The sequence below is a fragment of the Stylophora pistillata genome, chromosome 7, assembly GCF_964205215.1.
Source record: "Stylophora pistillata chromosome 7, jaStyPist1.2, whole genome shotgun sequence".
NCBI lineage: Eukaryota > Metazoa > Cnidaria > Anthozoa > Scleractinia > Pocilloporidae > Stylophora > Stylophora pistillata.
This window is the reverse complement of record NC_142525.1, coordinates 32,170,104-32,241,347: the sequence shown is the minus strand read 5'-3', so window position 1 is coordinate 32,241,347 and position 71,244 is coordinate 32,170,104. Positions and strand designations below refer to the sequence as shown.

General features: G+C 38.6%; 7 protein-coding genes and 2 pseudogenes across 11 annotated transcripts in view; 2 read left to right on the top strand and 7 right to left on the bottom strand.

The window, feature by feature from the left end:
• The window catches only part of LOC111330759 (profilin), a 10,493-nt gene extending 4,729 nt beyond the window's left edge, over positions 1–5,764 (bottom strand). The window contains exons 1-2 of the mRNA XM_022935697.2: positions 5,630–5,764; positions 1,321–1,473 (exon numbers count right to left, since the gene is read on the bottom strand). Coding sequence (XP_022791432.1) covers positions 1,321–1,461 — 141 coding nt within the window. The 5' untranslated portion in view covers positions 1,462–1,473; positions 5,630–5,764. The remainder of the gene's footprint in view (positions 1–1,320; positions 1,474–5,629) is intronic.
• A 9,198-nt stretch (positions 5,765–14,962) lies between these two features.
• Positions 14,963–19,026, bottom strand: LOC111332266 (uncharacterized). Its single transcript, XM_022937565.2, has 3 exons — positions 18,678–19,026; positions 16,445–16,591; positions 14,963–15,427 (listed from the first exon to the last, which is right to left on the bottom strand). Exons 1-3 carry the CDS (start codon positions 18,945–18,947, stop codon positions 15,245–15,247), a joined length of 600 nt encoding a protein of 199 aa, XP_022793300.2. The 5' UTR covers positions 18,948–19,026; the 3' UTR covers positions 14,963–15,244.
• LOC111326498 (uncharacterized) lies at positions 19,001–22,857 on the top strand. Its single transcript, XM_088726487.1, has 2 exons — positions 19,001–19,028; positions 21,566–22,857. The coding sequence occupies exons 1-2, from the start codon at positions 19,001–19,003 to the stop codon at positions 22,855–22,857; spliced, it is 1,320 nt and encodes a 439-aa protein (XP_088582613.1).
• On the bottom strand, positions 22,034–24,928 carry LOC148727467 (uncharacterized; annotated as a pseudogene).
• A 10,900-nt stretch (positions 24,929–35,828) lies between these two features.
• Positions 35,829–41,420, top strand: LOC111330332 (alpha-1A adrenergic receptor-like; annotated as a pseudogene). Its single transcript, XR_015989810.1, has 2 exons — positions 35,829–36,059; positions 37,006–41,420. The product of XR_015989810.1 is annotated as an alpha-1A adrenergic receptor-like (transcript).
• On the bottom strand, positions 41,246–47,273 carry LOC148727466 (uncharacterized). The gene is made up of 2 exons (XM_088726486.1): positions 41,591–47,273; positions 41,246–41,355 (listed from the first exon to the last, which is right to left on the bottom strand). Exons 1-2 carry the CDS (start codon positions 47,271–47,273, stop codon positions 41,246–41,248), a joined length of 5,793 nt encoding a protein of 1,930 aa, XP_088582612.1.
• A 1,222-nt stretch (positions 47,274–48,495) lies between these two features.
• Positions 48,496–49,936, bottom strand: LOC111330324 (melanocortin receptor 5-like). Its single transcript, XM_022935164.2, has one exon. It carries the CDS (start codon positions 49,803–49,805, stop codon positions 48,837–48,839), a length of 969 nt encoding a protein of 322 aa, XP_022790899.2. The 5' UTR covers positions 49,806–49,936; the 3' UTR covers positions 48,496–48,836.
• Positions 49,937–51,628: 1,692 nt separating this feature from the next.
• On the bottom strand, positions 51,629–57,226 carry LOC148727465 (uncharacterized). 3 transcript variants are annotated; one of them, XM_088728849.1, is made up of 3 exons: positions 56,942–57,226; positions 53,616–53,987; positions 51,629–53,194 (listed from the first exon to the last, which is right to left on the bottom strand). In XM_088728849.1, exons 2-3 carry the CDS (start codon positions 53,958–53,960, stop codon positions 52,385–52,387), a joined length of 1,155 nt encoding a protein of 384 aa, XP_088584975.1. In that variant the 5' UTR covers positions 53,961–53,987; positions 56,942–57,226; the 3' UTR covers positions 51,629–52,384. The 3 variants fall into 3 exon arrangements, with proteins under 3 accessions (XP_088584975.1, XP_088584973.1, XP_088584974.1); XM_088728847.1 differs by lacking the exon at positions 56,942–57,226 and adding an exon at positions 54,818–56,930; XM_088728848.1 differs by lacking the exon at positions 56,942–57,226 and adding an exon at positions 55,009–56,930.
• Positions 57,227–65,703: 8,477 nt separating this feature from the next.
• Positions 65,704–69,166, bottom strand: LOC148727464 (uncharacterized). 2 transcript variants are annotated; one of them, XM_088729150.1, is made up of 2 exons: positions 67,686–69,166; positions 65,704–67,273 (listed from the first exon to the last, which is right to left on the bottom strand). In XM_088729150.1, exon 2 carries the CDS (start codon positions 67,088–67,090, stop codon positions 66,464–66,466), a length of 627 nt encoding a protein of 208 aa, XP_088585276.1. In that variant the 5' UTR covers positions 67,091–67,273; positions 67,686–69,166; the 3' UTR covers positions 65,704–66,463. The 2 variants fall into 2 exon arrangements, with proteins under 2 accessions (XP_088585276.1, XP_088585277.1); XM_088729151.1 differs by having other exon boundaries at positions 67,091–67,273; positions 67,686–69,165.
• Between the last annotated feature and the right edge of the window lie 2,078 nt (positions 69,167–71,244).

Here is a 71,244-nt window from a genome sequence, read left to right as displayed (position 1 = left end):
GTCGCATCTGTAATCCGTCTGAACCACATCCTGAAACGTGGGGGCTGCTTTTATCAGCTAAAGCTTCATTTTCTCTGCAGTAGAAGCAGTACATTTTCCCTCCTGATTCATCTGCTGCAATGCCAAGCCATGGAAATTCTGACTTCCATTGCTCTTGAAAGTTGCATTTTCTCCTCTTTTCATAATCCTGCTTTGCAAGGATCTTGCCTTTCTTCTTGCAATAATTACTCAAAGACTCAGTTGATTCTTTGCTTGATTATTTGGTTGACTGGTTTGATAGGAAAGCAAACAGTGTGGACTGACGCTTTTGAGATTCCGCCACTATTCACTAGAATTTAGAGCCTGGGGATTGGTCTTAACAGGCCTGGTTACTAAGGCCAGATGAGGTCACCGAAACAAATGAATGGCTGTAGAATAGCAAAATTTACAGGAATCTTTACACTTATTTTGTCAAGTTAAAGGTTTGCTGTCATTACCGTTAGATATATTTCAATTCTACTGCAACTTGACCTCAATTTTCCTCTGTTTCTGTAGTTGTTTAGACCTCAGAAATGTGCTTGTCCCACAGACAAGTCATGTTTAAGACTTACAGGTCCGAACTAAATTTCTACTTGTTCCGGACAATATCGGACATGAGTTTTGGCGCACCCTGTACTGTCTTACTTATTTTAGTGATAGCACAGTAAAAGTGGTTTTTCCAAGAAAGATTTTCATCAATTAAAAAACCTAAATACTTGATGTAACTCTTATGTTCTAAACTGACTCTTCTACTTTTCCCCCTATCAAGTACTATATGTATTTGTCAAAGAAACCAGATTTTCTTTTGAAGAGGGCCAAAAATTACAAGATTTGATTTTTTTTGTTATCAAAGTCGTAGCTTAAAGTACTACAAAAACAGTATATGCAATTTGAACTTACATGTGTAAATGGGGGTTTTAACTATCATTTCACTGCATTATTTGGAAGGGCATTTACCTAGAAATTCCAGCTGTTCATCACTAGAGTTGCTGGAGGCAAACATGGACTGATTCCAGTTAACAGTTAAAGGTTAGACTTGTCCACATTTGAGTTACCAGGGGCAAAATGAAGGTTAATGGCAGAGAATTTTGATTCTGGCTCCAGTTAACAAGAGCAAACTGCTTTTAATGGAGTCAATGTACTACTAGTTGTTGAATTGTGGTCAATTTCTACTCTTGGACTGTCTACCTCTTCTAAGAAGTGAAATCCTCATTTAAGCTGAAATCTTGCAGTTGGATCATTTAGATACTTTTTGTGATACACATGTATGCGTACAAAGAAGCTAACATAAGCTAGTGTTACCTTGAAGGCATTAGCATGACCATCTGAGGTCCATTTAGCTCCCCCATCAACGCCAATGATGCAGGCTTTATCTGCATGAGCAGTACCACTGGCGTCTTTAGTCTGTGCTATTAGGTTGTCAAGATAACTATCCCAAGACATTCTGAGGAAACCCTGAAAAACACAAAATAATATCACAGTAAGAATATCACAGAGAACCTTTTCCAAACTCTCAGCCTTCATTTCCAAGTATTCCACTGCACTAAAATATCACAGAAAGTTTGGAGTGTCTTAGGGATGGGAATAAACCATAGGCCACGCTCGGTTTTGCAAGCATTCCATAGCGAGAAAAACATTTATTGCTTGATTTTTCTGATTGATCAAGATTCAATGTAGGGTCCAGATAGACACCTGGGTACTTGTAATTTGTATAGTTGTGTTGATGTGAGATCCATTTACAGAGAGGTTTAGTTCTTTGCCATCAAAACCACTTAATCTTTTTGCTGTTCCGAATAGCATTACTTCAGTTTTTCCTTTTTAAGATTAATGATAAGTTTGTTATCTCTAAACCAGGAGGCGAGGTTATTGATGTCTTCGCTGAGGTTGCGTTGGATAATATCCAAGTCTTTCGAGGATGTGAAAATTACTGAGTCATCTGTGTAGGTGATAATATTAGAATAACAGAGCAGCTTGTGGACATATCATCAAAATGAATTAAAAACAATCATGGCCCGAGAATGCTTCCTTGGGTAACATCTGTGAAAACAGGGTTAGGTTCTGACAACACTCCCTCAAATTGAGGAATAGAGAAAGACTACTGACAAATCTGCCTTGATTACCACCAAACCACCAATATGAAATCAAAAAAGCTGGTGTCTGGGTAGTTTCAACTGAGTCAGCTAGAAACATATAGGAGCAATGTTTAACAATGTTACGAATCATGAGCATCAAAGTTCAAAATATCTGTAAAGTAGCTTTTTCTTTCACATACGCAATTTATCTAAAATCAGGAAAATTAATGTCTTACTCAGAAAGATACAGAAACCTTAGTTCATGCATTTATAACATCTAAGTTGGACAATAGCAATTCACTGTTGGCTGAATTGCCACAAAATTTATGAGATAAGGTTCATTGAGTACAAAATGCTGCTGTGCATCTCATCTCCTGCACTCGAAAATATGACCGAATTACCCGAGTCCTTAAAGAGCTTCACTGACTACCTGTAAAGCAACATATAATCTTTAAAATATTACTATTTACTTATAAGGCCCTGAAAGCTTTAGCACCTCAATACATTTCTTATTTTTTAATACAACATAAACCACCTAGAGCTTTGCGTTCATCCGATAAGAAACTGCTACAAGTTCCTCGTTTCAAGCTTAAGACTTACAGAGGCAGATCATTTAGTTATATAGCTCCATATCTGTGGAATCAGCTTCTGGACGGCATATGGCAGGCACCATTGCTTGTGACATATAAATCCAACCTGAAGACTCATTTATTTGATCAAGTCTTTAAATATTCATTCGGTTTTTGCTTAATGTACTTTTAGTAAGTTGTTTTACTCATCTTTATCTTATTTTTTAACCATATAGCTGTACAGCGCTCTGAACTCTAGCATGGGTCCTAAGTCTTGTATTAGTATTATTATTGCTTACTGCTAAACTATCTTCTGCCTACTTATGTCCTAAGATACCCCTACTTCTGAAGTTAATGAAATCCCTGCTGTAGCAGTGTGTTATAGCTAAGAAAATGGCCTGCTGGTTGAGGAAGCCATTTAGCCGGCTGTGTCCAGTCGTTTGCAACATGTTGTCCGCAAGGCTACCAAGCTTTGAGTTTGCAAAATGGCAATACGAAACAAAGAGAGACACTACAGATCAGTTAAGACCAGTGGACTCAAAGCAACACTTCATTTCACCTTTAATAATTCTGCATCTTAGATGTAGTTCTGTATCTATTTTCACCTTTTTGTTTTCAAACGGCAAGGTATTTTTTTTCCACTTAAACTGTAAAAAAATCAAGACCCGCCTGTCAAGCAAATGCCAGCAAAAATTCAGCCTGCAACTGCCTCTTTCTCAGCCAGCAAATTTCACTGGCTGCCAGCCCTCAACAACAACCCTGTGTAGTAGTTAACACGTGTTAAGGGGAGGCTATTTATCCTTGTAAAGGATTTTCTAAAATCTCTGCTTTGTGCTTAAGAGTGAATTACATGTAAAAATAAACAATATCCATATACAACTAATGAACATGATCAAACCCTAGTCAACATATATCTAACCAAGACTTGTACTACTACTATTTGTCAGCTAGCCAATACCCCAAATTGTTTCATTTGCAATTTCAAAGATCACTTACCCTTTTTAATTCCATTTTTTTAAAATAATAAATGTATATCCACTCCAAACTTGCACTATTGTGAAAAGTGCATCTCTTAGCAAGCATTCCTCCAATTTCACTTTCAAGTTGTTGCATAACAATTAGGTTTTGACACCTTTCTCACAAACACAAGAATGTACACATTTATAATTCATTCAACCAGTGTCACACTTGACTTTCACCTCACTCTTGTACAAGTGTTGTCATAAAATGGCTGACATAATCTGCCTAGACATATAGAACATGCCTTGCAATTACTTCCGTGGAGATTCACAAAAAAGATACTGTAAAATATTTTAAAAACCTCCTAAGTATCTTCAAAGAATTCAAGTCTATTTAAACTAAAACTATACCCCGTAAATCAGTTTACATACATCAAAAATAAAAATCAAAATAATCATAAATATCAATTGTCACAAATTACTGGTATGTTATTTGGTTGATCAAATTTGTTGGCATAGAAAGCGACTTGGGATGATCACAACGATTTGCTCTCCATTCAGTTTCGACTAGCCCTTTGAATTCTTCAGAAGACAAAGACAACTCTTTGGCAATACAAAGGTGTTTTGAGAAACTCTCTATATGTTGAATCCAGGATCAAAGCATGTTCATGTAATTTCCTCTCTTTGTCTGAGGGTCTCACAATGAGCCTAAGAAATGCTTTGTTTCCCCTGGGCAGAGCTGAAATACATGCTATACAATTAAAGTGAGAGCAGAGATTCAGGGAAATGTTCAATTAACTTTAAGATTTGGCATTCAAATATTTATCATCGAATCGACTTTCTTTATAAAGAATCAAAACGATTTTGTCAAAAGTCAAGGTATTTGTGATTTTACAGAAAATGGGGGCATACTTGTACTCAAGTGTAGCCACAAACTACATAAGGAAATCAATAAAATGATTTATCTTTAGTACAATTGGTTTTTCAAGGCAACTGGGGTTGAAAAAAATCAACGATTCTAGACTTTCCGAATCATAAGTGTACAGAGGTCCTTCGGTGCGTGATCAATTGTGAAACATCTGAAAATTATAGCCGTCTTCTCATACTTGACTACAAATACTCTTTTATGAAATACAGTGTGCAAGGACATAAAATGCTACTAAACAAATACTTCAAGATGTTTACCATGTACTCCGTCCGTACTGCTCGTAGAAAAATGAAAAACGTATGACAACACGCACGGCTCTTCTCGGATTAACTCGACAATCGCTTACTCGACATTTCTGTATTCGAAGGAGAGTTACTTGAGAACGGCATTTGAATTACCAATTATGCGAGGGGTTCTTTCCCCAGAAGGTTTCCATTGTCACCGAAATAACACAGGAATCACTTTGTATTCAAACTTGAAGTCAAATTACGTTTATTTTATGAAACACTTTGCCAATATAAAACTGTAGTTGCGAGTAGCACCGAGTAATCGGTCACCAGGAAATTCGACGGGCTATCATCGTTATTCGTTTGAAATGAAACGATTCGTAATATCTCTTGAACCGAAAGACAAGACTTTCAATGGAAGAAAATATCAATTACTGTTTTAGACGAAAACAGTGTCATGATCTAGAGGTATTCGGGGTGGTACAGGAAAAGACCGATCAAAGAATGCGACCTATCGAGGGTCGAAGCACATGCGGAAATTAACAGACGAACTTTACGGGTGAAGCGAAACTTTAAAGGCCAGAAAGTCGAACAAAATAGGCCCACTAACACTCCAATTTCTTACAAAGGCAAGGGGAACAGATCTAGGGAATAAATATTCAATACCGACTCCGAAATGAAGAGAATTTATGTCGAGAAAAAACTTCAATTGTAAATGCATATTACGAAATCGTAACACTTGGCGCGCGGAAGGCTGGTTTTTTAATTCATGGCAACAATTCATGCGCTCAAACGAACAAAAATACAAAATGAATACTACAATGTGCAAAATTAACATAAAATAGCGACAACTTACCGGTTATTTCGGAGATAAAGTCAAAATTCCTTCGCAGTCAAAATGCTACGCCACCACACCAGCTAGCAATGTAAAAGACGATCGAGGTGCGGCCCCTTGAGCCCGCAATAACAAGTTTCCTTTTTAGGCCCCAAGCTCAAGGTTGAGTTTCCGGGGGGAAATTGCGTACAAAGGAATTTCCGCATCATTTGAAAAACCTCCTTCCTTCGAAAATTTTTTCTAATATTTGTGGCGAAAATATTCTCCTCTCATTTTAAAGATATTTGAAATTTTTTTCTTCGTGGTATTTCTCACGATTAGAACAAAATCAAAGCAAAAGTTTATTTGACAGGAGAGGGGTTAGTAAGAATTGCACACCGGACCCAGGCTCTCACTCGTCCAAGCTGTCCTGTTGGTAATCATTAATCAAGCAGTGCGGGCAAAAAAAAATTGACCAAACATACATTAATGGTAATATAATTAAAATGATAGTTATGATGATCAATGGAATTTTTTCCTCAGGCATGTTAAGTCTATGATCCTCTCTCAAGATGGGAAAAGTACTGCAGTTTCAGGAGAAACATAAACCAAAATCGAAAAATCAAATTTCATTTATAGGAGTGTGAGAAGTGTGTACGAAACTGAAAGAAAGAGGAAATTTACTAATTTCATATTTAAATCAGTAAACAAATTCGATCCACTAACAATTTGGACATTTCGTCAAAAGGTAACATATTTATTAGTTCTCAGTATGGAGTTACCGATTTAGCACAATCTCAAAGCCTCATTGTATGACCTTATCACATTTTGATATTACAATTCATAAATTAAATGGATAAATTCTTAAATGTGATTCTACCCGTATATGCCTCTGACTTTTAAAAGGGAGTATTTGTTCTTACAAGAAGGAGATGTGTTGAAATGCTTAAAAAATATGCCAGTTTTTATCGCTTTCCGTGTGCTCCTTTATCCTAGTAGAGAAGTGGCGACTAGTTTCGCCAAGGTAACGGGAATTACATCCCGCACAAGAAAATTGATAAACTACCATGGATTTTAGAGCATCAGGAGTACGATCTTTAACACTGAACATGTTTTTAATTTTAAAAGAGGTGAAAACTAGTTTGATATTTAGGTCCGATTTACAAAAGCGCTTAGTGAGTTGTCGGAGTTTAAGGTTCGTTATTTTAGAATAATAACCGACAAAAGGGAGTTTAAAGTAACGTATATCATTATCATCAATTTGCCGGCTATTTTGAGAGGAGGACCCGTCAAGATACCGCTTGAAAGTTCTTTCAATAATATGCGAAGGAAAAGAATTACGTTTTAGAGTGTCGGAAAGTTTCTCAAGATCGTTTTGAAGGCCGGAAGGTGTTGATGAACTTGTAGATACGGTCAATAAGAGTTCGGATAAGGCCAATTTTGTAGCATGATGGAATAAAACTAAAGAAATTTGTTAGAAGACCAGTGTAAGATTATTTCATGAAAAACTGAAAAAATACAATCATTCGAAGAGTTGTCGATAAATATATCAAGAAAGGAGAGTTTGCCATCATTCTCGTTTTCGAAAGTGAATTTTACAACGATGTTGGGGTGCTGTACTCCTGATGCTCTAAAATCCATGGTAGTTTGTCAATTTTCTTGTCCGGGATATAATTCCCGTTACATTGGCAAAACTAGTCGCCACTTCTCTACCAGGATAAAGGAGCACAAGAAAAGCGATAAAAACTCGCAACACATCTCCTTCTTGTGAGAACAATACTCCCTTTCTTGCTTTAGTATTTTGGATTCTGCTAACAACTCAATTGATTTAAAACTCAAAGAAGCTTTTTATATAAATAAGATCAAACCTGAACTTAACAAACAATTACAGCATTACGTATGATGCACGATCCTTCACAGTAGATAGCGCTATTTATGCAATAGCGAAAATCAGACCTGAAAAAATCAGGCCTGTACGGGATTCGAACCACTGACCTCTGCGATACTAGTGCAGCGCTCTACCAATTGAACTAACAAGCCAACTGGGAGCAGGCCGTTAAGTTGATTCGTAATAAAGCCGTGATGATAAATCAGATACAATGAATATATAAAGTTCATATATTTTGAACTGCGATATTAAATACGTATGATGCACGATCCTCCGCAGTAGATAGCGCTATTTATGCAATAGCGAAAATCAGACCTGAAAAAAAAAAAAAAAAAAAAAAACATCATACGTATTTAATACCGCAGGATCGTGCATCATACGTAATTACAGCATCATAACACTTTTCTTGCGTTTTAGTAGCCCTTATCGCATTTACGCCCACTGTACGAGAGCTCAGCGGACTTTAAAGTTTCGAAACGAGGCTATCGGGTCATACAGGTAGAACTTTCAAGTAAAATCGAAGCAAACGGCTACGTTTGGAGGCATTTTTATTCATTTTCTTAAGGATACAGCGTGTTCTTGTCGTGATTAGACATTGTATCGCGTAAGGGTGCAACAGTCTATTCAGTGACTAGGCAACTGACGAGATCCACAAGATTAGGATTGAAACCGCGGTCTTGCCTGACCACATACAGAAAATGTCGGAAGACATTCTAACGGTAGATGGGCTACTAAACACCCCGGGCCAAAGCAATGCCATTAAGAACGAAGAAAACACGGAAGCCGCATATGACACCGCCAGCGAAAATGATCTACTCGGTAAGTCCGAGGATGACGAATAAATCCCTCCGTAGCAAATGTCTAGCGGGAAAGAACTAAACAACAACGTCAAAGCCGCAACAGCACCAGCCGACCAAGGACGGAGCAGTACAAGAAACATCACCGCTACAGCCTATCCACGGAAAGAAGAAAAACCAGCCAAAACCTATCTGCGGAGGACAAGATCAGCCAGGCCCAAAACGCGATCAAGGCGCTACAAAGGCACAAAGAAAAAGGAACTTGCTCAGAATCCCTAAAATATAGGGCGAGGGCCAAAATAGACCGGTTCACGCTCTTGAGTGCATGCTGGGTAATTAGGGCAAGCAAATCCAAAATGGCGGATACGAACAACACTCTTTTGCTCGATCTGAATACTTATAGTTCAATATAGAAGTCACAGCTACATTTTGAGCTCTTTATGTTATTGCCATCTCGCTCAAAAGTCGTTGACAGTTCAATATCCCAACAACACGATCATGGCCACGCACCTCGAAGATTTTTTGGAACTTTCATGTGGGGAATTGCAGTTTTATCTTAAACAGCGAGGTTTGCCCTCTGGAGGGACACACTCGGATCTTGCTGCTCGTGCTTTGGTAGCTTTTGAACATAAAACGCCTATTCGAGATTCGGCCGAAAGCCAAGCCAAGTCACTACAAAATGAACATGTAGAACTACTACGCACATGCGGTATAAAGGATCCGTTATCCATGGTCGATTGGGAGGACTGTGTAACAAAGTGGCCGCATACAAACATTGGTCAAATATTCTCGTTTATACTTGGAAAAAAAGCTTTCGACACTGACTATATTGGTCAATATAAAATCAGAAAAGCGTATTCATACTTTAAAAGTGGTTTTGTGCACACTGTATACTCAAAAACAATTCATGGACAAGACAAAGTTCTGTTGTTTGCATCTGTCACTCCATCTCAAAGAATTCGCGAAGAACCTCATAAAGTGTGGATAATTTGTAAATCTCCCGGTGAAATTCTTGGGGCATATTGTAGCTGTACAGCTGGATACAGTCAGTGCTGTAATCATGTCATAGCCCTTTTATATAAAGTTGAGTTTGCCAACCAGAAAGGTTTCACAGATCCTTCCTGCACAGATAAGGCATGTGTGTGGAATAATACTAGCAAGAAAGACATCCAACCCATGAAATTAAAGGACATGGTGTTCCAAAGCCACAAGGTAGTCAAAGAAAACCCAAGTTATGCTATTAATAGCAAGGAAAAACAGAACTTTGATCCTCGGCCAGAATCCTTGAGGGTTGTTACCGAAGAAAGCAAGCAAAAGTTTCTAGCTTCTCTTCGAAACATAAATCCTGATGCTGTCATCCATATTTCATATGCACCACCAACTTCTGATGATGTTCCCCCATCACTACAAATTATAGCTGATGATATATCCTCTAAAAACAATGGTGTAGATGCTGATGAATTAGTGAGACAATTTCTGGAACAATTATCTTTCAATGACAGTAGCATTAAAGAATTAGAAAAGGCCACAAGGGATCAGGCTAACTCCAGTATATGGAAAGAGCAAAGAAAAGGTAGAATAACTGTATCTCATTTTCATGAAGTATACACAAAGACAAAAACAATTCTTAGAAAAAGAAAGCCAAATTGCAAAGTAACACCTCTTCTTGAGCGAATTTTAGATTGTACCGATCTGTCAATGATACCTGCCATTAAATGGGGAAGAGAACATGAGAGAGATGCTGCTGCATCATTCTTTGCACAAGAATCCAAAAAACACAAAAATGCAAAGCTTCAGACTTGTGGCTTGTTTATATCTAAAACTTACCCTTTTGTGGGAGCTACCCCAGATGGTATTTTTCACTGCGATTGCTGTGGTCATTCTTGTATTGAGTATAAATGTCCATACTCACTTGCAGACATGAAATTTGATGAGCATTGGAACAATACAACTTATCTAGAATTAGTGAATGGGAATATCATGCTCAAGAGAACCCACAGTTATTATTACCAGATACAAGGACAAATGGCCCTAACAGGATGTCCTAAAACCTTTTTTGTTGTTTGGACTCCACTTAGTGGTGCTCATATTGAAATTATTGAGTTTGATTTAAAACTGTGGCAAGATATCATACCAAATCTAACAATTTTTTTCAAGACTTATGTTGCTAGGGTGTTGCTAGGTACTAGGCCTATTTATTATTGTGCTGTCTGTGAAAAACCCTGTCTTGAGCCAGATGAAATTGAATGTGATGATGAAAACAGTGTTCAGTGTGAATGTTGTATGCTATGGTTTCACTGGGCCTGCTCAAATTTTGAACAAGAATCAACATTCATTTGCAGATTTTGCAATGAACAAGCAATAGATAATGATTAAAATTATAGAGTGGAAGCAATATGACCTCAACAAACTACTAAATAGTACAAAATAGTGCGGATGAAACCAAAACATTATAGTATTTAGTATTACTAAAGTTTCAAAGTTATTGTTTGAACATTGTTGTAGCTATATACAAACATGTTTGTGTAATTCCATAAAGGAATTGTATTCTAGAAGATGTGTAAATAAACTTGACTACCATAGCTTATAACCTGTGAGAAAATTGAATGGGAACATTTTGGACTGGTACAAAATGCAAACATAATTGATGAAATGAAATCTATGTACTCAAAGGCTTTTTCATATTACATATTGCTGCACAAATGATGATTATGTCATCCAAATGGGAAAGAATGCTAATGGGAATTTCTTGCTTTAACATAGCAAAGTCTTTAATTCGCTTGATAGCCTGCTCGACATAAATCCGTACATTAGCAATAAGTGATGTGTTCCTAACATCAGCACCTGACATCTGGAGATTGGAATGCTTGGAGGGTGGAATTGTTAGAGAACATTGGTAGTATGCTAACAGGTCATGAATCTTGAATCCCCTGTCTGCCATAACTTGGTCATGTGGCTGAAGATAGTTTAAGAAACCACTGTTTTCTACAATAAAAACATCAGATGACCTCCCACTGAAGGTCTCAGAGACAAATGATATGTGGCCATTTGGTGTTATCCCTATCAAAAACTTTAACGTGTAGTGTTGTTTGTAATTTGACCAACACATTGCCGCATTCTCTAAGCTTGATGGGGTTTCAGAGAATAGTTCTGTGCAGTCAATGATGACTCTACACTTTCTGTAATATCGTCGAAACATATCAGGCATATTTCTTTGAATTAAATACCTATCTGGCCAGGAAATCATCCACTTTAATTCTTTAGACATCAGCTTAACCCAAGTGGTAAAGACAGAGCTGACAGTCGCCTCGGAAACTTTGAACCTTAAAGCCAGATCAAATACAAAGAGTCCTAGCTTGATTCGCATCATGGTTAGCAAAAACTCTTGCTCCAAGGTTAGAGCTCTCTGTACATTATTTGACCTGGGCTTGGTGGTGTCCTTCAAAGCACTTTCTTTGTCTCCTTTCCAGTAGTGCATACACATGGCTTTTTCAAAGAGTGTATTAAACATCAATTGAAATGTTTCTACGTTAGGGAATCCAGTGAAACGCTGGACATCTTGCTCTGTTGTTAAATCAGCAAACTTCATACTTCCGTATGTTAGCGGATTTATTATCAAGCATTGAGTTCCTTCTTCTTTGAAGCTTGAGTTATTGGATGCCTCAGCAGTAGAGACAACTTCGTGTCTTGCCACAAGCTTTCTTTTCTTGGGTGAAGGTTTGTTAGAGTCACTTGGCACCATATACAAAGTTGGAGTTGGTGAGGAGTACGTTGGCTTTCCATATTGAAAGTGATTCGAACAAACAGTCTTGTAGTTGCCGGGTTCGAATCCAACAAGTCCTTTGGATATGCTGGCAATCCATTGGGCTCTTTTCTTTGGATCCTTCGGAATAAAATGCCAGCGAAGATTTTCGACATGTGACCGTTTCACTATCTTTTTTGGATATCTTGAGTCGTTGTTACAACCTCCAACACAACATCGGTAGTTAACCATTATATATCTTATTTTTTGACGCATTAAAATCGAAAATACAGAGCTCAAAATGTAGCTGTGACTTTTATCTTGAACTGTGAATACTAAAAATTGCGACCAGTTCTGAAACAAAGCCGATATTCATTAAGTATTCAGATCAAGCAAAAGAGTGTAGCCGAGCGTGTCCGCCATTTTGGATTTGCTTGCCCTAATTACCCAGCATGCACTCAAGAGCGTGAACCGGTCTATAAGAGCGGACGAGGATTTCAGAAAAGAGATAAAGCAAATCCGTAACAATGCGAAGCAAGGAACAGTAAAGGCGATCATGTGCTTCCATGAACGTGAAATACAGAGAAGAAAACGAGCCAAAACGGCTGGAACACTGAACACTAAGAACTGTAGTACGATCGAATCAGCGCGCGTGGCACACTGAGCTGAAAGCAGTCAAGACAATGTAACGATCGAGACAGTAAAAAAAAATGCTGTTAATCTCCAGGAAAAAATCGCTCAGTTCGGCAGTATGATGAAAAGACTATGAATAATGGAGAATAAAGAATTTGAAAAGTACACACGTGTATTCTCTGACTCCCAATACAAACATGGGACCAAAAAACGAATTTCAAAAGCCAAGCGGCTAGCAACTAACACAGAAAAGTCAGACGCCAAACGCGTTCAACTATCAAACTAGAGGCGAACAAAACGCACATTAAAAACCTCTCAAATAAAGAACTTACAAACGGCCAGGTTAATTTGCTGGAAAAAGGGCTTAAATTCATTCCAACACCCGCTACAAAACAAAAACAGATCAGACAATATCTATTGTGTGACTTTGATCAGTTCGCAAGGAGAATGCGTCTTATTTACATTTTCCGAGGGGAGGACAAAAAAAAACCCATCCCTGCCACGTCAAATCTACATGGATACCACCAATGCAAAAATCAGTAGCCCTTGAAAGCTATTTAGAATAGGAATTACAAACCCAAAAGATAACTTGCTTCCGGCCGAACGCAAGGCGCTGAGGACCCTTTGCAATGCAGAGACAAATGCGATAAGGGCTTTTAGTTCACACCTTTGATATTTGGTGTCACGTTGTAATTAGTATCCGCTTTTGTATTACATCATACTATAAATATTTTATTCATCTACTTGTCTGTTATATAATTACTCACGTTCTGTTACTCATTGATTGAAGATGGCATAAGCATGCCCAAACATGTCTCTCAAAAAAGTTGTCTATTTCTTACAATAATTAGCATTAAAATGGATGGATCTCTGCAAGCTTTGTGTGAACTTGAGGAGTCAACAAAACTGAGAAAAGAGTGACATTTTTACGCTCGGTTTGATCGATCTTAAACACCCCTTTTAAACGCTGATCGATCTTAAAACGATCTTAAACGTTGATCGATCTTAAACACCCCTCCGGGCAACCCACGGGCATTTGACGGGCGTCAGGGCCGGGGATGAGAAATTGCGACCTTTCTTTGGAGGAGTGGAAAATTTGAACCTCGGCTAAGTGAAGTCGGGAATTTGAACCTTACCTGTCAAGTGTTTCCAGCGGAATAAACCCGTTTTATCTTTCAATATGGAGGTGTTTCAAGTTGATAAGTTCACTCAGTGAGACGGCTCAGAAAATGGTCTACACATACTTTACCCCAGTTTTGAGCAAAAGGCGCCCTTTGAAGCCTCTTCTCTTAGAATCAAAGGAAGAGGCCAGACATGTTTTATCTTGGACAGGAACCGCACTCACGATAGCCTCTATTTCGCGGATGAGTCTATCATGGCACAAATCAGAAGAAACATAATTTTATATCCTCTGTGTTTTGTTATCACTCGTTTGGGAAGCGAAGTGAACAGGCCATAAATCCAAGTGGAAAAACACCGAGGCTCCGCAACTCACAGTACGGACCGAGAAAACGAGGTAAGCAAGACATCTATTATATCTCTGGGTTCAAACAGAGCCGAGCCCCGGCCGGACCAACACTCAAGGTCTTAAAATAATTGAGAAGAATTTGCTACCTTTCTATAACATCAAGAAATGGTTAGATATTCTAGTCTTCTCGGATAGGGACGAATAAATGGAGGTCCCGTCTCCTGCAGGGTTGGGGCAGGAGACGTTAATTTCCCACACACGTGATTACTGTGTGATGGATGTCCTCCCCTGGGGTGGGATGGGTGGGATGGGTGGGTTAGGGCAGCAGGTCCACATCAGCTATTACAGCTGCCAAATTAATCAACCTGCTAAAACTAATAAATGAACTTCAAACACGTACTAACTGAAAGATATAAAAAAGTTTCCTATCAGTACTATTCTTCCGATATTGTTTCTATTAACTCGCACGACGGACTTGGCTTGGAATGGAAGGCTGCCCGTTTTCCAAAACAATTTTTAACATGGAGCATTGAAAGGAATTCTAAATTTTTTTCGGTTTTGTCGTTACTTTGTTTTATGTTTCGTCCACAAAATTCGCGCCATCCTTTTGATCAACTGGGGCCCAGTTGTCCAAAACTTGGATAACGCTTTCCAACGGATAAATCGCTATCTAGAGGATAATGACGATCACTGTTCATGAAACGCACTACGCTTCCTACCGGATGGAGATTTGTCCACTGGATGGCGTTATCGAAGAACCGGGGCCAGCTCAGATTCAAACAAAAACAAACTGCGTCAAACAAAGCGCTTGTATTCACCTCTTAACTCTTAATTCAAGTTCACAGTCCAAGGTAAACAAGATTTATTAAGTAAGTCAATGGGAATTTTCTCTGACGATTACAAACTGTAACAAACTGCGAATAGTTGTCAAATAACGTGCATATTGTTTGGGGTATATAAACTAAAAAGTGTTGAGCTTTATAAGAGCAAAGCTGCAATCCAAGATATAACAGTTACCGATGTGCCTTTGCCATTTTGCAAACCAACAGTTAGAGGGACATGTGGGAGAGAGAGGGGAAAAAACTTGTCCTACAAACAAATTTGTCTGGCAGCGTGGCTGGATTCCATTTTATTTGAAAAACAAGGCCACTATGACAGACAGAGCGGCAACCGTGATTTTCCAATAGAAACTCTTGAGCTTAGCTGCTTTACCGGAGCTTATCATAGTCAGGGTCTCAAAACCCTTTTTATCGTGTCTTGAGAGGGAAATTCCAGTGTTTCTGTATGCCCACACGACAATTATTTCACCTTTCTGAAAAATAAGAGAGAAAAAGAGATTTAAAACATTAATACAACAATCACTAAACTGGACTGAATAGATAAAATACGAAAACTATGGTTTGCTCCTCTTGATTTTCCCAACTGGGGGGAAATTGTTACCACTCCAGCTGGACTGAAACTGACTTAACAAAGGAGGTCCGTCAGACAAAAACATTCGAAATCAGGTAATGCATGCGTACTCGTGAAGATCATTAGGGATTCCTTAGTATAATTCTCCTAGGAGTTATGGTATAATTCGAATAAATCTGCCGGCAAAGAAACCTTGCATAAAAATGTACTCTTTCACTGTCACCCTACCACGACTGCAGCTACCGTAGCAGAGTCGACCACGCCAAATAGTTAATTTAGCCATGAACCACTCTGCCCCGTGGTCCCTGCATTGCAGTGTATCACATCTACTAGGGGCAAGAGGTCGTCGTTGACCGAGCGCGACATGATGTGTCAAATCATCCCGCGTTTTGTAGTCAAGAGACTAGGAGTACTTCAAGTCCCACTAGATGGGATCGGCTAGTACACGACAGGCATTTTGTTACGTTTCTCTGATTGTTCATCAATTTCCCTTTCAGTACTCCTGAATGTATAGAGAGGCACTGGTTACCAGGGAGAATGGAGTCTCTCGCCCAAGAACAAACCCCAATAGTCTAGCACAGGCTTGGGCCTAGATCTCTGGCAGTTTCGAAGTCGAAAGCAAAAACCAGCTGGCCACCATGTCTAGCAAACTACCCTGGTTGTACTTCCATTTTAACAAAAGTGATGCTTGAACAAAATGCGATCTGGTTGGCTCCTGAATCAGCATAAATCATCACGACTGGAAGCCATACACCCGCTAAATTTCAGTAGTAACTGATATCATAATGTGTAAGAATATCACATTTCTGCTGATAATGAGCCGCTGTTGGGCTGCCACTCGCGATAACATAATTTAATGGTAGCCATGATGGCCGCCGACAAATTCCTCTAATTAAAACTACAATGGAAAATAGTTAACCTCAATAACGATATCTTGTGAATCGCCAGTATCAACCTTCCTGTGATACTTAATTGTAGTAGTACCACCATTTAGCATAGCCTCGTCAAGCATACAGTCATTCTGGCTGTCTTCAGGAGGCGAGTTGCGGCTTTTCGTCAAATAGTCCTGAAAGTAAAAAAAGAAAAAAAAAGGTTCAGTGCCTCATGGTCAGTTCTATACTGAAATTTATATCTGCTTCTTCCTTGAAAAATTCTACGTAAGTATCCTCACCTGGGCAACAGTTAAAAGCCGCTACAGCAAGAAACAATACATATATCAACCACTGGGGAATTATATTGGTCGCTTAGTTTAGCGCTAACGATTGAGAAAGTCTTAGTTCAAACTGATCGATTTTGGCTTCCTTGACTTTGCCGAATGTCGGAATGTTTCACAAGTATTAAAGATATTACGCACCTGCTTTTTTAAGTTACGTTTTTCCCTTGTTTAATCGCTACAAAGTAGTACCGAGACTGAAAAGTACCCTTCGTGATGGCAAAATTTGTCTTAGTTCAAAAAAAATTCCCGGCACATTACCTCGCGTATAGCTTAAGGGCACACATTTCGCGGCACTTAAATTTTTCAATTTTGGAAAATTACGTGTGCTGAATTAATTATACGTTTTAGACATAGCCAAAATTTTCTCTCCTATTAAGATAATTTTCCGTACTGTATGGATTCAAAAAAAACGATCAAAGGAACAAAAACATCAAGATAAATAAAAACGCCGCGATGGGAAAATGGATGTATGAAAAGTAACTTACGAGTCTTACAAGCTCGCTGCTTTGTACTTTGGATAACGACCATCTGGAGCTTGCATCGCTCAGATTTCAGATAAGAAGAAAAAACACCATTAACGTTACTTCTTAAACAGAGTCTTTGAAGCTTCAAAACGTTAAGTCATTCGACTTATTCAACAGTTACGGTCTATTGCTGAAGCCTGGAACAATTATCTCTTGGAAGGTTTGAGAAAACGTCAAAATGGAGAGTCGAGGCCAGAACTTAAGAAAGAGCGAAAATTCTGGGAAAACCAACTGCAGAAGGCCAATATTTACACTTTATTATAACAGCACGAAAACAGCACGAGAGTGCACACTTCTCTTTTTTCTTTATCTATTTACGTGACGTTGCCATGACAATAACATGTAATTTGTTGTAGTTTGTCCAAAAGAAAAACAAATATACATGTTTCAGTTTCTTTGAACAATCACGAGAAAAATATGCATACTTAGAACGAAGCTTAAGGATTTTCTGTGTAATTAACTTTTAATTTTACTTATGATACTTCTTCTATGTGTATACTTTCTTAGTTTTTATCTTCAATACCGGCCGGACCAACACTCAGGGTCTTAAAATTAACTGAGAAGAATATGCTTCCTTTCTTTAACATCAAGAAATGGTTAGATATTCTAGTCTTCTCGGATAGGGACGAATAAATGGAGGTCCCGTCTCCTGCAGGGTTAGGGGCAGGAGACGTTAATTTCCCACGCACGAGATTACTGTGTGATGGATGTCCTCCCCTGGGGTGGGTTGGGTGGGTATACAGCGCTTTGGACAATTAGTGGATTTTAGCGCTATATAAATACAATTATTATTATTATTATTATTATTATTATTATTATTATGTATATTGTAAAAGTTTTTAGGGCTTTTATTATGATTTTGCTATTTTTTTGTTTTTTGTTTTGTTTTGTTTTTCTTTCCCAGGGCACCTATTGATAACAGCTTCTGCTGACAGGTTTACCCTGGTTAAATATGTTATTATTATTATTATAATTATTATTATTATCATTATTCATGTCGGTTTCAGTCATGCTCTTGAAAGATATTAATCACTGTTGATTCCCATTGGCCAGATTTTGTTTACGAACGGTTGATTATTGACAATAGCTAACAAGTTCAAAGCTGAATACATTATAAATTTTTCACTAGCTACCGGTATCATGCAATCAACAAGGCTGATACAAAAAACACCAGAATAAGCGGTCGAACACCTTGTAAAACAACATCAGCACCTTCAACAAAACCACAAACGCGAACAAATTAAAACAAATACGGAAACATTTCATTGCCCGCAAATCAGCGAATGTTTGCCGATTTGATATTTCAGTTAGTAAAGGTAAACTGATTCGCATCTTCACTTCTTCGATGCGATATCACGTCAACGAGTTTTTTTGAAATTTAAAGCGAACAAATCAAGATCAAGTGCACTCACATTCAAAACTTTAGTTCCACCAGATACGTATCCAAGACAAGCATCGTAGTCTTTCATGCTACTGCTTTTCTCCTTAGCAAAAGCCAGTGTCACCCAACCCGTCGCTTTCACCTCGAGCGCAATGTACATCATGTTCGATGTAGAATTGTGAGTCCAGTAGACCTTGAAATTATTTCCATCCAAGGATGCTGTGTTGCTATACTCTGCAGAGAGATTTGCCAGCGAACCCGTGCATAGCAACAGAAGAGAAAAAACTTGGAGCTTTATCATCACGGAGAACTGAGAAACTCTGTTCTTCGAGTGCTAATGTGAGTGACTTCAAAATGTTGATGGGTCTTTACATAAATACAGGTAATTTGAATATTGCTTCGTCATGCCACAATAGAGTACCGAAGCCATGACGTCACGTTACCATGGAAGCAACTTTTGCTGGTTCTAAACAAACTTTTAAGGAGGCTCGAAAGGGTTTTTTTGACCGCGGGGAGAATGGATTCCAAGATACACGCAAGCTTATTACTCGCGAGAGAAATAAGCGATGGCGCGCGCGATCAGATCCGCGGGCGAGTTGTAAACAAACATGGCCGCCATGAGCGTCTCAAAAACTGCCGGGTACCTCAAGCTCTATTGTTTCCAGCGGAAGTGGTTATTTGAGAAACAAAAATGGAAAGTTTACTTCTTGAAAGCAGGTAGGAAAATGTTCGGATGGCAGGGTTCTTGCCGAAAGTGGTCAAAAAAATTTTAATTAACAAGCTAAAGGAGGATGGTGAAGTCGACACCCCATCAATAAAGTCGTGTCGAGTGCATTCGGTAGGTCTTACTTTGTTCCGCGAGAAATTTAAGTGGATACCTCTGAGTGCTAGGATTTGTTTCGCATTGTATTTGACTCCTAATAAAATGAAATGACCAAGAACTTTCCTGAACAACTCACTGGAAGATGAAAAGGAAAATGAAATCATTGTTGGATCCAGGATTGTAAACATTGGACAGTTTTATGAACAGAAATGGAGAAGTGTAAATGTTGCTATAAAAATAAACATAATTTTCAGTAAACAAGGGATCGTAAAAATGTAGATGAGACTTTAAATTAATTCTAATTCAACAACAGACGGTAAAATTAAAATAAAATATTCATCTTAAACTTGTGAGAAAGATTGTTGATATTTCCCTCGATACACTGTCAATTACAACTACGAAAAGGCAAACTCGCATTTGTTAAGAAAGGATTGCAAAATTTTTTTTTGTTTTCCATTTAAAATGGAATAATGAAAGTTCACGGTTATGGCAGTGGAAAAGAGAAAAAAAAAGAAAAATTAAGCCAAGTCTTGTTCATACCTCTAGTACCTCGAAAATTAAAGAAATTCGCGAAATCTGCGACGACCAACAAATTACTGACGTATACGAAACCCTAATTTCCACTGAGTTTGACGCTCGTGACAATCTGGAAGACGTTAATGCAAATTCTTTTCACTAGAAATTCTTTTCACTCCTCCACTTCAAATTGCACATAAGCAATAATTATATCGGTCAATCATGGTAAATGCATGTGCATCGCTGAATGAGGCCTTCGATCAAGCCATCTTCTCGGAACAACGACAAGATACCATCCAGACGTTCGATGGAAAGCTTCATCTTTCGACAAACATGGTCCAGAAGCTGGCAGATGCTGGTTTGTCTCATGTTACACGACAATCTGTGTACGAGAAACTCAACATTACCGGCCTCAATGGAGTACTGGCATTGGCGCCATCTGCAAAATCAACTTGTCATCATATATCGAATTCCGCTAGAGAATTCTCTCCGGAGTTCATTTCCAAATGTCGTAACTGTAAGCAGTCTGAGTCTCAAATGATGACTTATTTTTCAGGAAGGTGTAAAACTACAAAACAATGTGAATCCATCTTCAGGATGAACGATTTTTCCGCTCTGAGGGCATCCATCGATTAATCGCGCGGACACGAACTCGTCCTCGCGAAAATGAGCCTGTGAGTCAGCGGTAGAGTTAAAAACGCGTGACCGGATATAAAAGTGTAAGCTAGAGTTGCAAAAACCGGAAATAAACCTTGTTAAGTTCATGAACTAATATCTCGAAAATTAGTTCGGTGACCTACCCTGATTTTTTGTATACAAATTATTTACATCATTACGCATTCCTGAAGAAAATAAAAAAAAAATTTATCTAGTGGAAATTTTTTTACATATTAAAACAGCATTTTCCTAAATAATTCAAGTTCTACTAGGTAGTTTTTTTTTATATCACGTATACAGGTAGAGAATGTGATGAAGTTTAAGAAATTTGAAAAAAAAAACTAGATCACCGACTTGGTTTTTGAGATATCTTTCAAAAACTGAGTTTTAGAGGGTCTTTTAGCACTACTGTACTGTTGCCATGGCAACAGATAATGCCTGACGAACCTCCTTAAAAGATTGCTCTAACATAGTGTTATGCATATGTCGATTATCCTGATGATAAGTTTGATAGTCCTGATATCTTTTACTGATTGGCGCTTGCTGTTCATTGTTGAAAACCCTTTCGAGCCTCCTTAAGATGGCGCCTGTGCTTCTGTTGTGATGTAACTTTGAGTAAAATGGTTCAGTGTTTCGCGCCCGATTGCAATCATCAGTCCGAAAGAGAGACATGCAAGTTTTTAGGTTTCCCAGCAAAGGTAGTAGTGAATTTAACTGGTGGAAAAAACTGCTAAGGTAAGTATAACTTTCGTGTTCGGTTGAGCGGGTAGGTAGCGTGACCAAGGTCAACAATAGTGATAACCTTTGACTTATTAAACATGTATTTTACTTTATTCCCCATCAATTATTCATCTAATCCACAAAACAATGGTTAGTTATATGTTTTCTTTTCTGATCAAGTTATTTTTAATGCTTTATTACAGGAGACAAGATCGAAATCCGAGTGGAAACTCACGGTCGAGTATGTAGCTGTCACTTTCGCGCAGGTTTGAAAGCAAATGGCCCTGAAATATTCAAGACAAATTCAGATAAATTATTTCTAAATACTGAAACTAGAACTCCCAAGATTTCTAACAAGAAAAAGAAATCAAAGTTAGACGATCAGGACGATTTGGTAGTGGTGTCCGAGTTCTTGGAAAAGTTCAATGAAAGTGTTGACGACTCTTCGTTGCAAAACAGGGCGGCACATGAACCGAGTGCACAAGAAGTGCTAGCAACAAATGCCGAGAATTTTATATTAAAGTCTGAAATGGAGAAGCTGAGAGAAGAACTTAGTACACTAAGGCGTAGAGAACATTATCAACGAGAAAAATACTCTGTGCTTACTCTAAAGGACGATGTAATATGCATGGAAACAGGACTGCCCAACAAGCAAATATTCTCTGTAGTGGTGAGCTATGTCAAGCGTTTTATTAATGACGTCAATTACTTTTACGGTTGGAAGGTGGACATGGTATTGCTGGAAGACCAGATATTCATAACGTTAATGATAGCAAGACAGAACTATACAAACTTGCACCTTGCACAATTGTTCAATTGCAGCACTGCTACTATCAGCAAAATTATTTTAACATTTACAAATGTACTCCATAAACTACTGCGGGAAGATTGCCTAATCACTGTACCATCTCGAGAGAAAAACAGAACATCAATGCCAGAATCTTTCTCAGTATTTAGCAATTGTAAGATGGTCATTGATTGTACTGATTTGGAAATAGCTGCCCCTGGCTTAATGAGTGAGCAAAGAATGACTTATTCAACTTATAGAGGGATGAACTATTTTAAGACCCTCATTGGTGTTGCCCCCAATGCAGTAATTACACATGTCAGCAAATTATTCCCTGGTTCTACATCAGATAAAGCCATTGTTGAAAATTCAGGGGTATTGAACCATTTTAAACCTGGTGATTTAATACTTGCAGACAAAGGGTTTCTGATCAGTGATGTTGTACCTGTTGGGGTGTCTGTCAATATTCCCCCATTCCTTTACAATGGGAAGTATAACGAATCTGAAATCAAACTGACGAAAACAATTGCAAGATGTAGGATTCATGTTGAAAGAGCGAATGCCCGTTTAAAGGACTTTAAGATTCTCAACTTCATCCCACCTTATCTTCGATGCTATTCGGACAAAATTCTTCAACTGTGTGCTGGATTGGTGAATCTTCAACCCTCATTGATCAAAGAGATAAGAGACACTGTGGATATGGAATGATAGTTTTTTGTAAGAAAATATGTAATTTCATAAAACATTTTAGTGAACATAAATGTTCTATATGCAAAGGAGACTTATTTAAGTTTTTTGTGGCTTCTATTACACTCTGAAAACATTACTATTTACTAATTTTAAATCCTGTTGTATTTTTTATGTTTGTATCATGGAAAGTTTTAATAGAGTATAAATGTACAATATGAAATATAAAAGTATAATGCTATATTGTATTTAATGCTATCTATATATATGTTTATCTCTTGCTTAAACTACCACCTGTGAGGTTTTAAATAAAGGTTACTATTAATTATAGAAGGTCATTCACAATTGAAGGGATTAGGTGCTTCCCATAAAATTCCTTTAACTTCAAAAGTTTGCCAGCCCATTCTGGATCTTTCTTGATATGCAGAACCAGAGTGTCCTTTGTAGTCCAGACAAAAAAAAGCACAGATTTCTTTCAGTCAGGTGTGATTGACCTTGAACTTGGTGCCAATATGAATGCTCTTTGTTTAGTTCATATTCTCCTTTCTCATTCTTTGTGATATAGAAGTTGTCAGAGGCAACAGCTTCTGCTATTGTATTATCCTTATGGGTAAACAGGCATTTCATTTCAAGAAGGCCATTCTTTCCAATAAGACCATCAGGGGAGGCTCCCAACATTCCTTCTATTTGTAGCCATAGACCAGTATCTTCCACTGGGAGTTCTGTAAGTTCCTGGAATGCTCTCTTGGCCTCATTTTCATTCACAACACCCCAGTTAATTGATTGAACCCTTGAAAGGTCATACTGCCCAAGGACTCTCTTTATCAGGGAAGGGGTAACCCGTTTGCAATTCAGAACTGGGCCAAAATTACTTGCTATAAGTCTTCCCTTTCGAAGCATATGCCACGTGGGATTGTCACGTTGACCAATTGTTCTCTCGTGACAGTTTTGAGTTGATATTCATCGATCTTTAATCTTTCAACCAAAAAGGCTTTCTTATTTCCTTCATAGTTTATAAACTCCTCTGAAGTAACAATACTTTCCACAGTGGGTATTGGCAATTGATTGTTGACTTCTGGTTCGGGTGAAAGAATCCATAAAGTACCAGTAAAATTACCGTATCTCTTAAGCTCTCCATATAGCCAAGCACGATCTTCATCTGTTACTTCTCTTTTTAAGCAAATATACTCTTTCGGGGATGGATATATTTCTTCTACTGGCTTAGTTTTGTCTGGACCTTTTTGCTTTTTCCACTCACATTGGACGTCCGTTCTGCTTATATTATGGATGCAATAAATTGCAAGAGCCGCAGCATGGCTACATTTATACTCTCCACGAGGACAATTACACTGTGTTGATGATATTTCACTGCCATGAAGGTTGATTTATTAAAAAAAAAAATCAAATAAATAACAAATCTAAAAATCTGAAGAATTAATTTGAATTAAGCGTCGTGTTCGCTAAAGTTTTACTCACTGTGACGTTATAGGACTTGTTCTTCATGCTAGCTTGGACAGACCCTCGAATAATTCCGTCCGAATAATAACAAGACTCAATATGACCCGATTTGTAATGATTTTCGCCACGCTGAATCCTTCAGGATTCATCAGAGAAGAAAGAAGTGAGTGAACTTATCGAAATAGCCGCCATCTTGAATCCACGCTGGTTTGTTTAGAACCAGCAAAAAGTGCTTCCATGGTAACGTGACGTCACACTTCGGTACTCTATTGAGAAGGACTGAGCCCGACCAACTCTTCCTCAGGTATCAAGAATCTTTAAAAGTTGATGAAAACCTGTGGGCGCACGATCTTGCTATGTAATGATTTCACAAAACTTATGTGTAGTATAGCAGTGCTTATTTTCACAACAAATTGGTTTAAACTATGACCGTTTTTGGGAAAGAGATTTATTTACGAGCAAGGCCTGCTTTTCTCTTAAATCGGCTGAAATGTTACAACTTCAATACAATGTCGTCTTGTCGTCTTGTCGTTCGTTTAATTGAAAAAGTAGCCGACATTACATGAACTCTACAAAAACCAGTCTTCAATCGGCTCAAGGCATTTCTGTAGATGATCTCCACCCGGCTTTCCATTACTTTTGACGCCAATACAATAGTAGAGAAATATTTACCTGCATCGATCAACACCAGGCGACTCTCGCTCAGGCTCACTTTCATGGACAAATGAATTATTTCCTAACCTCCCGGTTAGCTCAATTGGTAGAAACCCGGACTGTTGTGCGGGAGATCGTGAGCTCAAATCCGGCCGGACCAACACTCAGGGTCTTTAATTAACTGAGAAGAAAGTGCTGCCTTTGTAATAATATCTGCAAATGGTTTGACTTTCTAGTCTTCTCGAATAGAGACGATAAATGGAGGTCCTGTCTCCTGCAGGGATGGGCTAGGAGACGTTAATTTCCCACAAACGAGATTACTGTGTGATGGATGTCCTCCCCGGGTTGGGATGGGTGGGTAAAAAAAAGGGGTTAGGTGTTAATTGGAACGAAAGTTCTGTTCCTTTCTCCTGCCATTCCTGTGGCGAATCAATTAAACTTAAACTTAAACTAAACTATTTCTTTCTTTCTACAAACGGTCCGATTAACGCTTTCCTCTCCCCCAATGCAGCCTGCTTGTCATACCAATGATTTTTCGATCTGCACCAACATTTCCGCCGAGCTTTGGCAAAGCTCCTCGCCTCCAACGCTACTAATGATGCTAAAGCGACTACTGTACGATACTAACAGCGCGCAATGGATCGTTTCATGATACTTTAAATAACTTTTTTGAAGGTATTTGTTGAAAGACTCCGTAATCTCTGTCAACGGAACAGGGATATTTTTCACCATTTTATTTACCCATTTTCTAGCTCCAGCACTAGCTTTCACGACAAGCTGAATACAGTCCACATTTTTTGTTCAAGTACAATTTCGAAACTGACCCTTAGGAAGATTCCTGTACATGTCGATTGTTTGATAACTTGAATGTCCCTAGGTGGTAATATTATGTAACCCGAGTTATTTTGTATTATTTCGCAGTCAACAGGTCGCGACGTACTGTTACCCTGAATGTCAGTCCACGTGATATTTCTTACGAAGTTCATTGGACCAAATGCACAGAAACCACGTGCAGCATACGAGGCAAACGACTGTGATGATCACAACGCCACTCCCAAGCATCTCCGTGTTCTGTTTTGGATAATGAAGTGAAAAATGAAATAATAAGTTTTGTTATACCTCCCAATCTAAATACGTTTTCCGATTGTAGTTGAAAATGTCACGTGCCATGAGTTAAAACTCGCTAATTCCCTGGGTAGAACAAATCTTACTACAGTAATGTAAATCAGTAGCGTTGTGTACTACTATAAGGTAACGCGTGCACAGACCAAGTGCTCTACACAACTGCTTTATTAGAATAACGATGAACTTAATTACATACAAAGATGTATATGGATAATCACGTGACTGCGGTCAAGGGTGTGCTAACCAATATGGTAAAGATTATCTAACAGGTATTTATCCCAATAGGAACAAACACTACAAGTTGTAAATAGTACGCGAACTTAGTGTTACCAATTAATTGCTGTAGATTCTCAATTATATATATACAATCATTCATTTGTGTGGCATTCATTTTTATCAATTTCGTTACATAATGTCATTTATAGTGTGAGCGATCTTCCGGCAGAAATGAACACTACTTAAGCAGTAGCGAAAGTAAGGCCTGAAAAAAATTCAGGCTTGTACGGGATTCGAACCCATGACCTCTGTGATACTGGTGCAGTGCTCTACCAACTGAGCTAATGAGTCAAATGGGAGCTGCTTATTGCGTTGGTTCGTAATAAATCCGTAAACTGATGAGTCGACGCCTGCGAATATATCTGAACAGCGGTTAAAGAAATTAGTGTCAGAGCGATCTTCGCAGTAATGAACACTACTTAACACCACATTTTTCATCGCCTTTTATGAAAGAGTGGAGGATTTTTGGGGGGGATCACATGGTTTTTAGGGGGGGAGCGGAAGAGAGGACAGTCGTCGCTGACATAGTACATAAAGGGGGTACTTCGGAAAATTGACTACCAATTAACTACCAACGAGGGGTTACAAAAACATTACAGAGCCTAAGGGAGGATCAGTTAAATTTATTGTGGCATAACCGAAATCCTTCAACTCCCCTCCCCCCCTCTTATCCCCTTAGGGAGATGTAGGGACTTGTCCCTTACGTAATTTAGCCGAAGATAAATTTGGTTGTTCAAGTAATTTGTGCCGTGTGTATTTAAAGATTAAATGTTTGTTTACGTTTTAAAAGGTCGTTCTTTTGTAAAACACAAATGAACAAAACACGACTATTAACTCCCAAGCTTGGACTTCCCACTCGCACACGATGAGCAAATTTGTGTGCCAGCCCGCTAAAAAAAAAAAACTTTTTCAGTGTAGTCAATTTCCTATTTTTAGGGGTAGAGGTATACCAAAATACTTGATGAATGGCCCCTAGGGAACAATGGCTTTGGCTCGGGGAACATTGAGACTTTCGGGAAATGAAAACTCAGTTTCACTGAGGGGAATTCTTAACAATAAAAGAGAATTTGTCCCTTTTTCATAGCTTAGTGTTGTGGCACTTAATAATTATTTTAATCCTTACTTGTAACTACGCTCCAGATTGGGGATGATAGTCCGAAAGACAAGTGACACTGCTTTGAACAAAGCAATTTCCTTGTTCTCTTTGCGCAAGCTCAAAACGAAGAAAAACCGAATTGCTAACGAGGGTTTGCACATCTATTATGATTAAAGCTGAGAGGTCGTGCTCGCTCTGAGCAGAGTTGAAGTTTAGAATTTAATTTAATAAAAACTAATAATAATGATAATAATAATAATAATAAATGATCAGTATTTATTTTGAAATGAATTTCTAATGATCAATTGACAAGATGAATCAGTAGGGGAAAGAAGTTGTAATAAAGGTGGTCGTTTCTGAAATGAAGATTTCTACTGTTGACAAAATGCGCATTTAAAATACTTAATTGTTTTACTATAGTTATCATGAAATAACTGATATTTGTTTATTTCCATTTATAACGGGACCCTGTCGTGGTCTACCGACAAAAAATCTTTAGGCCCCCGTTGTGTGAAGTGATCACGCCACCAAACTCACCTTATGACAAATCCAGAAGTTAAAGGCAATTCAAGAGAACCCTCTTAGAACACAACTTAAAGTTCTACCACCTTTTTTTTCGTGCTGTAGTAGATATCGATCATGAGGCTATGTGTTCGTTACCGAGGCCTGATCACTTTCTATTTTTGTGAGCGCTTGCTCTTTTGTTTACCAGCAGAGAAGGTAAAACCAACTCAAGTTCAAAGTTAGCAGGTGATCCGGTTATCTAAGACAAGGTGGGACGCATGCGTAATACTGCATGTAAAAAAATCGTTTGTCAGATTGCTTGTGCGAACTAATAAAGATGGGCAAGATCAGAAAGAAGTTCCCATTTGAGTGATTTCGAAAGCTATCATCTCACAGTGGCGCATAAGCTTTAATTTGGGATTTCATAAAACACAAAAGGGATACAGATACGATGAATATATGAAATTCATATATTCATCGTATCTGATTTATCATCACGGGTTTATTACGAATCAACTTAACGGCCTGCTCCCAGTTGGCTTGTTAGCTCAATCGGTAGAGCGCTGCACTAGTATCGCAGAGGTCAGTGGTTCAAATCCCGTACAGGCCTGATTTTTTTTTCAGGTCTGATTTTTGCTATTGCATAAATAGCGCTCTCTACTACGAGGATCGTGCATCATAAGTAAAAGGGATAGTCCGCCACTAGCTTGTCGAATTTTACTTCCACTCTCGGCAATCGTGTCAAGCAGAACTTCTCTGATTTCTGACTTATTCTTAATCTTAAAGACGGTGTAAAAGCCTCACACAAGTAATTAAGTTGACGGGCAACCGAGGATGTTCGATCTAGCTTAGCCCTGGTAATAACTTCTTTCATTTTATAGCGGGCTTTATCATTTTCAATCGTTTACTTCATAACTTTGCAATCAATACCCATGACTCACTCAGTATACTACGATGCAGCTTTTAGTAGTCAGCGCCTTTACTTACATACGGGCATTGACCCTTAACACTAGTAAAGAGGGTAAGTTTCTAAAGAAACTGTGGTGCTGCGTCGGTGGGGGGGGGGGGGGTGGGGGTAACAAGGCAATTTGGGTTTTATCAACTGAGTTGACTGATGGAAATTGACCACTATTTGCAGTTTACATCTACCCAGAACAGTCTTATTGTCCGGTACAACTGATATCAAACAAGAACTTGAAAGATGATACAACTCTTTTTACTTCTAATGATATTTTAAGTCTATTAAATTGCGCTAGCAGGAACGTCTAGAGCTCATCGATATTTAAAATAGGTGCTCCGTGTGTTAAATTTTGGTATGAGACAAACCTAAGGCTGAACAGATCCGTAGCTGGGAAGATATTCCTTGAAGAGAACTTGATAATTATTTTCATAAATATGGCTTGTGAATGACAGACTTTACCTTTCACTTTTCACTATTTGTACGATGTAAGGAAGAAATCACCACATGGAAAACCAAGCATGTGTTGAAAGTTTATGACAATGAACGATTAAAGCAGCCACGTTTTAATTTCAGACCACAACTCTTTTGTTTTCTTCTGTCTAGAAAACAAAAGAAGGGTCGAAAACATGGGTTGATAATCGTAGAAAGCGGAAATTATTTTGTTCCAAAGCTCTAGTTCTTTGTTTGCATGATCCTATAAAGTAAACAAACACGTGTCACAGCTTTGCATTTATATTTAATCAGAGCATGTGCTATTCACTAACTCAGAAGGATCGCCCACAAAACACTGTTGAATGCTAGAAAATTCGCCCCATCGATATATGTCTTATGTGTTTAGTTTAAGCTTCCACCTACATGTACTTGTCTCTTTTTGTCGATCACACCAAATGAAGCTCTTGATCTGTGTGAAATCCAGGTCAATAAATCTGGCCACTCAAAACGCCACACCATTCAAGAAATCCGGCGGTGATCATAAAACACTAAGGTGATCAGGAACCAGTTTTGTGTCATTGCCTCACTGCAGCCTCCCATTTGTAAGTATAGTAATTGGTATTTACTTCTTAAATATGGTTTAAATAAAAGCAATATTCTATAGAGTTAATCTATTAAGTCGCTTGGAGAGATTCTTTGGTTGCTAGTCAAATGTACTCACTCCCAAACAACTGAGGGAGGTGCGCATGAGCGTGAAGGTGTTTTAGAATATTTTCCAAATGACTCCGTACTTTATTTTTGTCTCAGATGAAACGTGTCTGGCTCTTAACATTTTGATTGCTCGGTAAAAATGAAATGAAGCGTATTCGAAGTCGAGACCCATACCTTCTTTTCTTACCACCTTAGAGCAACCATACATATTTTTTGGATACAGTCTCTTTTTTCATTTACAAGACTGTTTGCATCTGAAGCAGAGGCTTTACGGACGTCCCTAACCAAGTGCATTGTTTTCAGTGATGTTGTCAAATTGCTAGTCATTAGGGTCAGAAAAATTATGCCCGAAAAATTTGAGCTTTGCTTTTGAGAGTTACCCTTTGAAAACATGGCATTATGCCTAAAATATGCTCGCATTTTACATCATTCTCCCTTTGATAATTCTATTTAAGCAGCTTTTGAGAGCCCTTACCTACCCCCCCCCAGCCAGTTTTCCAGAAAGAAATTCTTAAGGTACTTGCTGCCGACAGAGTTCTGCTTACAGATATTTATCATGTTAAACTGTAATACTCAGGGAATTTTTGAAGTATTGCAATAATGATGCTGGCATTATACTCGCTACTTTGACAATAGCATGATTCCCAAAATAATACCGGCATTCATCCCACTCTACCGGATCGTATGCTGGTGCAGCAGGCTGACACCAACGAGATCTCGCGCTGATCAAGAAGAAATGTTAATGAAGCCATCAGTGATGTATTTTATCCTCTAGGGTTTCAAATTGTGCGGCATTGGTTGTACTTCTTGTTAATAAAGATTTGCATAAGGTGTAAACTTCTGGTACTGCAAATGAGATTCCTCAGCGATAAATCGAAAATGAAGGATTCTAGCTAATCAGATTTAACATGGAGCTTTACTCTGAGGTTACCTTACTTGTAGACTTTTCTATCTCCTTGTTGTGCATTTTTGATATCAAGGTGTAAAAGCGTAACTCTGTCAAAAGTAGATATCTTACTGCACAAACTGGCCCTGTTGAAACGTTAAGAAAAACTAGTAACCGCAAGGGGTCATATACTTTCTCTCCTATAAAGGGATACAGTGTTGCATTAAATTTGGGCGACCTTCTCAGGTGTCGATTAAGAGTAAAAAGTGTATCTTTTTAAAGGCAATATTGCCAATTTGTTCCTTACAGAACCCCGCAGAAAATGGACGAATTAAATAACAATCGCAAACAAAATGACGGTATTTTCAAAGTAACTTGACTAGATAAAACTCACCTGCAAACTTTCACAGAAATCTGTGAATTGACCGTTGTCGAATTTGAGGTCTGAAAAAATCAGCTTCTTAATGAACCAATTGCTTATGACGCGGACAGAAACTTAAATCAAAATCATGATTGCTTAATTCAACCGGTTACCAAACCACTCAGTGCCCCCTTGTATCACGATCGTCAGCACCTTTCCTTCCTTTAAACTGTTATCATGTATTTTCGTTTGTTGACTGTATAATTACCGAATTTCTGTTGTTTGTTTTTCCTGACTATTTTTCCTAGAATTGCAAAAAAAAAACAGAAAGCATGTATAATCAAATTTAGGTTTAATTTGGTGTTATCATCTGAGTTGATAATGTAAATTGGCCACCGTGAAAAGTTTCAAAGCTGAAGTTTCGAGCGTAAGCGTAACAACAAACTTGTAATTTCTCTTGCCTATAAAGGTGTTAGGGTTAAAAAAGACTTGTTCGTTCTCAGGCGCACTTGAAAACTTATCCATCAAAGAAACTTCGCCTTTTTGGTAAGGGTAATCCTCAGTTTCGTTTGTTACTTGTGTTTAGATTGGCTTAGAACCTTTGGAAACCAAAAGATATGTAGTTGCTTCGTTAGTAGTTTACTTTTGTACTTAAGCGTATGGTTGCAGGAAGAACCTCTCTTGTACCAACCTCAACATGATGTATTTTAAGATTTAATCTCTTGAAGTTTCATTGAACTTCGAGAAGTCTTGGGGATCCTGCCCAGAGCCAACATCTGACATAAGTTACCGAGACAAAACTAAGTAGTTATTTGTTTCCTGAGCAATATGTCAAATTTGTATCTTTGGTTTTCTTTTGCATGTGGATAATCACATATTCTTTTAGATTTCATCGCAAGTGTTACAGCGTATATCCTACACTCAGCCTCATCGCAATAAACGTGTGAAGATTAGCTGATCGTTTTTCATGTTTTGACGAGGCATCGTTTGAAAAAGCGACGAAACCTTTTCGAACAATCTAACATGCAGTGACAATATTGGTGCGAAAAAAATTGCAACCACACGTTGATTTGCTTCAGTTGCCGCCGCCCAGTTAGCTCAATGGATAGTGCACTGGACTGTTGTGCGGGAGGTCGAGGGTTCGAGCCCCGGCCGGACCAACACTCAAGGTCTTAAGATAATTGAGAAGAATTTGCTATCTTTCTATAACATCAAGAAATGATTAGATATTCTAGTCTTCTCGGATAGGGACGAATAAATGGAGGTCCCGTCTCCTGCAGGGTTGGGGTAGGAGACGTTAATTTCCCACACACGAGATTACTGTGTGATGGATGTCCTCCCCTGGGGTGGGATGGGTGGGAAGGTGAGATCGATATGGACTGAAGCGGCTGCCAGAGGCGCCTGAGAAAATGCCGACGTCTGTTCTCAACCTTAACAACATCTCATTGTAAGAAACCTGTAATTCAGCTCTCTCCAAAAGGTTTGAATAAACATCATATTAGTATCATATAATTGATTTTAATTGCATAAATGAGAAAAAATAATTCTACTTTAGTGGCAAATAAGGAAGACTTTTGTTATTCACAAATCAATGATATTTGTGTCTACTTGGGAAAGTAATACTTTGATCATTAAAACCCCTTCGTATCTGTAGCTATTGGCTGGCCTTCATCTGTTTCCTGATGACTCGATGATAAACTGAATTATTTAAAGACAATTTTTAAAACATCTGCCCGAAGAAATTTTTATGGATTTGGTGGAATTATGATATGATAGGCTTTAATTTGTATTATAACATAACCAAAGTAAAGCGCGCTCTGATTGGTCAATTTAGCGTCCCCAATTTGCCCATGGGTGTACGCTGCTGACGTGAGCAAATGCAAAGACTATTTTTCCGCGCGCGCTTGTTTTTTCTGGTCACGTAAGATTTGTTAAATAAAAGGGAACTCTTTAGCTACAATGTATCAATGTTATGTTATAAAACAAATGGTAAACACCACACCGTACACTATTGAGTTATGGATGCACTTGGGAGGTTTGCTAAGCACTCAAGAAGCTAGAGTCGCTCTCGGCTATCGCCTCGAACGACTCTTACGCTTCTTTCGTGCTTAGCAACCTCCCGCGTGCATCCATAACTCAATAGTGTACGCTGTGGTGTTTACCATTTGTTAATAATTTCCTTCCCTGGCCCTTAGGCAAAATGAGAACTAACTTCAAAACTCGCCCTAAAGACAAAATTTCTCTATAGTTTCAGCGTCATTTTCATGTTTTCTGTTCACTTTCACACACTTGATTTGTTTGTTTTTATCGTATTCTAACATATTGCGTTTTCCAATTTTCAAGCTTGCTATGATTAGTAAGTTTACTGGAAAAGTTTTCATAATTTGTTGTTTCTTTTTAGTACTTAGAGACTCCCCTAGATAAAAAACCTTCCAGAACTCACTACTACTATAAGGACGTCATAAAAGATACAAATACTGAAAAAGGGGCCGCGAAATTAATTAGTACTCGACGTGTAGTAAAAATTCTGCGTCGTTTCCGTAAATAGAGTAAATCGTGGGACAAAATTCTGACCAGAAGCTCCATCAAGCAAAGAATTTTCCATCGATTTGGCAAGGTAAATCGTGAATTTCCCTTCTCTTCAATGCTTTTTTTGCAGCGATTGAAATCAACAAATTTTTAAACCATGAAGCTTGTTGGCGACTGCTTGTTTAGCCGGACATAAATCATTGAGGAATTGTCTGCTTTAACTAACAATGAAAAACGAAAAAAAAAATGCATTTTTACAGAATCTGTAAAAAAATTATTTTGATGGTTATTGTCACTCTGAACTAATCAATGCAGCCGTCTCGAAATTAAAATTTTCTTCAATTGTCGGCCATCTGAAATGTCGGCAAGCATTAATAGATAGAGGCTGATAGTTTCGAAAGAAACTGTTTGGGGCTGCGTCGGTGGGAGTAACGAAATAATTTGGATATATCAACAAAGTTGAAATAGTAAATTGGCCACCGTAACGATTACAAAAGCTGACGTTTCGAGCGTTAGCCCTTCGTCGGAGCGAATAGAGGAATTGTGGGTTGTGTGTTCTTTTAAAGGCAGAAAATGAAGCTCCGTTATTGGTGGGAAAATAGCATTAATAGATAAGTGTGTTAAAGCACTTAAAAAAAAGTTACCTACGAGTGCTATCTATTTCGTTCTTTTTTTATTTCAATTTTTACTAGCGTTCAGTTCGAATTTTATCGTCAGATCCTCCTTTTATTTTTATCATGCTTTGTCCTTTCACGGGAAGCATTTTGGAAATAGCAAACCTGAATTTTTTATATAGATCTTGTTCATCCGGTATCCGGTACTTCAACTTGATTGTCAAAATTTTTAATCAGCAACAAAGCTTGTTTGGAGCTTAAGCCTTTCCTTTGCTAAACTAGTCGACCAGGTTGTGGTCGATGAAAAATGAGGTGAAAATGTTGACCGATACGGAAGAGAATATGTAATTTAACGAATGCAATGTTTGAGAGGTCGAAGTAAGTCAGTTGGGTGAGATTCATAGTGGATAAAAGGAAAGTTCGATAGGTTTACTGACTAACTTACAATATCTCGAAAAATAAGGTTTGTTTGCAAATATTATTTCTGTCCAGACTTTTATTCACGGTGTTTCTTTGAACCCCGCAAATCATGTTATCTAATGGAACTACAGCTGAAAGAAACTACGATTTCGGCCTGACAATATTATAATAGTATTTGCCGGAACCCAAAGCTTGTTTTGCTAAATCTTAATAGAATTGAAACAAAGAAATGCCAGCCAAATGCTTCCGCGCGATCAAGCACCATAATCTATAAAAACATTTCGTTGAACTAATGAAACCAAAATAATTAATTGTAGAAGGATCGAACAAGAGAAATTGCTAAGTGTGGCTGCATTTATGTAAGAATAATATAGCTGTTAGACAAACTCTTGTATAAGAACAATGCTTAGGTGAGATGCTCTTTAACAAGCCGCGCATAATTGTTCGTCGGACATGTTTTATTTTTCTTTTTTACCTAAGCAAAAAACGGAGACATTTGTCTTTTATGTTGCTCACTCAGACATTAGAAAAAACCACGCAAACAGCTTTCTTTTATACGTTGGACGAAATGACGCCTCTCTTCGTCTTGAAAAAAACTAAGATTCGGCTAATCCATGAAAATTACAAATCAAAACGAATCGAATAAGCACTTCTGCTCTGTGTTTTATTTTTAAGTATCTGTCATGCGATACAACATTACCCTCAAAACGTGTTAGAAAGCTTTTGCAGAACTACTCAAAATGTAATTTATATAAAATGATTGCAAATGTCTTTTTGATGAGATAAAAAAAACTGAGTTTTTACACCAATTCAAAATAATGAGTTATTTTAGAAACTTTTCCACCTGTCCGAACTAACAATGCGTTATTATCATCCCACCAGGAAAGTTGACCCAATAGTTAATATATCAACTGCCTCAAAAACCGATTCATCTAATATTCAAAACTGTGGGGTGTTTACAAATTTCGAAGTTGTATCGGCGAAGATCAAGGAAGTGAAATTTATCCTGTTGACGAAGGAAAAAATAATGATAGCAAAACAATTTACGCTCGACAGAATGTGTGAACGGTTGTAGTGAATGACGTTCATCTTGCATGCGTTAGTTTTTCCTCTTAAAATTTGGCTTAGTTACAGTTGGGACATGCCGGGTGATGCATATGAAAAAGTATAACTAAAGGAAACGTCGAGGAGTTAAGGTATTTGTTGTTTTTTTTTATTATTATTTGTTTTCCAATTCTTAAATTTTTTAAAGGATTGAAACTTTGAGCTATGCGATAGCAGATCCTTTTTTAAAAAACAGTCCTTAGGTGACGCTTGTGTCTTATCTAATTCTTATTAAGCCAGCACGGTCTACATCCCTATATACGCACCGCCGTACAAACAAAACATAGTGCGTGCAATTTATTTTTTTTTTTGGTAAAATTCCCGTCCAGTTTCGCGGCAAGGCCCCTTCACCAGCACACCTGAGTCTTCTTCTACTGGTATTTTTGTCCGTCCAAATAACTTTGTGGTAGTCGCGCAGGATAAAACTGCAAGTTTCTCAAGGCCGATCTTCAGCAAATGTGAACGGCAACATCAAAATCAAAACCGGCCTCGGGTTCTTCAAAGCGAATTTTTGCATTGACAAATGTTTTGGTATAAAGATGTTTAATGGAAAATTTAAGATTAACCAAATGCTTAAAAGCGACTTTTGTATCCACTAAGTCAAAAAATAATTGGTTTATGCTCAGTTTTAGCTTTTTGCACAATGTGGCACTTAGAAAATTTGGAGAACACTTAAGTTGAAGCTTTTAAAATCAGTCCCGGCTGCGCTTCGAATCAGTCCCGGCTGCGCTTCGAACAGCTCTTATCCAGCTCTCGCGATCGTGCTCTCTAAAGTCTCCTGCCTTTATCCATACCTCGATGTACGAATTCTAGGCGTGAGGTAATTTTTGTATAGCCTTCCTCTGATATTTAGATCCACTTCTAACTGTCATTTTGCAAAAAGGTTAATATATATTCATCATCAAAGCGAAATGTAATGGGCTGTCGGAGGGAAAACAAATTCCACTACAGTGATTGAATGATTCGTGTCTCAAACTGTCAATGTTGGGGAAATAACATTTCGAAGAGTTTTCATGCTTTCCTTTGATTTCATTTCAGGAGCACAGAACAAACATCGCGTCATTATGTCCAACATTAATTGCTCAACCGACTTGCACGAAATTTCCAACTGTACAGATCTGAGTACCAAGAAAAGCAGTTACAGCGCTCCTTACGTAAACGTGGTAACCTTTTTCTATATTTTAATCATTGTCACATCTCTAGCAGCATATGGAATCATCATCGCAACTGTTTGCATGAATCGGCGTTTACGAACGATCTGCAATTATTTTATCGTCAGTCTTGGCATAGCCGACTTAATGATCGTTTCCATGGTGATTCCAGTCAACATTGGCTTGATACTGGGAACATTTCGCTTCAAGTCGGCCGAACAATGCGTATTTTTGTCCACCGTGAACTTAGTCAGCCTTTCAGCCGTGTCGCTAAATCTTTGTACTGTTAGTATGGAGAGATTCTTTGCTATTGCCTTTCCCTTCAAATACGAAGCATTCACGACAACAAAAGCCACCGCTGGAGTCATAGGCACCGTTTAGGTGTATTCATTGGTTGCTGCTCTGTTACCATTGATGGGTTGGAGGGCTCGGCCTGCAGCACTTCGAGGCAATGTCTGCCTCAATGACAACGTCGAAAGCTACACTCTGTTCATGGCTGTAGGAAGTTTCTTCATTCCTGCGTTCATTATGTTAACTACAAACACAATTGTCTATCGCATCGCCGCCAACCAGGCGAAGCGGATTTTTCGCGTCGTTCCGGCGATGGGTCCAAGCGCTGAAAAAATCCGTAAAAACTTCCGAGCAGCGAAGCGCATTTCTCTAATTGTGGGTGCGTATCTCCTTTGTTGGGTCCCTCATATGGTCGTGCTCGTAATGGGGCTAATCATAGGCGCACGCAGCATACCCCTTTTTGTGTACCCAATCACTTTGTCCCTTCAGTACAGTTGCTCAGCGGTGAATCCTTGTCTATTCTGTTTTACCAACCAAGAAATGAGAGGCACATTGAAAAGAATGGCATGGAAAGTCTTACGAAGGACACCTGACATAACACTTTCAAGTGATAGAGGCTTGGCGCTGGAGAGGAGGCGATCTACTGCTCACAGAATTAGCCAAGCTACAGATATTTCTGCACTGGGAAGTAAGGGCGATTCAAGGACAACCGTAAGGGCATGCACTTTAGAGTTTTCAGCTCAACAAGGAAATAATGAATGCAACTCCAAACTTTGAACCTTTTATTTAACCAGCGTGAAAAGGGATCAAGAAGTAAGATATTCACGTGAAGCGGAAACGCAGCTGCCCAACAGAAGCGTATGAGCGTCCAAAAGAAGAGTTTTTACGGGTGGTCATTGTTCGTGGCTGCTTTATCGGCGGAATCTCCGGAATCTTCAAATCTCCTTTTAGAACAATTGGTTCAATACTACCCACAATTGGTTCAATACTACCCACAATTGGTCCAATACTACCCACAATTGGTTCAATACTACCCACAATTGGTCCAATACTACCCACAATTGGTTCAATACTACCCACAATTGGGTCAGTACTACCCACAATTGGTTCAATACTACCCACATTATTGCCCTTACCAGAACGGATCTTATTGACCTCCTAAACGTAGCCACCAAAGGCCAACTATTTCAATTTAACGAAGCTCTAGACGAACAGACAGATGGCGTTGCTGTGGGGTCCCCTCTCGGGCTCTTATCAGCAAACGTCTTCATGTCATCCATCGAAGATACCCTTGAGCGACAAATAAAACTTCCATCCTTTTATTGTCGATATGTTGATGATACACTCACTGTAATGCCTGATTTAGCAACAGCAACTACTTTCTTGTATACCCTCAACAGCGCCCACACCTCAGTCAAATTCACCATGGAGGTGGAGAAGAACAGCAAGCTTCCTTCCCTTGGCACCGAACTACTCAACCATGCACCTCAGATTGAAACCAAGGTGTATGTGAAACCAACAAACATGGGTCTACTATTACACTACCAAAGCCATGTAGACAATCGCTACAAACGGAGCTTACTGAAAACTATGCTGGATCGCGCACACCGATTATCTTCCTCCTGGGCCCATATCTCTGAAGAGTGTGATCGCCGAAAGAAAGTTTTCGCATGGGCTTAAATACCCGGAACGCCTGGTAAATTCTACCATTAACACCTTACTACAATCAAGAATTGTTGGTACGCAGCCCACACAGACGCCCAAAGAACCAATATCCATTGTTCGTGTGGTCATACCTTTCAAAGATCAGGAATCAGCAAATTATGTTAAGAAAGAGCTCAAGAATCTTAGCATGAAGGTGCAGACAACTGTCCAGCCAGTATTTGTTAGCCGCAAAGTTGGTCAAGATCTTAAAGTACGAGAAATCGAGCCACAGATCGTCAACCAATAACGCGTCGTTTATCGTTTTCAATGTGACCTGTGTGATAAGGGTTATGTGGGCTATACACGCGGACACTTACACACACGCGTGGATGGACATAAACGAAAAGCATCTTCAATATATAAACACTACCACGAACGGCACAGCGAAGTCCCGAAAGACCTACTGAAACGTTTTAGCATTCTGAAAAAGTGTAGTAACAAGTTCGATTGTTTGGTGAACGAAATTCTTTTTATCAGAGACCTAAAACCCACTCTGAACGTGCAAAGCGATTCAATCCGCGCAAAAGTATTTGTATAATTAGCTCCTAACATATTTATGCTAATTTAGTGTTACACCTTGCCGCAAACTTTGCAATTTTTATTTCTCCTTGACAATGGCGTCATGATGACACCGAAACGTCGGTTTTTATCGTTGGGTTTTGCTTGTCTTTGCATTTCCAAATCTTTATTGATAAGAATCTTAAAACGCGATAATCAGCTACATTTGTTCAGGGGACTCGAACAATGTAGCAAGAAACAGATTAACTGCGATGGCTCAATCGAATTCCTCAGACTCTGTCAGAACTTCGACCTAACTCCAACTTTCGCTAAGGTCAACAAAGCAAGGCGTTCTAAATCTAAATGGTAGCACTCTTCCGAAACCTTTACAAGGAATGTCATCTCTGAGGAACTAAATGGAAAAATCTCCACTAAGACCTTTTTACACAAGTTCAGTAATCGGGCTGAGACAACTTGAGAATGATGAACTGATTAACGGCCTGTCAAACGCCTCTAAAGGAAACCCACTCCGCTGCAATTAATGCAGGTAGTCATCTTAATGTCAATTTTCTAAGCGACAGACTCGAACTGGACAGCAAATGTCACCATAAGGAAAAATTTTTCGAGACCTTCAGCGGAAAATGCGATTCTACAATAATCTAACTTAAAGGTTAGCTTCTACTCGCGCAGTTAAAACTCTCTTCAGATCATTGCTTTGTTCGTAAAATTTGAGTTGCAACTCTCCGCTTTTGAAATCTATATTTTGCTCTGCATATACTTAGCGCACTTTAGAATAAGGAGAAACAAGCTACATAGTTACGTTCATTTTTCTTAAGAGAAAATCATAAGATTTCTATATAACAACTTGGGTTTGTGTTTGAAATATCAAATGTTCTCGTCTCGGAATACTTGCTGAATGAAGCTTCGCAAGGTACGAACATAAAAGTTGCTTATCTGGGTATAATATCCCGCGTGATATTTCATACGTGGAACTGCCCACGACCAGTGAAGGTAACTGCTTATACAACTCTGGTTCGCCCAAAATTGGAGTATGGTTGTGAGGCCTTAGATTCCTATTTTAAAAAGGACATTTCATCTCTCGAACGTGTGCAACGGAAAGCAGCAGGGTTTTGTTTTAACAACTATCAACCTACAGCCAGTGTAACCGAGATGTTAAGCGACCTAGGATGGTCTAGCCTCGAAACAAGGAGAACAATAGCCAGATTAAATCTAATGTATAAAATATGCCATGGCAACGTCGACATTGACAAAAATAGTTATTTGTGCCCCTCTAAAATTTACGGAGCCAGAACTCGTTCTGGCCATAATTACAACTTTTTTAATATAAACTGCCACAAAGAATGTATATTTTTATTCCTTTTTTCCACACAACCTCAGAATATGGAACAAACTTCCGAAAGATATTGTTCAAAGCATCTCTTTAGAGACTTTTAAAACTAAGATTTCCAAGTATTTTAACGAGAAACTTTAAACTGGTAGATATTATTTCTATTGTTGTTATTTACACTTTTTGTATTTTTAACGTTGGTGTGATGTCTAACGACTTTACCGACGTATTTTAATGTAGATGTTGATCAGTGTAGATACGTTCTGTCCAAATGTATAAAAGCACATCAAATTTCAAAAGAACCGACATTCAAATGAGTGGACGATGACTTCTTAAACGCATGTGATATTTCTGGTAGGTGGACCGCAACACAAGTTTTAAAATGTCTACAGGAACCTTTTTGTGCAGATAAAAAAAAGTTAATGATAATAAACTATATCCGATGTTAGACATTTCTCCTGTTCTGTTCAGACTACTAAAATAACTTCAAGTGAAAACCACATGTATTTTTATATACCATAATAGTAACACAACAAAATCTCCTCAGTAGGGTGGTCTCGTCATAAGTCCAGTCTCACTGGGGGGCGTGAGATCCTCCCACTGCGGGTCCGGGCCCGAACATCCTCCCCACCTCTCCAATACTTTTGGATACTTGACACTGGTTTCCGTGTAACTTGTTTCTTCTTCGCCCTTTCCTTGACCTTTCGAGCAACAGACTCTCCACCGTAAGCACCGCTGTCACAAAATTCACCACTTCCAAATTGAGTACTGCTTGCTTCCAAACGATGTAGCCTCTGTACAGGTCTCCTTAGAAGCCCTTTCTTTGTCTTCAAAACAACAGTACGAATCAAGCCGTCTTTTCCAGGAAGCAATCTTTCAACTCTTCCCATCGGCCACTTTCCTCTCGACACCTTGTCTTCAGAAATCAGCATTACATCTCCAATCTTGAGGGCTGGTTGTTCATTCACCCACTTCTTTCTAACGGATAACTGATGCAAGTACTCTCCCCGCCACCGTTGCCAGAAATGGTTAATAAGCTTCTGCTGGTACAGATATCGCTGCCTCGTTGTGCTTTTGTTTGCTGAAAGTTCGTCTACGAAGTCCGGTAAGCTAAACAGGGATCTTCCAATAGCAAGATGAGCTGGTGTTATAGGCGTTAAATCTCTTATGTCGTCACTTACTGTGGTGAGCGGTCTCGAGTTAATAACGGCTTCAATCCTGGTAAGGATGGTGGCCAACTCTTGATAGGACAACAGCGCTTTGCCCAAGATCTTGCGAAGAGGTTCCTTCACTGAACGCACCAGCCTTTCCCACCAGCCGCCATGCCAAGGGGAGCGCTCGACGATGAACTTCCACTTGATTCCCTTGGAGGTCAATTTGGCCTGGAGCTCTTCCTGATCTATCCGGTCCCACAATCCTTTATTGACAGATGACCCTTGTGTGAACAACTGTTGGATCTCACGGTCAGCGCATTTGAACGTCTTCGCATTGTCAGACCAGATGGTTCTACAGAGCCCTCGTCTACTGATCATACGAAGAAATGCTTGAAAGAACTCTTTAGTGGACAAGTCACCCGTAAGCTCTAGATGGGTCATGCGGGAGGAGGCACAAGTAAAGATGCATATATAAGCCTTTTCTGGGGAGGCACTCCCTCGTACGAACAATGGCCCTGCAAAGTCTACACCAACGTGAGTGAAGGCTGGAGACAATGACGCCCTCTCTGATGGCAATGGCGCCATTTTCTGTGAACATGGACCAACTCGTTGACGTCGACAAACAAGGCACTTTCCCAGGATTCTTTTAACTTCACGACGTCCCTTGGTGAGCCAGATCTCTTGTCGTAGAACCGAAAGAGTGCCCTCCGGTCCAGCATGAAGTAACTCCTTGTGCACACTTTGTATGATTTTCTCAACTACCGCATGCCCATGTGGTAAGATTATTGGATGTTTGGTACCCTCTGGCAAGTCTGAGTGCTGTAATCTACCTCCTACCCGCAGCAAGCGATCTCTCTTGTCGAAATAAGGGTCCAATTTTAATATAGCACTGGTGTTTGGTAAAGGAAGGTCCTCCTCCAGCCTTTCATACTCTGCTTGGTACACCTCTTGTTGTATCTCCCGGTACCACCTCAACTTGGCATCTTGCAGCTCCTCGGCTGACAGCTCTTTGGAACCTGCACTTATTCCTGACTTAAAAGCTCGAACACCTCGAATAACAAATGCTGTTACCCGGATTAGCGTCAGCCATTGCTCATATCGAGATGGATCAATCACTGGTTCCATAGTAATCAACGCGCACGTTCTTGTCACCCTTTGTTTTCTTTCTTTCTCTACAGACTCGGTCAATTCGTTTGGCGACTCTCGTTCTTCAGGCAGGCATTGAGAAGATAACCAGCACGGTCCACTCCACCACAACTTGCTATCAGCTAAGACCTTTACGGGCACTCCACGTGTAAGTAAGTCAGCAGGATTGTCCTCCCCTGAACAGTGTTTCCAATGGTGTGGGTCCCATGTGGACTGAATCTCAGCAACGCGGTTTGCTACAAATGTCTTCCACTGGCTACTTGAGCCTCTGATCCACTGAAGAGTTACCATGCTGTCAGTCCAGCAGACTACCTGCTCTACTTTGAGTGTTAACGTTAGCGATTCTACAACAAACTTCAGCAATCTTGCGTTAACAACAGCTGCAAATAACTCTAATCTCGGTAACGATACAGCCTTTGCGGGAGCCACCCTTGATTTGGACATGACAAGATGTGTTGACGCATGGCCGGTTTCATCCAAGCACTTGATATAGACTGCCGCACCGTATGCCTTAGGTGAAGCATCACCGAAGCCATGGAGCTCTATTCTAGAACTTGATCCAATGTTTTCCATGAAATAGCGGGGAATGGTGATACAACTTAACTGTGAAAGTTCCGATTTCCACGACCTCCACTGCTTAGCAATATCCTCATCTAACTGGTCCTCCCACTGTAAACCCTTCTGCCATAGTTCTTGGAACAACATTTTCGCTCTGATTGTAAATGGTGTGATTAGTCCCATAGGGTCAAAAACCCTCGACGCAATGCTCAACAGACTTCTCTTCGTTTCAGGGTCACGAGCGGCCAGCGTACTTGGTGGCACGTTAAAGAGGAAGCAGTCAGTTAGTGTATTCCAACATATTCCCAGTGCCTTGAGCGGTTCCCTTGCATTGAAGTCAACAGTACTGGACTCTGCCTGATCTTGCTCTGCAATGTGGCTAAGGACCTTCTTCGAATTACTGGCCCACTTTGTCAGATTAAATCCACCTCGTTCCATCATCGCACTTAAGGACTGCTGTAACTTCACTGTATCTTCAACATCATCAGCACCACTAAGGCAGTAATCCACGTACATGTTCGACAGGACTTCCCTTGATGCGTCAGGGAACTCTTCGCTGCATTTCTTCGCATGGCTTTGAACTGTGGCAATGGCCAGGAATGGACTACAATTAACACCAAATGCCAACCTTTGCAGCTTGTACACTCTCGGTGGTTTATCACTTTGTAGATCCCTCCAAAGATAACGTAGAGCGTCCTGGTCTCGTTCGTCAACCTTGATCTGGAGGAACATCTTTTCAACATCAGCCATAAGTGCAATCCTACGTGCTCGGAATCGAAGTAATACTGATACCAGGTTAGGTTGAAGTGCTGGCCCTGACAGAATACAGTCATTGAGAGATACCTCATGCTCGTCATATGCTGAAGCATCAAAAACAACACGGCATTTTGTAGTTTTCTTGTCCTCTCGAAAGACTGCGTGATGAGGTAAATACCTGACCTTCTCGTTATCATCAACTGCTTCCTTTACTTCTACGGCAAATCCCTTATCTACGTATTGGTTGATGGTATCCTTGTAAGCATTGGCTCTCTCTGGGTTTCTCCTCAGCTGTCTTTCGACACTCTCAAGTCTCTTGGCTGCCTGGAGGTAGTTTGACTTGAATGGCAGAGCATCGCTTTTCCATAACAGCGGTAATTGATAACGCTCACCATCAAACTTCAGTCCCTCGTTGAACTGTCTAACAGACTCTTCTTCCTCTAAGGACATGGGTGTATTCCCTTTATCTACAATTCCAATAGATTCCAGCTCCCAAAACTGCTTAAGAATGTCTGTAACTGGATCAATGCACACGGTAGACAGCATGGATTGAGTGTTCTTAGAAGAAAGACCCTCGATGGGTCCTCCTACAATCCATCCAAGTGTTGACTCTACTGCAGTGGGAGCATGAGTGGCTTCCCCTTTCTTGCATTTACCACTCATAAATGAAAAGTAAAAGTCTGCTCCTATCAAAATATCGACGTTAACTGGTCCACGAGGGTACGAGTCGGCAAGTATCAAGTTCCGCAGGTGGGGGTAATCTTCTAGCCTGATCTCCACTGGTTCTAGTGGTGTGCAGATCTTGTCAATGGTGAGGGCCTCCATGCTAACTGGTGTTGAAACGTTTTCTTGAACAGAGGCAAGTGAGAACCTGACTTTCTTCATTCTCTTCGTTTGACTGGCTTCTCCCCCTAACATGGATACACTAAGGACCTCAGAAGGTCCATCAAGAGCAAATGATTCGGCAACCTTCTTGGTGATATAAGACCTCTGGCTTCCTGAGTCAAACAAAACTCTTACAGGTGCTCTCTGGAAATCGTCTGAAACCAGCATGGCTGTCCCAGTCTGTAATAAGGTTTGTTGCATCTTGGAGTTGTACGAAGCCACGAATCCACTTAATGTTGTATGTCCCTTTTCTTCCATGGTAGGATCCCAGTCACCATGAAGTATATTGTGATGATGCCGGCCACATCCTTCGACTTTGCACTTGGGTTGGCGGCATACTGAAGAATAGTGGAAAGTATTTGCAGGCTTTAAACAGTTAAAACATAGCCAGCTCTCCCTTACTAACTGCCAGCGTTTGTCAACTGACTTTCGCTCAAGCTCTGGACATTTAAAGGTTTCATGTCCCTGCTCCTTACACACATGGCAAGCTGCATAACTTCTCCGATTTGTCTCACTTGCTAGTAGAGCGGCTGCTGAAAACACTTTCTCCCGGGTGTTCCTTGCCCCAGCTCCATCCTTGTCTCGTGCTCCACTTCCTCTAGCTGTCCCACCATTCTCACCAATCATACTAGCATTCCTTTTTCCGGCCTCCTTGGAAATCACTTGTTTATTCAGGAACTTGAAGAAAAGTTCAAGATCAACACTCTCTTCCTTTGTGTCAGTTAGTTCTAATTCCCATTTCTCGGATAACTCAGGTGGAAGTTTGGTTTCTAATATTGGAAGGAGGATACAAGAATGGGTCGTTGGCTTTTCGCCTAGGGCCTCCAGTGCTCTAATCCGATTCTTTAGCGTGTCATGGAGATCTCGCAAAAACTCTACCCCTTCGTTTGACCTTGGTAACTGGATAATTGACTTGACTAGAGATGAAATAATTATTCTTTTCCTACCAAAGCGATGTTTCAGAGCATCAACAGCATGCTGATAATTAGCACTAGTGACTTCAAATCCCTCGATTGTGTGATAAGCAATCCCTTCAAGTACTGAACGCAGGTAGGTGAATTTTTGAACAGAAGGCACATTGTCATTATCATGAATAGCAACCTCGAATTGGTCCCAAAAATTTTGAAACTTTAAAACATCTCCATCAAATTTGGGTAACTCAAGTTTTGGTAATTTTAAATGTGACTGTTTGTGCTCCGCTGAACTCGAAGTAGTTTGTTCGTCTGCTTTGGAAATTGCTTGTCTAGATATATACTCTTGAGCTATGTCTAAAGCATTATCAATCACTCGTTGATAGTCAATCCACTTTTGAGCTTCTTCAGCAACTTCATCATCAGAAATAAGAGCAATAATTTCCTCTCTTACCTTACTACAACTCTCCATGTAACCATTCAACTTTTGAACACGATTTTCCATTCTTATGATGTTGTTGCTGGGACTTTTGCTTGTCTCAAGTATTACTTGTATCACAGCATTAATGTCCATCTTAAGGATCATTTCTTTCCTTCTTAATAACTGAAAATTACTTAACTGATGATTGGCAGACTGTGACGGCGAAAGTTGACCAGTTGATGCTGCAGGCACGTAGTCAGCTGGCAAGGCTTGTTTAGAGCCTATATGAGTCGATTCCTCACTTTCGTTTTGCAAAGATGGAGGATTAGATTCTTCATGCTTTATAGCAACTATAAGTCGAGCCATGAGAGCTGGTTTCTTTCCTTTTGCCGGTAATCCTCTCCTTTGTAACTCAGCTTTGACTAAGGAAAGAGACATTTCACTCACAATTTCCTCCGCTGTCGATGCACAGTTGTCTGCCATATTCAAAACTGTAATCGTTTCTCTCGATGTTTACTTTTCTGCTCAGTGCTTTGCTTCCCCAAAGGTTTCTGAAATCCGGCTTCGAAGGACCATAATGTTCTGTTCAGACTGCTAAAATAACTTCAAGTGAAAACCACATGTATTTTTATATACCATAATAGTAACACAACAAAATCTCCTCAGTAGGGTGGTCTCGTCATAAGTTCAGTCTCACTGGGGGGCGTGAGATCCTCCCACTGCGGGTCCGGGCCCGAACATCTCCATTAGAGGACAGTAATAGATTTACAATAAACCTTTTTCTTATCTTTCTGCCTCTCTTTCGATAAGTTAGCATTCACCGTGATTGAATTTCCTTTTGAGATTAGCCATGAATTACCGAGATTAACTTATTTAACGATAGGGCTAGACTTGATCTTTCAACCACCGATAATAATTTGCTTTATGATAATTACCTACACACATCAGTTATACTTAAATAAAGATAACGTTAAAACCAATTTCAATTTGACTGTAAATGTGAGGAGGGCATAGCTGTTCTAAGAAAAATATTCTGGGAATAGTGCAGAGTGTAAATTAGGGTTTTCTTACGGCACCCTAAATAGTACACGGGGACTCTATGGGGCATAGCCAATCAGGTTACAGGAGTTTGTTTCACGTCACGCAAATGTCAAGTTGTCATACATTATAAATCACATTGCCGTCTTGGATGCCAAGCAAGCTATATAACTGGTTAATTTGTACTGCGTGGTACTAAATCCTGAACCCTGATTGGCTTCGCCCCATAGCTAGGCCCTTACAGATTGTACTCCCATATTATTTGGCATAATTTGAAAAAAAGGGGAATTTTTGCATTTTTCTATAAAAGCAGTACTGCATAGCAAGCTAACAGATCTTTTTTTTTTTAAACTGAACATTACCAGAATCATTACTTGTTTACGTTTGTTCTCTAATCATTTTCAAGTTCGGTCCACGGTTCAATTTATTTTCAGTTTTTCATTGTCCTTAGTGGGGAAAGAAGATTACCACAAGACCGAGACGTTCGTCGCCTAGAGGATTGGGCGCACCTGAAGTAAAGATTGTGTCTATCAAGTTCCAGCTTTCGCAGGCAACTGGATGTCGCCGAAGAGAATCGTACATTTTGACAAATTAAGTTACCGCTTCTGGTCTGGAATGAAGTGCAGTAGTTAACTATTTTATATCAGACCATGTATGTAACACAAAATAAAGATTTCATGCTTTATTAACAATAAATATATAATTTGGAATTAATAAGCATACTTTAAGGAAACGTTGAAAATTTTCAAAATCAAGTGTAATTTTGAGCATACTTTGAAAAAATATTGAGCGATGCTAGTGGCATAATATGCTACTTTTACAGGAACAATCTACAAAGGCCTACCCATAATGCCCCGTAGACTACTACCGTAGTATTGCTATTGAGACTTTTGTATCAGGAAAAGTTCCTTTACTTGTTTAGTAAAGATTAAGAACTTGAATGATGTTCTTATATCTGAGTCTTTGGAAATGGCTATTTAATTCCTGTGAATATCGTTTTAAGCTCGCTTAAACAGACTTACAATGACAACGATACTTATTGACTATGTCCTTCACCGCTTGTCTCATTTCTGTCATCTTCCAGCAGTAGAGGAATGGGTTCAAACTTGAATTTAAGAGCGCAAGAGACCCTGTATATCTTATAACAATAACATGAGATACGGCACTATATGGGAAAAGAGCTTCGAAAGATAACAACGCAAATGGAAGAAAACATAAAACTAACGTTATTTGGATCCACATTGCTGCTGAAACAGTTTTTTGGTATTTTTCTATATTCCATGTTGGAATTCCTTCCCTGTTTCGTTGTCCGACGTCAATATCATTATTTTCTGTTCGGGTCTGATGGATTCGAAGGCGACGATAGATCCTCGTGTAGCAGTAGACTGAGATGATCAAGCATAGCAAGATTATTGCTGATGTTAAGTCTGAAAAAAAGCGAAGGCCCGTAAGTTGCATCATCAGACGGACGCTTGCACAAAGAAGCCAAAAAAGGCCCAAGATTCCACCAACTCGTCTCAGCTTAACAACCTGTCTGTATCGCACGCTGAGGGATATAGCAAGAAGTCTGTCCACACTTATTGCAGTCAATGTCATCAACGAAACTCCACTGAAAACCATGCCTGAAATGCCTACCACTGTTCCAATGTAGTTGCAAATTTGTCGCAGTTCGCTTACTTCAACAATCAATTCAGCGGCAAACATTGGCTGAGTGATAAGGCCAACGCAGAGATCAGTGATGGCAAGACAACGAAACATTAGCTTTGATGGCGGATGAAGAGAGGACCTCTTTTGAAGGGCAATGAGAATCACGACATTTCCCAGAGATGCTGTGATGGAAAGAATGAAGTTTAATGTCGCGAGAAATATGCTATGATGTGATCCAAGCACATTTTCGCAATAAAGGGCCCCAGTTTCTATTTTGGGTCCATTTTCAGTGACGTTGGACATTTCCTCCTGCAAATGAAATTTGTTCATTTGTTAATCAAAATTACGTAACGTTCTGATGTAGGTTTCGCCCACCTTTCCTTCCATATTCACCATTTTCGTGGTAAAGTTGCAAAGTAAATTCTTATTCCTTTTGACATCTATGTGTGGCATTTCGAATTTTCAGCCACTTGTCTTCCAACACTTCATTTGTATAGTGTTTATCTTTGTAATGGGCTAATTCTCGACACGGCAGATGTTCAATATCCGCTTCGGCTACATTGACAGTCGGCTAATTTTTAATTTTTGTTCTCTCTAAAACTTTTAAACACATATTTTCTGTTTTAAAAAATATCCCAAACGTTGCACCGATGACAATTACATTTTCGGCTACTAAGAAGACGGGGCTGTAGATGTGTTCAGATCCGGTAAAAGATTCGTGCTTAAATGTAAAATAGACTGTTGCTTGAGAAGAAATGAAATTTAATAGTTCGTTCCTGCGACCGATTACACCTTCTCAGCAAAGAAAATAATTAAATATTAACAATGTAGCAATCGCTGAAGCATGAAATGGATGGCAGTACCAACGAGCAATAGCCTCAGAAACCCTCACCTTTCTTTCCCTTATTTTCTGTCAAAATTAGCAGCATTGAGTTGACAGTGTTATATTAGTCCTTCGAGAGAGATGTATGAAGACATATAAAACGTCACATTCAAAGTTCATACTTTATGTTTCAGTTCGCATTTCAAAATAATTTTCTTCCACATTACATTGCATATCTTTTAAAAGTAATCAATTCTGAGGCAGACTACCTCACTCGTTTATCCAATAACGTCTCAAATGACCGCTGAAATGCTTCCCTTCCGAATAAAAGTGCTGATTAAATTACCTTATAAAAGCTGTTTGCTTGTCTGACCCTGTGCTCCCTATAAACCTAGCAGCGTATCGTGTATCAACGTTGCGATCGATGAAACCCTGTAATGAATTAAAAAGCTCTATATCTTGGTCAATAACAGACTTTCTTCAGCTTTCTACCTTTTAAAATTAATTTGCATCAAAGCATATATATTGGTGCCATCTCGAACCTATTGGCTGTGGCGTTTTAAATGAAATTCAGTATCGATGAATCTTTTGACAGTGTTAGGGCTGACATCCTGACAACTGTTCGATTTTGTGTGATGTAGATACTAAGTCAGCAGGTGCATTTTATGCATGCCTTTTTTCATTTTTTTGCAATATTTCACTCAGCGTAATTATCAGCCAGTTTTCAGTTGTTTAAACTATGCTCAACAATGTTCATTTGATGTGCAACCAGTTTCAATGCAGTGCTTGTTTTAGTCGTTTTTATAGCTTTGGTAACCTTGCTGGCATTTACTCGGTGGGTGGAATACAGCATCGTTGCAAACTTATAGCAGAATCGATCATTTCAATGTATCTTCTCGATATGTTTGTTTTTAATTGTTTGGATTTGACCGTATGAATTGACAACTCAAACCAAAGATCTTCAAACTATCCAATATCTAATAGCTCTTCCTATTTTTGTTTGAACGGTAAAATAACCTCTTACAGCCAGCAATACAAACATGTTCAATAGATCAACGTTGGCGAAGGCCCAACTCTTTCAATTTTGCTCCTCCCTCCCCCCCCCCCCTCGCTTCTTTATATGTTCCTAAGCAACAAATGGCTTCCTTCAAGCTTTTGTCCGTCATAGAGCACAAAAATACGAAATCAAAACATTGGAAGCATGAAGAAAGATGAGACCAGAGAGAGACAATGCGTCACTTCTCTGGTTTCATCCTCTCTCGCTGAAGTCATAAGAAGGCTTTGGTTCGTACATACATACATACATACATACCATACATACATACATACATACATGCATACATACTTTATTTAACGTGGCTAACACTTAGCTATATAAAGCTACTTTACAGGTCCGTCATGAAAGAAAAGATAAGTAAATCAACTTAGAAGCTATGTAAGTGTTTAAAATTATTTAGTATTATGGAACTGCCTAAATTGATAGAACTATTAACTTATAAAAACAAGAATAAATTGCGATGAGAGATCTCCTTGCCTTTAAAGTGTTCAAAATGATATAGTATATACAAACTACAATTATAAAATTATAATGCTTATATACTAAGAAAGCTCAGTTAAATACAAAAAATTAAGGAGCTATAAACCTGCAAGGTCGAGCTCCTTGAGTTCACGTTTAAACCGGCGATAAGTACCCATATTTCTTAAATTATTAAGAATAGTGTTCCATAGGCGGGGAGCTTGATATTTCCACGACTTAATCCCATACTTTGTCGAATTAACTTTACGTAATGTTGAAAAAGCATCACCACGTTAATTAGAATTAGAATTGCGTGTAGTCAATAACTCGACAATGCATGCAGGTACGTTTCCATTCCAGATTGCTCGAAACACGGTACTTAACATTTATGCAAGTCTTTGGTTAGCTACTGTGTTATTTCCATTCTTAGCAACTAAGGCTTCATAAGAAGAACTTTTCTCCTGATAAACGAAGTAGAGCGATCGCTCGTTTAGTTTTTTGAGTTCGTAAATAGAAACTGCGATGCTTGTTAAGGGTGGAATATTGAGAGAGGAGTCTCCATTATTTTACTTATTTTCCAATCCAATGCTGTGTGGTGGAGATTTGACTGGAAGTACATCGGAAGTTTGGATTGACGTAGTTGTAAAGACCAAAGTTTTGTTCATGTGGACTTGCCCCGGCAACGCCGTTGAACTGGCATCCAGCCAATTGGGCGCTCAATGCACTATTAATATGCCACATCTCGTTCTGTATTTGCCATGTGCCAGCTGTGCATTCTTGACAAACAATGTTCCGTATGTTGATCAGTTCATATGTGCGACACTTTGCTCTCCATACACCAAACAGATCATGTTCTTTCAGTTTTGCACGTGCGTAGTCAGTGTAAACGAGACCATCAGCTGGAAAGTTGCAAGTGACTCTGAGGTGAGTTGAAGCATTAGCGACTGACTTCATATGAGCCAAAGATAAGCGATATGCATTCCAATTTATGGTGTTCCCCTCTTCATTTACAGGATGGTCCACACTAAAACCGTTTGACTTAAACTGGTTGTTGTTTCCGAGAGAAAAAGATTGTATTAGTGTCCAAACATAGCCGGGTTCAGACTCAAAGTCGCAGAAGACTTTAAAAATATTTTTCTGGGAATCATACACATCGAACATTCCCGACACGTTATTGCCATTTTTTGCAACTTCCATACATTCACGAGGATACTTTATTTTCTCGCACCGCTGACCAGTGTAATTTGCAGGACAAGTGCAGTTGTACCTCACGGTGGTAGAATTACAAATCTCCTGACAGTTCCCACCCTGGAGACAAGGATTGTCCTTGCAACATCTGTTAATACAGTGGTAATTTTCATGGGAAAAATGTCTTCCATTCTAATTATAACAAAAGGAAAAAAGATCTATTAATGATAAGGTTTGCAGGAGTGATGTACCATGTTTGCCGAGAAATAAAAATGTATGTGTGTTTTTTTTTTGTTTTTATGAAAGATCTTCTTTACGTACTGATAAGCTATATGTAATAATGATTAAGAACAGGGCCTCTAGGTTTATTCAAAGATCGCCCGCGATTGCAAGTGAGGAACCTTTAATATGGAGTGATTTTCGTCCATTCTCATGTAGCTGAAAACCATCCTAGGGAGAAAACTATTTAACAGTAGCCATTGTTTGAAAATAGACCTTTTGGAGCTCAGTTGTCCCATTACAAAGTTCATGAGGATATATTGGATATAATAAGTTAGAATAGAAATCTATCTGCAGGGATTTAAGGTGGTTAATTTGGTTAGCTTGCACTTACATCAGACAAAGAGTACTCTCGCACAAGATCGTAATACAATACTCCATATTTGTATCTTAGTGCATCTGGTTTCATGTATCTGTTTGCATCATTCATTTGACAGTTTCCTTGTGCAGCGTTGTGTAGGTAATTCATGGAGACACAACGACAGTCATTTATGCACAGAATGTGACATTCAGGAATCGTTGTGACTGTTGTAACCTTAAACATGTGACCTTCTAGGGCGTGATCGGCGACGACGTTCTGGCTTATATGGAAACTGAACCTTTGGCAAATATTCTCTGCAGAAACTTGTTTGAGCATCAGAAGCAGCAATATCAACTTAAACCATAGAGCAATCTCCATTCCACCTCTGAAAATGAAGCTTGAAAACTAAAAAGATAAATATAAACATTGTTTTAAAATAGCCGACCGGAATTAGAAGTTGAAGGCATACTCTGTTTGAAAACTTGTGCCCGCTAGAAAAGAGACTGCCAAAAAGGCAGCAAGACACGAAAGCTACATAACTAACTTGTATTTGAATTTTCTAGATACGGTTATGGATCAAGTTTGTTTTCTCTAGACTAAAATGGAGGATGACAAGAGCTTGATTTCTGTGAGTTGCGCAAATTGTTTCACGTATTAAGAAGGAAAAACTCACTCAAAAATATTTCATAGCCAAAGGAAATTAACTTTAAAAGCTTTGAATACAAATTGCGTGCTTATTAATGAAGCTTTAACAATTCTCCGCTTTCATACCATATGGCAAACTTTGTCTTGAGTTGTAAACTCGCACTCTAACTACATTTCATTATGGATTCACAATGAGTTTGTTTTGAACTCAAATTTATGTTTAGTTTCACTCAGAAATGTGAAGTTTTTTTTTATCCTAGCAGAAATTATACATTTGAAAGTTTTCTTGATGAGGGTTTTAACCTCCTGTGAAAATTTTCCAAGAAAGTAATGAACTATTGTCTTTTTTTGTGATATCTGCTCATAATGTGTATACTTTAATTGCCATTAATCTTCACTTATCGGGGAGCAACGGCTAACACGAACTCGATTCTATGGCGATCTTTCATTTACACGGACATGTAGAATAAAGAAAACTACTCATTGATAACATTACATCAAAATTGCTGTGATAAACTTCCTAGATGTAACATGAGGATGAAGACAACTTTGCCTTCTAGCACTCGACTGAACAGGATTTCGTCTAGTACCTTATTGTTCAATGTTTTCATCAGCATCTGTTTCCGTCTCGATTTTACTTTAGCCCGTTAACAGCTCTTCAACAGAAGCCTTCATATTCTCAAGTCTGAAGTGATGTTCCAAATATTTCTACAACATTCATCTCAAATGCATTAAAGTATCTTTAAGTTCTTACCCATTTCTTGAATGAATTTCACGTTACCTTAGATGCTACTACTGGGGTGTGTTTTTCTGATTTCTGCCTTCGCAGAGCCAGTTCCACTTCGATGAAAACCAACGAAATTACATAGACTAAGCAAGGTCTTCCTAGTACTTATGCTCTAAGTATGTGTCGTCAATCACGTCAGATATTTATGACATTTCACAAACGGAGTTTATTTACTTCACATCGAGCGTGTCATCTCAGATCCAATCACAACAAGAATGTTTTATTTATTTCTGCGAATGAATCCAAAACAAATGGTGACAATCTACTGCGAAGGGAAGAATTACTTTGCAACTCAAAACGTGAATTTAGCATGACTCAGTCGGTTACCGCAATCAACTGAAATGTTGGCAACAGCTGGTTTTATCAAAAAGAAAGACTGAAATGTCAATTTTATTAAGGAAAAAAAGGATTTTACTTGATAGCTAGATTGTGCATGGTCTAAAATGAATGTGGTGAAAACTTCGGGTCATGTGAGAACTGACAGTCCGTAAATAAAAATCTTCTTTAAGGACGGTAGCAGAACTAGGAGGTGAGATAAATGCAATTAGGAATTCAAATAAATGTAAATTTTTCAAGCTTTTAACAGAAATTTTCGGTTAAGTAAAACCTGGATAAAGATATCATTGGATTACCAATAAAATATTGTTTAGAAATGTTAAAATAAGTTTTGTGGTCTGTAATCTTCAGTAATTCCGGCAGACATAAGTTAAGACGAGAGCCTCATTCAGGTTAACCTTTAGCCGTAAAATGGCCAAAAACACTCGGCCGTGTGGCGTGAAAATTGAAACATTTTAACCGTAAGTCGTTCAAAAAAGTTAAGCATTAAATTTTTCTTTCGATCGTAACGGAAAGAAATTAACCGGTGGCCGTATAGAGGAGTTTACTGCTTCGTGTGACATGTTGCAAACAATAGTCTCGTTAACAGATAAAACCGGCCCAATGTCAACAAGATTAAACAGCACTGGACGATTCGATTGAGGCCTTGAGTATCGCCCACGGAATCGTCAAGGAATGTAAAGAATATTTTCTTCAAAATGCTGTAGATTGGCGAAAGCTTGGAATAAAAAGAAATTCACTCTTGGCTCAAGGCCCCAATCAAATGGTCCATTTAATCAACGGCTGAAGGACAAGTTCACGGTTTACCGAATAACATTGTTTCTACTCATTTTTGTACTTCGAAGAAAATATTCAACTCCGGTAGAAGATTAAGAAAAAAAAAAAGAGTATGGGCCTGAGCGCTCTGGGCAATAATTTGTTAACATGTGAAAAAAATTGTAATCAATTCCGTGGGACAAACACACCCGGTAATTTTTGTCCTACCAAATTTTGTCTCCGAAGGCGTAAAAAATATGAAAGATTTTTAATTTACAAGCCATGATTTGAAGAAAAACGACAATTGAAAAAATTTAATTTTACTTTTAAAATACGAAACGTTTGGGCAGAAGCCCGCCCAAGTATTTTGTTTCAACGCCCGCACAATTACACTGTGAAGATGAAATATTCGTGCATGACCGCGATCAGTATTCCGGTTACTCAGAATACGATTATTATGGCTCCCAAGTTTACATTCCAGCCTACACCTCCAGGTCCAAGTACTTTTCAAGTTGTACATCCATGTCATTAACAATTTCTTGATAATAGATGTTTTGCTGTTTTTCAGTGCGCCATCGATCGACAATGTAATAATTTGGCGGAGACAAATTTTTCTGAGATTTAATTCCTGGTTGAGCCAAGCAGATTTTGTCCGCAGGACAGTGCGCTAAAGATATATTTTTATGTCTTTGTAATAAAGATCGTTTTGATAAGAATGAAACAGTTGATGTTTAGCAATGCCAATATTTAGCCTTCTGACGAGGTCTTCTTGAAATTTTTAGCAAATCCAATACTATCAGAGCATAAATCCTTCCATTCTTTTTGTTAAGAATACCTTTAATCCAGTGCGCAATTATTTTCCACTGGAATCTGCTTTCAACTCAAATTGGGTACAACTTTTAACTTACCTCACCAGATGTTGATGTATTGAGAGCAGATTAGATGTGGCTTATTTCGGCTTTATTTGTAATTCCAATGAAGTTGTCACCTGTTAATCTTCAGAATTAACAACCAGGTTTGAAGTTAAGCGTGAACAATACACATCACGTAGTGATGGAAAAAAATTTTTCACAAACTCACGTAGTGATGGAAAAATTTCCACAATAGTCGAGGCAAATAAGATAATGACTTTAAATCACATCGAAAATGCTGCACGTAGTATAATCATGAATGTCTAGTTCATGAGAAAAGTCTTAACCACGCGCTCCTTAATTTTAATGTTAATGTACTGCAGCTGCCTCTGCCTCGATTGGGATCGCCACCTTGTCGTGGTGGGGCGGCTTGCGTTCCCCAGTGAGCCCTAGAGCTATGTTGGCTGGAGTCAGGGTAGGGGCCAGACGAAGAGTGATCCCACTGGCCCTCCAGGGTGAGGATTGGGCAAAGGGCTGATAACCCTCTCCCGTAAAAAAAGAATTATTACAGAAACCAGGAGGCCCTATGTGCCACGAGGCATGAAAAGGATTGATGATGACTACAGCTGCCTACACGACCACGAATTTTCTTTATTTTCGTCTGAGCGACTCAAAACTAAATATTCAGAAAAAAGTTGCTAATTCAAGAATTATTCCGGAGCATTTGGAAACAATTTTAAACCCTTTACTTTAAAAGAAGATTTTGGGCACGTTGCCAAATGCAAGTTAGTTAGCGTTCTGTCCTTTCTTCCTAACCCTTTTCTAGTGTAAGTTATTGAGACGCAAGATGCCGTAATATTGTTTGTAATCTTAGCATTATTGCACTCAAATATAGCGCATTTGCAAGTAAGTATCGAAAGTGATCTTAGATTCCTTTGGTTTTGCTTTACTTCGCTCCTTGATTGGTCCGTAAAACTCGTGCCTCCATCTCAACCAATCAAATGCAACCTGGTCACTCACGTTTTTCCGCGCTCCAAATTTGTGTCAGTTTTTAATTTGATTTCTCGTTGGTTAATGATAATGTTAAACTCTGTTCTGATTGGTAGTTTTGATTAAGTCATCTTCACGCGACATGCCCGAAAGAGGCATTACCAAGGAAATGTGCTCAGTAACAAGCAGAGATAAGACAAAGTAAAAAAACAAGCTCACCTCATTCTCAAGGAACATTGTAATTTATTTATAATCAATACAGGCACGCTTTTCGCTAATCTTTTTCCTGCAGACAACAGAATATTGCGTCCATCACTATTTTTCTCCAAATATACAACTGACTGGAAACTTAGCTAGCACTCTCAGTATTCTTCGTTCATTCTTTCAAGGAAAGCTTGAATTGCAATATAATTTAAAATTATTTATGTGACATTGACTCATTACGTAAACAATACATCATCTCGATCATTACAATATTCACGTCTTTTCTCTCTGCTCAAACTTATAACATAAATTTCTGCTACAAAGCTTCTTATGTAAAATTCATCAATGTCTAGGTTCTGTAATTGATGACTGCATTTAAATGACTTAAAGATGTCTGTCAAAGGAAGGCTAATGCATCCCTATTTTCAATTGACGAACGAGCCAATATCCGCATCAGTTTTCTTCTCACTCTGAATACCTAACTTTCATTAATGACAGTTAAATGTATCTTAAAAAATCACATTTGATAGTCTGACAACAACTGGAGGTATTCTTCGTGGTTTCACTTTTAGGATTAATCCGACTTACGACAAAACTGTTTTATTAAATCCTTCACTGCCTGTCTAACACCGCTCATTTTCCAGCAGTAAAGGAACGGGTTGAGACTTGAATTTAAGAACACAAGAGATGTCGTACATCTTATACCAAGTGTTACAGATACTGCACTGAGAGAGAAAAGAGCTCCGAAAACACCCACCAAAGATCGTGGAAGATAACAAGCGAATAATGTTATCTGGACCCAAGCCCCCGCAGAAACAGTCCTACGATATCTGGCTATATTCAATGGAATTCCAGGTCCAGCTGGCTGCTCAACCTGGCCTTGTATTTGAGCTTGATTATGGCGGAGACGAAGAAATATCCTCGTGTAACAATAAGCTGAGATTATCAAGCAAGTTATAGTGACTAAAGTAATGACATATCCAGTAATTATGGACCCCAAAATAGGCCAGAAGGCATCAATAAATGCACAGATTACACCTATCAGCCAAATAAAGCTTAAAACTACACTAACTCGTATCAGTGTTACAACTTGTCTATATCGCAGCCCTAGTAACAGAGCGAGAAGTCTGTCTACACTAATGGCGGTTACTATCACGCCAGACACTAAACTAAAAACCAAACTTATCTCTTCCACCCACTTGCCAAAGCCAGTGCACAGTTGTGGCCGTCCGTTTAAATCCAAAAGCAGCTGAGTGGCAAATAGAGGCTGAGAAACTAAGCCGACAATAAGATCAGTGATTGCGAGGCAACGATACAACAGTTTTGATGGCGGATGAGGGTAAGACTCCTTGTGGAGGGCGATGAGGATAACGCAATTTCTCAGAGATGCAACGGCGGACAGAATAATGTTGAATGCAGCGAGAAACACAATGTTGTAAGTCCCATGTACATTGGAGCAATAAAGTGTCGCAGTTGGCTGGTGTTGTTCACTTTCAGTCATGTTCACCATTTTTCTTGTTTCCTAAATAATTAGTTTAATGACAATTTGGTGAGTTTGACTCATAAAGTCGAACAATTGATCTGATGTATCATATAACTTGTAGGGAGGAAGACTGGTTGTTACTGTAATGGATCCTAAATCAAAAGGTGCAGGTAAAGCCCTGAACGGGTTCCTGTGTTATGTTCTTGGAAAAGACTCAACTCCTGCAGTGCCTCACTTCATCCGGAATTACAGTTGAACCCCTCTACAGCGGTCACCGTAAAGAACGAAGAAAGTGGCGGCCATTGCAGAGAGGTGGCCGTTAGTTAAGGTTCGACTGTATAACTGAAATAGATTCAAGGGCGTAGCCAGGGGGGGTCCTGTCCTCAACCGACAAGAAACTACTTAACACTTTTACACAAGACAAACTTCAACTACCTTACATGAAACTCCTACCTAAAGTGCATAAACTGACTGATACTGCCTCACCCTCAAACCTTCACAATCTAACAGGACGACCCATTATAACTGCACACAGCTGGACGACTTCTAACCCCTCACGTTTACTTGGTACAGAACTTGACAAAATTATTTTGCAACTGAAAGACATTTTTGAAGAACGTAACATTCCTTTTCCTTTAATTTACAACTCAACAGACCTTTTGGACTCATTTCACAACTTTTATGTTGACGATATTGACAATTTTACTTTAACGACTTTTGACTTCACATCGCTCTACACCAACATCTCACATTCAGACACCATCCATGCCATCACCACCAGTTGCAAACTATTAAACCTACCAACCTTTTACAGAGACTTTTTACTTCATTTAACCAATTTTATTAACAAACGTAACTTTTTCTTTTCTGGACAGGACGTTTACCAACAAATCAAAGGGGTTGCTATGGGCAGCTACCACAGCCGAAGAGTCGCTGACCTGGTCTTGCTGCTCAGGGAATTAACTTTCTTTTCGGAACGCGACACCACTGGACTTTTCCTTTTTTGTAGATACATCGACGACGGATTTTTGTTGACAGACAAAAACAACATTACAGATATTATTAACCATTTATCCACTACATATCCTTTCCAAATCCCAATCACTTTTACCACCAATTTTCATTCCATTCGCTACCTAGACCTCACAATTTCCCTCAATTACCACACCATACTATATCACAAAATTCACCACCAAATTTACCAAAAACCCGATCACAAATTCATGTACCTCCATTTCTCATCAAATCACCCACAACACATTTTCACAGGCATCATCAAGACTGAAACTGTACGATACAGAAGACTATCAAAAACCAAAGACGATTACGACTTTAAACACAAACTCTTTTCTCTACAACTGACCGCTCTTGACTACCCCAACAAACTAATCACTAAAAACTCTTACCCCTGGCTACCTTACCACTATCACAAAAGACGACGACTCACCAGAACAAACCAATCCACTAAGAAATCTACAATCTACTACCGCAGCAAATACAACAAACATGCACGAACAGACAAAATAGTACGCCACATCCTACACAAATACCACAACATGCATATCCCCAAACTCACCAAAGCATACAGCAACACCACCAAACTGCACACCATGCTACTCACCAATAAGCTCTTACACTCAAAAATTACCAAATAATAATAGATTTTAATGCCATTAAAAAATATACATATATATATATATACCTACGACAAGTTAAAAGGCCTCGAGCCAACAGTGACGCCGCGCCAGAAGGATCCAAAAGGATTCACAGTCCAAACCTCGATAAATGGTAGGAAAAATATTGCAGTGCACGAGGACGGACAACTTCGAGCTAAGAAAGACATATACTCAAATAAAAAGTCTAAGAAAGTTTAATAAAAAACGTTTCGGTCCGAGACCTTCATCAGTTGTAATACAATGACTTACAAATTCCTTAAATAGATTTATATAGGGCGCGATGACACATATAAACAAACACAGTAATTACTACGCGAAAAATTATCACAATTAAAAGAAATGGAAAAATTGTCGAATCCACTGAAAATGTAAAGGAACCGCCGTTGACTTGAAAGGCGAGAATTGTACTAAAATTTCCAATTTTTTTTTTCTGTATTTCATTTCTTACAGTTTATGGATTCCAACATGATCATTACATTCTTATACATTTATGTGCCTTGAGCTATTTTCAAACTAAATCGCAACAAAGTTCTCATAAATATAGGGAAGACACCCTGATGTTCTTTTCTTAACACTTTAGTTCCATTTCGAGACTGTAATTGACAATTAAAGTCATTATGTATACAATTCTTAGGTAATTTATTAAAGAATCTACCTTGTTCTTGCCTTGTTATAATCTTTCGACATTTTTCATTGATAGTCTCAAAGAATTTTGTAATTGATCTTAACTCATTATTGCATTTTAACTCATAATTGTATTTTAGCCTTGCTCATCATACTTATTTTGATGCATAATTCTTGTCAAAACTCGAATTTGTTATAATCGTACTATATTTCTATACTTATAGCCTTCCCTTTTTACGGGGCTTTCTCCGCACTATCTCCATCAAAAACTGTCTTTTTGTTAATAACATATGTTTTATATTGTAAAAGTATGCAGAACAATTTAATCCACTTAACTGTTGGTATGCTCAATGCTTTATTTATTGTTTCACATCTACTCTAGCTATTGTCTACTTAAATAAATCAATACAATAATTGTTCTCTTTCCGATCTTTAATTTATTTAACTCACCGTTCGACAACATACTTTTCGGCGAACCATTCACAGCGAAGGTGGATCCATGCATCCCAACAGTTAATCACTTTCCACAGCCAGGTTAGAACGAAAGATCTCAACAATGAGTCCTCGCCCTCTTCCAACAACGTCCGATAACCTTACATTGACGTCTCCATTCAATTCCTTCTGCTGACACACGTAGTTATCTCCTTTATCTCTAGAAATAATTCATCTTCTAGACATCTCGCGGGCCAAAATCCCTTTTACGACGAAGATCGATTAAACACTCTTCATCAATTTCCCAAGAGCAACCGCGCGTTACCTGTACGTCATAAGACTCACGCAATACGATCGCGCCATTCTGACGTAACCGTCCCAGATTAAGATCTTTCAACTCCGCTATTTCGCGACACGGAGCCGGTAGCGAAAATCTTTTTTCGTTAGAAATATATATAATTTTTTTTCCTTTGGATATAAAGGATAAGGCAGCTCCCTCTCATATTTCTTAAGGTATCTATCTTTGTTTTCTTCATATAAATAATGGCACACACCTCCCCTTTTAGTTCTGGTTCCCGTTTCGTGACACTCCCGTTCGGTGTGCGCACACTTGAAATTATTATTGTTTTTTTGTTTTTTGTTTATATTCATTTAATTATCTTTTTTTTAATTTACATAAATATTCTCTTCTGTATTAGCACAGCATTCTTTGTTTCTCTACATGAGCATTGCATTCTCCTCCGTACTATCTCAGAAAAAAAATTTTTTTATTACTTTGTTTACATAAGTTTTCTCTTCTATTATATCTGAAATTTTCTTTATTTAATATACATATTTACTTCCCTCTATATTATCAAAAAAAAATTTTTTTTTCCTTTGGAATAGGTTCCAATGTCTTTCTAATTTCTCACTATAATTGTGTAGTTTTTCTCGCTTTCTTCAACAAGGACTCGGCACGAGGATGTCGGGCATTGACCTGGTACCAGGTTAGAAACATCCTCGCTCGGTTGTGCTTTGCCCCTGACGACTCACAACCTTAAGGAGCCTTGGTGCCGATGCATCCTTCTCTCCTTACCCGGCCGGTTGATTTCTATTTCTCTCCATCTTCGAACAACTTTCATAGACACTTCACATCTTCTCTCACCTCTCCTCGATCCAACTCCATATACTATAATATATAAAAGTCTTCTGTTAATAAATGTATTTTATTAGCTATTAACAGATCCTTCTTATTACACAAAGTTCCGTATTATTTACCTTTATTGTTTTTATTCAGCCCAAAAAACAAGTATAAACCTGGACCCTTAGCCCACCCCACCCCAAAACATTTTAACATAACCCTTCACCATAAACTCGCAGGAAAAGTGTTAACTAGCTCACGTTCTCTTTATATGTCATCTATAATTTGAAATGCCTACCACACTTCTTCATCACATCCCCTGCAGCCACTTATCAAGAGAGTAATAGGAATTAACACTGCTCCTCTTCTACCTATATCCTTCCCATTCCTACAGTCACCTGTCCATAGAAATCATTCTAAAAGGAAAATACTTTATTTTTATCAATAATCCTATTTTCCTATCTATCCTATTTTATTCAATAACCCCTTTTCCCTTCCTACACTCAAAAACAGAGACCCCATTCCACAAACCCTAAGCAAACCCTCACCTATTACTAACCTTTACCCCACCCAAACCCTAACCCTAACCCTAAGCCCAACCCTAATCTAGCACTAACCCTAACCCTAAAACCTAATCTAACCCCAACCCTAACCCAAACTAACACTAACCCTAACCCTAATATAACTCTAACCCTAACTATAACCAAAACACTAATATAACATTAGCAATTTAACCCTAAACCCTAAATGCTTCGCCCCCTCTTTCTAATAGTTACTCATACCATATTTTAACTTCATTTTATTTTATTTTATTTTGATTTTATTTTTTATTTTAATAATATATAACATATATTTTTTTACAATTTTATATTGAGTTTAGGAGCGTGCTGTTGTTACAGAAGTCGCTCCCTCAATTTTAACACCCAACTTTTATGTTCATTTTGCACACTCATTCCCACCCTTGCATACGCTTTGTTCCTTTTTTACCCACTGATCACGTGATTGCTCATCGGTGGAGTGGAAACCCATTTTCATGGGATCCCATACATCAACACCAAGGGAAGCTACAAAGGTTGCTAGTGAAACTACTGATTAATATATTTAATACTATACAAACATTACATTGCATATCTTTTAAAAGTATTCAATTCTGAGGCAGACTACCTCACTCGTTTATCCAATAACGTCTCAAATGACCGCTGAAATACTTCCCCTCCGAATAAAAGTGCTGGTTCAATTAATAATAATTATAAATGCTGTGTGATTGTCTGACCCTGTGCTCCCTATAAACCTAGCAGCGTATCGTGTATCAACGTTGCGTTCGATAAATCCCTGTAGCCTGTAATGAATTAAAAAGCTCTATATCTTGGTCAATAACAGCCTTTCTTCAGCTTTCTAGCTTTTAAAATTAACTTGCATCAAAGCATATATATTGGTGCTATCTCCAACATATTGGCTGTGGCGTTTTAAATGAAATTCAGTATCGATGAATCTTTTGACAGTGTTAGGGCTGACATCCTGACAACTGATCGATTTTGTGTGATGTAGATACTACGTCAGCAGGTGCATTTTATGCATGCCTTTTTTCATTTTTTTGCAATATTTCACTCAGCGTAATTATCAGCCACTTTTCAGTTGTTTAAACTATGCTCAACAATGTTCATTTGATGTGCAACCAGTTACAATGCAGTGCTTGTTTTAGTCGTTTTTAAAGTTTTGGTAACCTTGCTGGCATTTACTCGGGTGGAATACAGCAATGTTGCAAACTTATAGCAGAATCGATCATTTCAAAGTATCTTCTCGATATGTTTGTTTTTAATTGTTTAGATTTGACCGTATGAATTGACAAGTCAAACCAAAGATCTTCAAACTATCCAATATCTAATAGCTCTTCCCATTTTTGTTTGAACAGTAAAATAACCTCTTACAGCCAGCAATATAAACATGTTCAATAGATCAACGTTGGCGAAGGCCCAACTCTTTTAATTTTGCTCCCCCCCCTCCCCCCCTCGCTTCTTAATTCGTTCCTAAGCAACAAATGGCTTCCTTCAAGATTTTGTCCGTCGAAAGAGCACAAAAATACCAAATCAAAACATTGGCACTGTGAAGAAAGATGAGACCAGAGAGAGACAATGCGTCACTTCTTTCGTTTCATCCTCTCTCGCTGAAGTCATAAGAAGGCTTTGGTTCGTACATACATACATACATACATACATATATACATACATACTTTATTTAACGCGGTGGCTAACACTTAGCTATATAAAGCTACTTTACAGGTCAGTCACGAAAGAAAAGATAAGTAAATCAACTTAGAAGCTATGTAAGTGTTTAAAATGATTTAGTATTATAGAACTGCCTAAATTAATAGAACTATTAACGTTAGTTTTTAAAAACAAGAATAAATTGCGATGAGAGATTGCCTTGCCTTTAAAGTGTTCAAAATGATACAGTATATACAAACTACAATTATAAAACTATAATGCTTATATACTAAGAAAGCTAAGTTAAATACAAAAAATAAGGAGCTATAAACCTGCAAGGTCGAGCTCCTTGAGTTCACGTTTAAAACTGCGATAGGTATCTATTTCTCAAATTAGTAAGACTAGTGTTCCATAAGCGGGGAGCTTGATATTTCCACGACTTAATCCCATACTTTGTCCAATCAACTTTAGGTAATTTTGAAAAAGCGTCACCACGTTAATTATAATTAGAATTGCGTGTAGTCAATAACTCGGCAATGCATGCAGGTACGTTTCCATTCCCAATTCCTCGAAACACGGTACTTAACATTTTTGCAAGTCTTTGGTTAGCTAATGTGTTATTTCCATTCTTAACAACTAATGCTTCATAAGAAGAACTTTTATCCTGATAAACTAAGTAGAGCCCTCACTCGTTTAGTTTTTTGAGTTCGTAAATAGAAACTGCGATGCTTGTTAAGGGTGGAATATTGAGACAGGAGTCTTCATTATTTTACTTAATTTCTAATCCAATGTTGTGTGGTGGAGCTTTGACTGGAAGTACATCGGAAGTTTGGATTGACCCTGTGGTAAAGACCAAAGTTTTGTTCATGTGGACTTGCGCCGGCAACGCCGTTGAACTGGCATCCAGCCAATTGGGCGCTGTATGCACTACTAATATGCCACATCTCGTTCTGTACTTGCCATGTGCCAGCTGTGCATTCTTGACAAACAATGTTCCGTATGTTGATCAGTTCATATGTGCGACACCTTGCTCTCCATACACCAAACAGATCATGTTCTTTCAGTTTTGCACGTGCGTAGTCAGTGTAAACGAGACCATCAGCTGGAAAGTTGCAAGTGACTCTGAGGTGGGTTGAAGTATCAGTGACTGACTTCATATGAGCCAAAGATAAGCGATATGCATTCCAATTTATGGTGTTCCCCTCTTCATTTACAGGATGGTCCACACTAAAACCGTTTGACTCAAACTGGTTGTTGTTTCCGAGAGAAAAAGATTGTATTAGTGTCCAAACATAGCCGGGTTCAGACTCAAAGTCGCAGAAGACTTTAAAAATATTTTTCTGGGAATCATACACATCGAACATTCCAGACGCGTTATTGCCATTTTTTGCAACTTCCATACATTAACGAGGATACTTTATTTTCTCGCACCGCTGACCAGTGTAATTTGCAGGACAAGTGCAGTTGTACCTCACGGTGGTAGGATTACAAATCTCCTGACAGGTCCCACCCTGGAGACAAGGATTGTCCTTGCAACATCTGTTAATACAGTGGTAATTTTCATGGGAAAAATGTCTTCCATTCTAATTATAACAAAATGAAAAAAGATCTATCAATGATAAGGTCTGCAGGAGTGATGTACCATGTTTGCCGAGAAATAAAAATGTGTGTGTTTTTTTTTATGAAAGATCTTCTTTACGTACTGATAAGCTATATGTAATAATGACTAAGAACAGGGCCTCCAGGTTTATTCAAAGATCGCCCGCGATCGCAGGTGAGGAACCTTTAATATGGAGTCATTTTCGTCCATTCTCATGTAGCTCAAAACCATCCTTGGGAGAAAACTGTTTAACAGTAGCCATTGTTTGAAAATAGACCTTTTGGAGCTCAGTTGTCCCATTACAAAGTTCATGAGGATATATTGGATATAATAAGTTAGAAAAGAAATCTATTTGCAGGGAGTTAGGGAGGCTAATTTGGTTAGCTTCCACTTACATCAGACAAAGAGTACTCTCGCCCAAGATCGTAATACACCACTCCATATTTGTATCTTAGTGCATCTGGTTTCATGTATCTGTTCGCATCATTCATTTGACAGTTTCTTTGTGCAGCGTTGTGTAGGTAATTCATGGAGACACAACGACAGTCATTTATGCACAGAATGTGACATTCGGGAATCGTTGTGACTGTTGTAACCTTAAACATGTGACCCTCTAGGGCGTGGTCGCCGACGAAGTTCTGGCTTATATGGAAACTAAACGTTTGGCAGATATTCTCTGCAGAAACTTGTTTGAGCATCCGGAGCAGCAATATCAACTTAAACCATCGAGGAATCTCCATTCCACCTCTGAAAATGAAGCTTGAAAACTAAAAAGATAAATATAAACATTGTTTTAAAATAGCCGACCGGAATTAGAAGTTGAAGGCATACTCTGTTTGAAAACTTGTGCCCGCTAGAAAAGAGACTGCCAAAAAGGCAGCAAGACACGAAAGCTACATAACTAACTTGTATTTGAATTGTCTAGATATGGTTATGGATCAATTTGTTTTCTCTAGACTAAAATGGAGGATGACAAGAGCTTGATTTCTGTGAGTTGCGAAGATTGTTTCACGTGTTTAAGAAGGAAAAACTCACTCATAAAATATTTCATAACCTAAGGAAATTAAATGTAAAAGCTTTGAATACAAATTGCTTGGAGCTTATTAATGAAGCTTTAACAATTCTCCGCTTTCATACTATATGGCAAACTTTGTCTTGAGTTGTAAATACGCACTCTAACTAGTTTCATTATGGATTCACAATGAGTTTGTTTTGAACTCAAATTTATGTTTAGTTTCACTCAGAAATGTGAAGTTTTCTTTTTATCCTAGCAGAAATTATACATTTGAAAGTTTTCTTGATGAGGGTTTTAACCTCCTTTGGAAATTTTCCAAGGAAGCAATGAACTATTGTCTTTTTTTGTGATATCTGCTCATAATGTGTATACTTTAATTGCCATTAATCTTCACTTATCGGAGAGCAACGGCGAACCCGAACTCGATTCTTTGGTGATCTTTCATTTACACGGACATGTAGAATAAAGAAAACTACTCATTGATAACATTACAGAAACATTGCTGTGATAAACTTCCTAGATGTAACATGAGGATGAAGACAACTTTGCCTTCTAGCACTCGACTGAACGGGATCTCGTCTAGTACCTTATTGTTCAGTGTTTTCACCAGCATCTGTTTCCGTCTCGATTTTACTTTAGCCCGTTAACAGCTCTTCAACAGAAGCTTTCGTATTCTCAAGTCTGAAGTGATGTTCCAAATATTTCTACAACATTCATCTCAAATGCATTAAAGTATCTTTTAGTTCTTACTCATTTCTTGAATGAATTTCACGTTACCTTAGATGCTACTACTGGGGTTTGTTTTTCTGATTTCTGCCTTCGCAGAGCCAGTTCCACTTCGATAAAAACCAACGAAATTACATAGACTAAGCAAGGTCTTCCTAAGTATGTGTCGTCAATCACGTCAGATATTTATGACATTTCACAAACGGAGTTTATTTACTTCACATCGAGCGTGTCACCTCAGATCCAATCACAACAAGAATGTTTTATTTATTTCTTCGAATGAATCTAAAGCAAACGGTGACAATCTACTGCGAAGAGAAGAATTACTTTGCAACTCAAAACGTGAATTTAGAATGACTCAGTGGGTTACCGCAGGCAACTGAAATATTGGCAACAGCTGGTTTTATCAAAAAGAAAGACTGAAATGTAAATTTTATTCAGGAAAAAAAGGATTTTGCTTGATAGCTAGATAGTGCATGGTCTAAAATGTATGTGGTGAAAACTTCGGGTCAGGTGAGAACTGACAGTCCGTAAATAAAAATCTTGTTTAAGGACGATAGCAAAACTAGGGGGTGAGATAAATATCATTAGTGTAACTTTTTCAAGTTTTCAACAGAAATTTTCGGTTAAGCAAAACCTGAATAAAGATATCATTGGATTACCAATAAAATATTGTTTAGACATGTTAAAATGAGCTGTGTGGTCTGTAATCTTCAGTAATTCCGCCATACATAAGTTAAGACGAGGTTAACCGTTAGCCGTAAAATGCCCAAAAAAAACTCGGCCTTGTGGCGTAAAAATTGAAAAATTTTAACCGTAAGTCGTTCAAAAAAGTTAACCATTAAATTTTTTCTCTTGATCGTAACGGAAAGAAATTAACCGGTGGCTGTAAGGAGGAGGTTACTGCTTCGTATTACATGTTGCAATCAGTAGTCTCGTTAACAGATAAAACCGGCCCAATGTGAACAAGATTAAACAGCATTGGACGATTCGATTGAGGCCTTGAGTATCGCCCACGGAATCGTCAAGGAATGTAAAGAATATTTTCTTGAAAATGCCGTAGAATGGCGAAAGCTTGGAATAAAAAGAAATTCACTCTTGGCTCAAGGCCCCAAACAAATGGTCCATTTAATCAACGGCTGAAGGACAAGTTCACAGTTTACCGAGTAACATTGTTTCTACTCATTTTTGTTCTTCGAAGAAAATATTCAACTCTTGTAGAAGATTAAGAAAAAAAAAAGAGTATGGGCCTGAGCGCTCTAGGCAATATTTTGTTAACATGTGAAAAAAATTGTAATCAATTCCGTGGGACAAACACACCCGGTAATTTTTGTCCTACCAAGTTTTGTCTCCGAAGGCGTAAAAAATATGAGAGAGTTTTAATTTACAAGCCATGATTTGAAGAAAAACGACAATTGAAAAAATTGAATTTTACTTTTAAAATAAGAAACGTTTGAGCAGAAGCCCGCCCAAGTGTTTTGTTTCAACGCCCGCACAATTCCACTCTGAAGATAAAAGATTCGCGCATGACCGCGATCAGTATTCCGGTTACTCAGAATACGATTATTATGGCTCCCAAGTTTACATTCCAGCCTACACCTCCAGGTCCAAGTACTTTTCAAGTTGTACATCCATGTCATTAACAATTTCTTGATAATAAATATTTTGCTGTTTTTCAGTGCGCCATCGATTGACAATGTAATAATTTGGCGGAGACAAATTTTTGTGAGATTTAATTTCTGGTTGAGCCAAGCAGATTTTGTCCGCAGGACAGTGCGCTTAAGATATATTTTTATGTCTTTGTAATAAAGATCGTTTTGATAAGAATGAAACAGTTGATGTTTAGCAATGCCAATATTTAGCCTTCTGACGAGGTCTTCTTGAAATGTTAAGCAAATCCAATACTATCAGAGCATAAATCCTTACATTCTTATTGTTAAGAATACCTTTAATCCAGTGCGCAATTATTTTCCACTGGAATCTGCTTCCAACTCAAATTGGGTATAACTTTTAACTTACCTCACTAGATGTTGATGTGTTGAGAGCAGATTAGATGCGGGTTATTTCGGTTTTATTCGGAATCACAGGATGAAATCCCACGTTTCCTCATTTCGTAAATGTGACGGAAACATAGAGCTTCATATTTCCGCTACATTTACGTCTTGCGGAAACATGTTGTGCCAAGCTTGGCGATTCTATCAAGTTTCCGTCAT

Coding starts and splice junctions, on each gene's coding strand:
- LOC111332266 (XM_022937565.2), bottom strand. CDS start 18,947: ATGATAAAGCTCCAAGTTTTTTCTCTTCTGTTGCTATGCACGGGTTCG. Junction 16,592..18,677: donor GTGGAACTAAAGTTTTGAAT/GTGAGTGCACTT, acceptor TTTTACTTTCAG/GACTATTTGACGAAAAGCCG. Junction 15,428..16,444: donor CACAAGATATCGTTATTGAG/GTTAACTATTTT, acceptor CTTATTTTTCAG/AAAGGTGAAATAATTGTCGT.
- LOC148727466 (XM_088726486.1), bottom strand. CDS start 47,273: ATGGCAGACAACTGTGCATCGACAGCGGAGGAAATTGTGAGTGAAATG. Junction 41,356..41,590: donor TATCCAAAAGTATTGGAGAG/GTGGGGAGGATG, acceptor CTGCACAAAAAG/GTTCCTGTAGACATTTTAAA.
- LOC111326498 (XM_088726487.1), top strand. CDS start 19,001: ATGTTGATGGGTCTTTACATAAATACAG. Junction 19,029..21,565: donor GGGTCTTTACATAAATACAG/GTAATTTGAATA, acceptor GCTTTATTACAG/GAGACAAGATCGAAATCCGA.
- LOC148727465 (XM_088728847.1), bottom strand. CDS start 54,844: ATGCTGATGAAAACATTGAACAATAAG. Junction 53,988..54,817: donor TGAAAACATTGAACAATAAG/GTACTAGACGAA, acceptor TTATCTTTTTAG/TTTTCAAGCTTCATTTTCAG. Junction 53,195..53,615: donor GAGAGTACTCTTTGTCTGAT/GTAAGTGCAAGC, acceptor TGTTATAATTAG/AATGGAAGACATTTTTCCCA.
- LOC148727464 (XM_088729150.1), bottom strand. CDS start 67,090: ATGGAAGTTGCAAAAAATGGCAATAACGCGTCTGGAATGTTCGATGTG.
- LOC111330324 (XM_022935164.2), bottom strand. CDS start 49,805: ATGAACAAATTTCATTTGCAGGAGGAAATGTCCAACGTCACTGAAAAT.